The sequence below is a fragment of the Coffea arabica genome, chromosome 1e (assembly GCF_036785885.1).
Source record: "Coffea arabica cultivar ET-39 chromosome 1e, Coffea Arabica ET-39 HiFi, whole genome shotgun sequence".
Taxonomy (NCBI): Eukaryota; Viridiplantae; Streptophyta; class Magnoliopsida; order Gentianales; family Rubiaceae; genus Coffea; species Coffea arabica.
In genome coordinates this window covers 39574843-39646931 of record NC_092311.1, presented here as the reverse complement: position 1 = coordinate 39646931, position 72089 = coordinate 39574843, and the positions used below count along the sequence as shown (strand labels likewise).

Genomic DNA, 72089 nt, shown 5'->3' with positions numbered 1-72089 from the left:
AGCGTGTTATTGATTGGGGTTAGGTTTTTCCAGTCCTTTATGCAATTGAAAAATTAATTCCTACAGTCGTACCTAGAAGTATTTTCTGGTTAGGGGTAATCAATGGTCGTACCCTGGTTACCAATAAATTAAGAAAAAATTGGTCGTCAGAACTCGTCGGCGATTATAACTAACCTATTAATAAATTAAGTGAACTTACCTTGCATCAATGATCGAATGAGTGGACTGTGTCTGAGTAATTGTATCCTTGGTTAGAATTTATATATTCTATTCTTGATTTAATTCCTGTCTATATTTGTGTTAGTTAATTATTTTTTTTTAGTTGAATTGCTTAATTATTTTTAGTATCATTCCGATAAAATCCTCCTTTACCAATTGGAATCTCAAAGAGACAAATATCCCCAGTTCCTGAGGAGACGACCCTACTTGCCACTGTCAACTATTTAGAAAATGTTGTCAACTAATTAATTCTGGTATATCAGATTAAACAAACTCTTCGAAAACATGGTGAATCAAGTAACCCATTGCACACCTAGAGTCCCTGCTCCAGTACCTAGGATTAATTATTGACTGCTTTTGGTAGTTGTTAGGTTCTATTTTATTATTGCACAGGTTCGGTACTTGTCAATTTTTAGCGCTATTGCCGGGGACTGGTGTCAGTTATTTGTTTCTTTCTGAGTTCACTTTTGTTCTAATTTTCTGGTGTTTTTCAAGTGTATGCCTCGTTCTTCTCATACAAGTGAATTAATTTTCAACCTCGAGATAAAGAAGACTACGCGTAGAACAAGAAAAGAAACCAGACAACTCAAAGAAGAGCACTCAAGTGCTGCATCTCAGAGACCTGAGCCAGAAGTTGGACCAGCAGATTCGTTTGGTGACACTTCGAATGACTCGGACCAAGAGGAAGTCATTATGGCAAATGCACAGATACTAAGGGAGTTGGCTGCTCCTAATTTAAATTAGTAACCTTTATGCATTACTTTTTCAAGTTTGAATGATAACACTCCATTTGAACTAAAATCTGGTCTAATTCATCTCTTGTCATCTTTCCATGGTCTATCAGGTGAGAAGCCCTATAAGCACTTGCAAGAGTTCGACGTCATTTGCAACAGTATGAAGCCCCGGGAATCATAGAAGAGCAGATAAAAATGAGGGTCTTTCCCTTCTCTTTGAAGGACTTCGTAAAAGACTGGTTGTACTACCTAACACCTGGTAGTATCACCACGTGGGACCAGCTGAAGAAAAAATTCTTGGACAAGTACTTTCCGGCGTCTCGAGCTGCAAGCCTAAGGAAGGAGATATGCGGTATCAAACAACATCTAGGCGAGTCTCTCTATGAGTACTGGGAGAGATTTAAGAAACTATGCATCCAACACCCTCAACATCAGATAAGTGAGCAACTGCTCATCCAATATTTCTATGAGGGGTTACTCTTCAGGGACAGAAGCATAAGCGATGCTGCAAGTGGAGGGGCGTTAGTAAATAAGACTCCTCGAGAGGCATGGGAGCTAATTGAAGGAATGACTGAGAATTCACAACAGTTTGGTATAAAAGAGGATGTCCCAACGCGTAGGGTGAATGAGATAGAAACATCCTCCATCCAACAACAAATCTCTGAATTGACGTTCTTCGTGCGACAACTAGTTGTGAGAAGTGTCTCACAAGCCAAAGTATGTGGGGTATGTGTTGCCTTGGGTCATTCTACGGAGATGTGTCCGCTAGTTCAAGAAGAAAATACAGAACAAGTGAACATGACTGGCCACGCGCCCGCACCAAGAAAGCAGTACGACCCATATTCAAGTACTTACAATTCTGGTTGGAGGGATCACCTTAACTTCAGCTATGGAGGAAATAGGTAGCCCAATTTTACACCAAACAAATAGCAAGGGTATCAACAGCAGTATCAGCCTCGCACACCACCACCCCCTTGGAACTCAAGTCCGTTCTTGGAAGAGATGATGAAGCAATTGATTGTAAATCAACAGAAGACAGATTCGGATCTACAAAATATGAGAAATCAACTGGGACAGATGCAATCCATGCAAAATCAAATGAATCAAATGGCCATCACGATCAACCTTTTGGAGTCCCAAGTTCAAGAGAAGTTGTCATCTCAACCTGAGTTGAATTGGAAAAATGTTAGTACAATGACCTTGAGGAGTGGCAAAAAAATCCGAGAACGAGAACCGGTGATTCCTAAGGACAAGGACGAGGAACGAATTGAGAAAGAGTTGGAAGAGGAGGGCAGAGACAACAAAGATCAAAAGGTACTCCCGCACCCAATCACTAAAGGTAAAACTAATCCACCTTCCTTTCCTAGCAGGCTAGAGAAACCAAAGAAACAGGACAAGGAGAAAGAGATCCTGGAGATCTTCCGCAAGATGGAGATTAACATTCCCCTACTGGACGCGATTAAATAAGTGCCTAGATATGCAAAATTTTTGAGGGATTTGTGTGTCAACCGAAAACGGTTGAAAGGAGATGAACGAGTTATAGTAGGGGAGAACGTGTCAGCAATCTTACAAAGGAAGCTTCCACCGAAATGCTGGGATCCAGGTATGTTCACCATTTCCTGTAAGATAGGTAATACCTTAATTGGGAAGGCCATGTTAGACCTAGGAGTTTCGATTAATGTCATGCCCAAGTCCATATATGCTTCTTTGAACTTAGGTTCTTTGAAAGAAACGTGAATAATAATTCACTTAACTAACCGAACCAATGCATACCCTGACGGGTTTGTTGAAGATGTGTTAGTAAAAATTAATGAATTGATTTTTTTCGCCGATTTTTATGTGCTAGACATGGAGGATGAACACTCCCACGACCCATCACTTTTACTGTTAGGTAGACCATTCTTAAGCATAACTCGAACCAAAATTGATGTTAATAAGGGCACCATGTCTATGGAATTTGATGGTGAGATTGTTCATTTTAACATTTTTGAAACCATGAAATATCCTTCAGAATCACATGTTGGCTCTATTTTCTCTATAAATGTTATTGACCCTGCTGTACAAGAAGTTTTTTAAATTGAAGACAGAGATGAGTTAGAAGTCGCCTTGACCTGGCATTTCGAATCAGAGATGACCCTGGGGTAGAGTTGAGTGAAGAGTTCAAATGTGTGATTGGAGCGTTACAGATGTTGCCAACCACAAAAACAACGTATGATCTCGCATCCATTTTTACACCCGAACCTCACGAGAGGTTACTTTCATCTGTGGTGCAGGCGCCTGTCTTGGAATTGAAACCCTTGCCGAAACACCTAAAGTACGCATACTTGGGTGAAGGGGAGACACTCCCAGTGATCATCTGCGCGAGTTTATCAAAGGTTCAGGAGGACAAACTATTTTGAATTCTCAGGGAACATAAGTAGGCGATATGATGGACCATCGCCGATATCAAGGGAATTAGCCCGCCGTGTGTATGCATTGAATTCGACTCGAGGAGGGTGTTAAACCTATCCGGTAGGCTCAAAGGAGACTGAATCCCCTAATGATGGAGGTAGTGAAGAAAGAGATCCTGAAACTACTGGATGTGGGGATAATCTTTGCAATATCAGATAACCCCTGGGTGAGTTCAGTACAGGTGATCCCGAAAAAGGCAGGGGTGACGGTGGAATCAAATCAAGAGGGTGAACTCGTACCAGTTCGAAAGCCCACCGGGTGGCGGCAGTGTATAGACTATAGGAAGTTGAACACCGTCACAAAAAAGGATCATTTTTCCATTCCTTTCATTGATCAGATGGTAGATTGATTAACAGGTCGAGTTTACTATTATTTTTTGGATGGATTCTCAGGTTATTTTCAGATTGCTATCACACCCGAGAACCAGGAGAAGACGACCTTTACGTGCCCATTTGAAACTTTTGCATATCGAAGGATACCGTTTGGGTTGTGCAATGCACCTACTACCTTCCAAAGATGCATGATAAGTATTTTTTTCGAGTATGTTGAGAAGATTATCGAGATTTTCATGGATGATTTCAGTGTGTATGGTGAGAGTTTTGACAACTGTCTAGATAACCTGAAATTAATTTTGGTAAGGTGTATAGAAACTAATCTCGTGCTTAATTGGAAAAAATATCACTTTATAATCGAACACGGAATAGTTTTGGGGCATGTAGTGTCGTCTAGGGGTATTGAGGTTGATAAGGCAAAAATAGATGTTATATCTACTTTACCTTACCTTGCGAGTGTGCGGAAAGTGCGTTCTTCCTTGGGTCATGCAGGTTTCTATCGAAGGTTCATTAAAAACTTCTCGAAAATTAGAGCACTCATATTCCAACTTTTACAAAAAGAGGTGCCCTTCGATTTCGATGAAGCATGTAAGAGGGCGTTTGACAGGTTGAAAGAGCTATTGACCTCGCTACCTATTATACAACCTCCTGATTGGAACTTACCGTTCGAGATCATGTGCGATGCCGGCGATTATACCGTGGGCGTGGTGCTGGGTCAACGAGTAGCAAAAATAACTCATGCTATATACTATGCATCTCGAGTCTTAAACGGATCTCAATTAAACTATTCCACCACTGAAAAGGAGCTTTTGGCGGTAATTTTTGCTTTAGAGAAATTCAAGTATTATTTATTAGGTGCTAAAGTTATTATTTTTTCTGATCATGCAGCATTGCGGTATTTGTTGACCAAGAAAGAGGCAAAATCACGACTGATAAGGTAGATACTATTGCTACAAGAGTTTGACCTGGAGATCAGAGACAAGAAAGGGGCAAAAAATCTGGTAACAGATCACTTGAGTCGAGTACAAGTCGCCGAAGACGTCCTCTCGTTGAAAGAAACTTTTCCCGATGAGCATTTATTTTCTGTTAATTTATCCTTACCTTGGAATGCGGATATTATTAATTTTCTAATCACTGACAAGTTCCCTGCAGGATGGCCTAAGACGAAGAGGGACAAGTTGAAGAGTGATGGAAAATCCTACATTTGGGATGATCCTTACCTCTGGAAGTTGGGTGCCGACCAAGTCATCCGTAGATGTGTAAGTGAAATTGAAATCCAATTTATTTTAACTTATTGTCACTTTTTTTGCGTGTGGAGGTCACTTTGGACCAAAGAGAACGGCTCGTAAGGTGCTACAGAGTTGGTTCTATTGGCTGACCCTCTTCAAAGATGCCTACTCATTTTGTAACTTCTGTGACAAGTGTCAACGAGTAGGTAATATTTTTCGTAGGGATCAAATGACCTAAACCCCAATGATTTTTGTTGAAATTTTTGACGTTTGGGATATTGACTTTATGGGTCCTTTTCCTTCGTCTTATGGTTTTTTGTATATATTGCTTGCTGTGGATTATGTCTCAAAATAGGTGGAAGCAAAGGCCACCCGTACTAATGATTCCAAAGTGGTTGCAGAATTCATAAGGTCTAATATTTTTGTCCGCTTTGGGATACCGCGAGCGATTGTAAGTTATCGAGATAGCCATTTCTGCAACAAGACGATTGCTGCACTTTTTAGGAGGTACGACATCTTACATAAGATATCTACACCCTACCATCCTCAAACAAACGATTAGGCGGAAGCATCGAACCGAGAGATCAAGTCGATCTTAGAGAAGATGGGTCGACCCGATAGGAAGGATTGGAGTATGAGATTGGACGATGCACTATGGGCATATAGGACGGCGTACAAGACACCCATTGAAATGTCCCCTTACCGGTTGGTATTTGGGAAACCATGTCACCTCCCGGTCGAGTTCGAGCATAGAGTGTTTTGGGCGGTCAAGCAATGCAATATGAATATCAAGGAGGGCAGAATTCAAAGAAAGTTGCAATTACAAGAATTGGAGGAGATTCGAAATGAAACATACGAGAACGCGGTGATTGATAAGGAGAATAATAAGATATTTCATGACCAACAGATTTCTAGGAAGACATTTGTGTGCGGGCAAAAAGTTCTACTGTACCACTCAAAATTGAAGATATTTCGAGATAAATTACGTTCTTATTGGATTGGTCCTTTTGTTATGACTAATGTCTTTCATTATGGTGCAATAGAGATCCAGAGTATGAAAATGGAGAAGAAATTTGTAGTGAATGGCCACCGTTTCAAACCGTATCATGAAGAGTTTCCGGTTGAACGGGTGAAGATGGTGAAACTGGAAGACCGAATTCGCTTAGTTTAAACAAATCTTGGGCTATGTCTAGTAAAAACATTAAAAAATGGCGCTCTTTTGGGAGGCAACCCGAACATGGATTTTATTGGGGTAAAATACATAAAACTCCCCTATGGTTAAGGAAATTGACACGAAACCTCCTCATTGTTTAGAAACACCCACTTAACCCCCTGTGCTTTGGACTTCTTTAGATTTTACCTGCTGACCGGTTGGGAAGCTAGCGAGTGATATTGACGCGACTTAATGGTAACTTGTGGCTAGAAGAAACTCGTTTCATTCCAATTTTGCCCTCCATGTCTCTTAGAAATGAAACCCATCATAATTGTTGTTCTGCAAATGAGAAAATTCAATAGAGAGATGCAAAACGAAGACCCAAAAACGTAAAGAGCAACGCAGCTTTGGATGGGAAAAAAAGAGCTTTGGAAGGGCTAAATCAGCTATCATTTCAAGGGAGAACCAAAAAATTTCAAGCTCCCAAAATTTTGGCGGTGGATCGAGGGACCTAAGGTACCAAAACCGGCGATACTTCTGCAACAATAAAGCAAAGATTAAGGTAGTTGAATCTGAAAAATCATCAAAAGGTATATTGTATTATGTATGTGAAACTGGTGCTTTTTCATTTTGGGCATGATGCAACCCAATTAGTAGAGAGAGAGGCACGAATGAATCATCCTGCCAAAGTCCATACGTTGAAGGGGTTTCACCAATTGGACCTGCAACAGCGGAAAGATTTATCATGTCTGAGCAAGGAATGAAAAGTAATAACTATAACATCATTATGGGATTACAATCGAAGATTCACAATGTCGAAGCAACGATGGGGCTGATGAAGAAGATGATGATGCTGACTGTACTTGTGTCTCTTTTGTCACTGGTCGTTATATGTATGAGATGAAGTTTGGGCAAAATTTGTAATGTAAAAGTAGTGTAATAGAATTTGGAGTTGGGACAAATTGTAGTGCAAAAACCACATCCTGGTTTCAATCTAGAGTTGATTTTCATGATTCAATTATAAATGAGTGAATGAAGCTGCTTTTGTTAAAAACATTGAAAAAACCTACTTTTATTCAGGACATTGAAAAGACCCTGAAATACCCATTTAAATGCAATGAAGTTGTTAGATTAAGTCATCAAATGCAAAGATATAACCAGCAATTATTATTCAGGACACTTGACAGATTTAATCATTTTCAGCAAAGATATGGCCAATAATATTGCCATCCATATTACCACAACTAGATATGATAAATCATCAAAGATGTGGCTAGTAATATTGCCATCCATAACATATTATCACAATCATACCACAATGGTATCCGACCATAACATAGCCAAAAGGTTCACCAGCAGAGCAATACAATCACAAATGTCACAATTAACTAAAACATAGCCATCAAATCTGAGTACAATACCACAATGGCATCAGTCAACGAAAAGATAACCACAATCAACCAAAACATAGCCAAAAAATCTGAGACAAAAAATTCATAATGGTATCAGTACCCCAAAAGATAGGCAAAATCAACCAAACCATAGCCAAAAAATCTGAGTACAATACCCATAAGAGTATCAGTCAACAAAAAGACAGCCAAAAATCTGAGTACAATGAAAAATATTGCAACTCCATACCATAATGGTATCAGTACATTCAACCAATAAAATCGACATATTCTACTTGGCATAACCAGTACATTCAACCAATAAAATCGAAAAAATAGCAGTTCATTTTCTTGGTCTCTTAGAGCCACAATGTCGCAGCCTTGACATCCTTGCAGTTGCAGCTAGTTGCTTTCTCTTTGAGGATCTACTTTGATGGCTTTCTTGGTTGGTACCACTTATAGGTTGATTTGGCTCCTGTATGTAAGTTCTCACGGTTAGTATGTATGTAAGTATATTCCAGGACCCAAAAATAGATAATTACTTTTTAGTACCTGTGAAAGTGTAATAGCAATAGTACTTGAGACACTAGCCTGAGTTGCAGAAGCTACAGATGCTGCATTTGAAGTTGTTGGACCAACTTTAGGTGCCTATAGTTCAAATCGAAATTAATGAGTATATAAGTAGCAACAAAACACACTAAACCATAGTGACAGTAGAATGTAAAATGTTACATTACTTTGTAAAGTTTAGACTTAGGGTGAATCCCTGATTTGCAAGTTCGTATGTTATGTCCAGATTTCAAACACCTCCGACAGTAAACTGCAAGACCTTTCCTACTTGCTTTCTGTTGATTTGTGGGCTCTTCTGGGCCCTTCTTCCTCCATTTTTTTGGCCTACCAGGCTATTTTTTCACCAATGGTGGGTTCAAATATTGCATTTTGCTATCTACCCAGAACTGCTTCGAAGGAACGGGACCAATTGTGAAGTTGTAGGCCCTTAAATATGCCTCCCTATGGTAACAAGCATCAACATAGTCCTCAAATTTCAACTTTCTACTCTGAATGCAGGCAACCGCATGCACGCAAGGAATGCCACTAAACTGAAAATGACCACAGGTACATGTTTTCATCTCCAAATTGACAATATTTGTCCTTCCATAGCCATCAACTTCCAAATTCCCATTTCCTTCATAAACCGCAACACAATTTCTTGCCTTTATCTTAAACTTCTCTAACTTCTCATAAATGTTTGGACATAAAGTGCCACCATGTTTCAGCATGCCCTATCGTTTGGTTACCAACCTTTTCATTAATCTTCTCCGAATCCACTCCAGCATTGAAATTATTGGCTCCCCTCTAGCTTTTAGAATATAATTATTCCATGACTCACTCATGTTGTTAACGCAAGTGTCACTCCTACAAGCTGTACTAAAATGAGCTATGGACCATAATTTTGGAGGCAACCATTTGAACTATCCTGCAGCTGTTAGCTTGTCACTTTCCTGTGGGTCAGCCCTTACAAGATTTGCTATGGCAGTTTCATGCTCCGGCATGCTTGCTGCTGCAGCAACTTCCTAAAACATGTCTCTAAAGTCTTGATTCTTGAATCTTTGTTTGGAGTTCTCAAACATATGTTTCAAACAGAATCTGTCCTCTGATTCAGGAAACAATTCTTCAATTGCATGGATAAGACCCTTTTGCTATCCGAAATGAAAGTGTAAGCCACTCCTTTGTTTCCTCTTCCAATTTGGCTGATTAATTCCCGCAAAAACCAACTCCAACTATCGTAATTCTCTACCTCAACAACAGCAAAGGAAATAGGAAACATATTTTCATTGGCATCCCTACCCAAGGCTGTAAGCAGTTGACCTCCAAAGGGACTCTTGAGGAAGCAGCCATCTAGTCCTATGATAGGTTTACATCCTTCTAGGAAACCATTTTTCAAAGCACCTAAACCATAATATATCCTCTGAAATGTAGCTCTTTTCTCAACATTTTTCCTATCAATTTGCAATGAAATATGACTATCAGGATTGGAATTTTTAATAGTAGCTACATAATCCCAAAGTCTGTGGTATTGCTCCATGTCATTGCCCCTAAGTGCCTCTAATACTTTTTGCTTTGTTCTGGCAGCTATTTTTTGACTAATGTCTAGCATAAATAATCTTCTTGTCTCATTCATTATGCCAGGAATACTACATCCAGGATCATCCCTCACTTTAGGTTGAAATTTATTACTCAGATATGTTGAAGCGGCATATCGATTGTTGTAATCCCTGTCATAATGGTGCTCTCCTTTAAGAGTTTTGATCATAAATGTCTTTGTTTTCTGGATTCTGCTTGCATGAATTCTCCAACTGCACCCTTTTGCACATTTATCTGTGATTCGAGAGCCTTTATTTCTGATGTAGTTGTGCTCATATCCCTCTCTAATTTCCCATTCCACCAAAGCCTCTCTAAACTTATAGAAGCTAGTAAATTTATGGCCAACCTTTAGTTCAAAGTGCTCTTTCCTAAACTCTTCATCCGCATTGAAGTAACTGTAGATAGGGATGCTTTCATCATCAGATCTTATTCCTCTGTCAAACAGGTTTTCATCATCCTCTAATGCTTCATTCCAGTCCTCTTCCTGCTCATTGGCATGACATCTATCATCCCTCCCTGATTTTGGCTGACTTCTTGAATCTTCATGTTATTTTTTGAATTGGGTTTGCTGCTTATGTTGTCCCAAATTAGCTTCTGGTGTATCTTTTGGTTGCTGATTTTCTTGTTGCTGTTGATTTTCATTTAAATCAGCTTGTTTTGATGCTTTTGCTTGCTGATTTTCTTGTTGCTGCTTTGAACCAATACCAACCGAATTTGTAGATCCAACATTTATAGATGCCTGTGTTGATCCTTGACCATGTAAACCTGCAAATATGTCATCATCTTTAGGCAGGTCTACTGTTTCTCTTAGCCAGTCAGGAAGATCTGAATAATTTGGTATGACTTCATCTTCTTCTCCGCCTTCATGAACTGTTCTTTCTCCCCTACAATCAGTCTGCTCTTCTGTTGAATCTCTCTCTGCATGTGTTGTTGGTTCTCCCATATAATCAGTCTGCTCTGATGTTGGATCTCTCTCTGCTTGTGTTGTTTCTTCTGTTGACTTCCTTATAGGAGACTGCTGAGGCTCTGAGAATGTATCACCGTCTTCTTTGTCTTTAAATAACTGCCTGACTGACTTCCTTGCACTTAACTTTACTCTTTGCGACTTAGCTTTTTTATCATTTGTTGTCTTCTTTCTCTTGGACTTGTTACCAGAATCATGTATCTTCTCTCTATGTGGTCCCACAAAAGCTGGATCCGACTCCATTTGTGATGACTCTTCTTCACAGATGTCCTTTGCTCTACAGTTAATGTGTGGATTGTCATTATTGTCCTCACTCCCAATTACTAAAGGGTCAATTTCATCCCTGCCTTTAACAGCTGAGGACGAACTAATCTCAACCTGCTAGCCATCATGATATGGAAATGCAAGTACGCCATCACCAGTCACTCTCTTGTACAGTAATTTTCCTTCCGGGGACACAATTTCAATGGGATCAGGCCCCCTCTCAGCATATATGTGCATTTCTGTAAACCCCTCATAACATGTTTTCAATAATTTGATGTCAACATTATCCTTGATGGGAACCATACCAACATCAAGGTCATGAAAGGGAATGGAGTACCAGAAATTCATATTTGTTATGCCGTGGTCAATTGTTTGGTACATTTTTGGAAACTCAAATACAGATAATTCATCAGGGTCCCATCCACAAAATACCACCATAATGTTCACCAGTGTATCTAATTCTCCAGTGTATCTAATTCTCGGTTTTCATTTGAAATATCCACCATAATGCATGTGTATGTCTATGGTCTGCCACGGATTATCTCCCATTCTTATGCACTTAACCCAAAGTAACTTAGATTATTTTACTAATTTCATTTTTAGATGTGTCAAAAAACAGAGATTCATTTACTCATTTGTTTTTCAGATGTATCAATAAGGACAGGCAATATTTCATACGCTCAGTTTCAAAAAAAAAAAAATCAACATCAGCACACTTATCTAGAAGGATAAAAACATAATCAATACCAGTATGGACCACAATAGTTCTGATTACTCCAAATAGACCCATACTTTTTGTAGTATATTGTAATTTTTTTAAAAATTTCTCCCAAAGATTGTCAGAAAAGTTTCTGACTAAGCCAAACCTTGACATTTTACACATTTAGCAATTTAAACAAAAATTTTCCCACAAACATTGTTGGAAGTTTGTCGGAAAAGCTTCTGACCAAGCCAAAACTGACATTTTGGAATATTTACCAAATTTTAAAAAAAAATTCCCACAAACATTGTCGGAGAAACTTTTGACTAAGCCAAAATTGACAATGGTGGTTCCTTTACCAAGTTTAAAAATATTCCCAATTTACTACCAAAACACGTGCCATCAAACAAATCAACTCGTCTAATGCCTAAGGTTCAGATATGTATTTTACCTGGTTAATAGCTATGCTTAATGCGTTGCGACTCTCGACTGATTTGCACAGAAACGCCGACTGATGTTGTCTAATGTTGTTGACCGATCTGCAGCACACAAACACCTTCTTCTTGACTGTAGGTTTAGGGTTTCTCTCTCAAAACATGAAATGTAGCTCAAGCCCGATCGATCTTCACCATAGCTCACACCGTTCAGCAATACAGTCACCTTCTTCTTTGTTGTAGGTTTAGGGTTTCTCTCTTATTTTCAGAAGTCCGCTCTACATTGACTAATTGCATCTGTAACTTTTCACATATTATATATGAGGGTATTTTTGGTATTTCATATTATTACCGGCTTCCCAGCCGGTCAGCAGGTAAAATCCAAAGAAGTCCAAAGCACAGGGGGGTTAAGTGGGTGTTTCTAAACAATGAGGAGGTTTCATATCAATTTTCTTAACCACAGAGGGGTTTTATGTATTTTACCCATTTTATTATTTTTCGTTGTTTATTTCTTTTGTTTTATCGTTTCTTAGTCGGGTAGTAGTCGGTCTTAATATTTTCCTTCACTGTGATCAGGAAGTGCAATCTTGGCGTTCTCATGTCATGTTAATGTCTCTCGAGATCAGTGGATGCTTACCAATCTTGGCGTGCCTATGCCATGTTGGTAAAATCTCAACATTTCACGACGTTGGTAGGAAGTGTAATCTTGGCGTGCCCACGCCGTGTTAGTGCCTCCCGAGATCAGTTGACATTTTATAATCTTGGCATGCCCACGCTGTATTTGACAACTCAAAAACAAAGGAAATATTTTTAAATTAAAAAAAAAATTCTTTTATTATTTTTGAAAAATATTTTTTACAAATAAAATTATTTCAGTAATTGAATTTTTGAAATTTAAATTCTAAAAATTTTTTTTAAAAGAAATGGAAATAAAATTAATTTCCTTTTAACCCTTTAGCCTAGTTTTTCTTTTCAAAAATTCAAATTTTGGAATTTGAATTTTAAAAAAACCCAAAAACTATTTATTTTCTCTTTTCTTTTCTTTCTTTCCTTTCTTTCTTTCTTTCCTCTTCTCCCTCGCTTCCTTTTTCTCCTTTTCCTTTCTTCTTCACCCGAAATCCCTAGCGACCGCCGCTCCCCCTTGCCGCCCCTCGCTGTCCAACGCCGCGCCGCCCCCTCTCACTCACTCTTTCTCCCGTCGCTCTCGCTCGCCCACCCTAGCGGCCAAGCTGCACCTCTCGTCTCTTTCCGCCGCTACCCACCTCGCGCCGCCTTCTCTCTCTCTCCCTCTCGCTCTCCCTCGTGCGCCCTGCGACACCGCCAGCTCCCCCTCTCTCCTCCTCCTTGCGCGATAGCTGCGCGCCACTCAGCCACCCTTCGCTGCTGACCACCCCACCTCGCGTGCCCACAGTCGCCTGACTGCCATCAGCTCGCCCCCGCCTCAACGGGCACCACCAGCCGAGCGCGTTACCGGCTCCAACCGCCGTCTTGGCTTTCTCCACGAAGCGCGCCGCTTTCCCAACAACGTCGCTCCGCCATCCACAACCGCCGCCGCTGTACGCTTCCTCCCCTTTTGCTTTCTCTCTTCTCGCGCTACTCTTCCGTTCAGGTAGATGTACCCCTTGGTTGAACCCTAAATAGTTCTCTATTTCTTCTCTTTTTACTTTTTGTTGGAATTGGGTCCAATTGCTGCCTGTATTAATCTGATTAGCCGCTAGAACTGCCCTCATTTGTTAAATTCAACTAGTTGGCCGTCCTTCGCCGTGAGTTTAATTGTTGCTCTGTTTGGGAGTGTTCTGCTGCATTGGTCGAATTGTTGGGCATTGTTTGGGTTTCGTCTGATTGATACCCCTATTGCACCTTTAGTTGAGTAATTTTCTGTATTGGTTTGTTGAATTAGTATTGCCGTTGGTTGACTCTAGGTACCTTGTTTGGGGAGCATTCGGTTTTGTGATTTCAATTACTAAGCTCATTGGAGCACTTGCTGCGATTTTGGGTTGTATTTTCTGCATTTAACTAACATTTGGACCACCATTGCTTATTGTTGGTAATTGCTGCTTTGTCGAAGCTTTTGTCTAGACCTTGGGTGCCTCAAGTTTCCATTTTCTTGACTGAGGTGGGCGTCTATGTTGCTTCATTATCTGTGAGGTGCACCAGTGGTACTGGTATGCGTATTGTGCCTACATTTGTTGGTTCTATTTGGTTGGTTGCTGGTTTGAAAGCTAATTACCTTTTGATTAAGTTGTTCACCAATTTCTGAACTACTGTTGATTCTCAACATCTGATTTCTTGAGTCACTCGCTAATTTTAGTAGGTTGAGTTGTGTATTTGACAGTCCAATTGGTGACAGTTGTTGAGCTTTTGGGGTGACCAAAATTTTGTTATTCTCTGTGATTGTTGGAGGCCATCACTGTGATTTTCTTGTTGGTTCAATTTACTTGCTGTGCTGGGGTTCCTTGCATTGTTGACATTAGCTACATTTATTGGGCATTTGCTTGTTGCTTGGGGGCTGTTGTTCACTCATCTGGAGTGTTGTTTCTGCTTCTGTTGGTCGCTTTAGTTTCCTGTTGGTTGGAGTGATAACTGCCACCCATGGTGAAGCCACGATCCTCCTCTAGGTCTAGGACACCTAGAACTTCTCAGCCCCCTCCACCCCAGCACTCCATTCTTGTCTCTGACCTCTCGCACGATCCTTCCTTCTCTAGGAGGAGGGCTCGCCTTGGGAGGCAACGATGCATCCATATTTCTGACCCTGCACATTTTGGGGGTAATTTATACTTCACCAGGGCCACCGACAAGCAGCGATATGCTGCTTGTTGCAAACGGAGGATTACTCCCTGCCATTATTGGGAAGCCGCCATCTTGGGTCTTCTGAATATTCGGGTGAATTTTGATCAATTGATTGCAGTCATTGGGTGGCGTCCCTACACTTATATTATTGACCGTCCAACTTTTGTCGAGTTGTTTAGGGAGTTCTATGCCACATTCAAGTTCGATCTCCCCACGGGTTACACAGTTTTTACTCCCAATGTCATCCATTTTAGACTAATGGGTCAAGAGTTTCATTATTCCATTACTGATTTCAATCTTGCCCTTGGTTTTATTGATCAGGCCTATGTCGACTCTCGTGAGTATGCCGAGAGTGCATGTGACTACGTACAACCCTTTTTATCCCTCTATCGACATATTTGGGAGGATATGTCCGTCGACCGTGCTAATAATGACCCTCATTTGTCTAAGAGTTGTTATCTAAAGGACCCCGCGTCTCGCTATATCCACCGTTTCTTGACCTATAGTTTCTCGGGTAGGCGAGACAGCTCGGGTGTGTTGTCTAAGCCGGAATTTTTCTTTATTTGGTGCATACATAATAACATTAAAGTTAACTTGGGGTGTTGGCTCGCTTCTCAGTTCAAATCTGTTTTGCCTAAAAAGAATCGCCTCCTGATTCTTGGGTCCTATATTACTCATTTGGCTATTAATTTGCATGTGCTTGATTTCTCTAACCATGATTTGCATGTAACATGTCAAATGGAGCCCTTAGACATTCTTTGTCTAGAGAAAATAGGTTTGGTACGGGAGGGTGACGACGGGTGGGAGGGAACGCTTCGCACCCCTCCTCGGTCATCTTTTGCCCGCTCCTCCGCTGATGGCGGTGATCCCGGCCCGTCTACCTCCGATCCTTCCCCAGGGGCTGACAACTGGAATGCGCTACAAGCACAGGTTGACATTTTGGATGCAAGAGCGAAAAACATTGACGCCAATGTGGCTAACATGGCGTAGAATCTGGCGGCATTTATGCAGCCCGCCGGATTTCCTCCTCAATTTCCGCCTAACCCTCCACTGTTTTGATGACTTTAGGGGAGTTTCGTTGCCCTTCTTTTTACTTTTCCTATTTATTTGTCACATTGAGGGCAATGTGTGATTTAGGTGTGGGGAGAATCAGTTGTGATGCTAGTTTTTTCCAGTTTTTAGTTTCTAGAGGTTTTTCCTTTATGTTTAGTTGTTTTTGCCTATCTTTCATTTATTTTCTTTTCTTTTTTTTTCTAGTGATCAGTTCTTATATGAATACTAAGTTTTGATGCTGGATTGTTGTCTCTAATGCTGCTATTGCCAAGTTTTAGTAATAAAAAAGTATCAAGTTAATGTGATTGAGTTCAGGAACATCTCTTTGGTGAATATCAGTAATGGCTTGACTTTTCTAATTTTTGGTTAACTTTTCTAGATATAGGGAATGATTGTTGGCATTTTTCATGTGAATTGGTCCAGTTATTAATTTTAGTTCTCCATGTTTGAAAATTTGAGGCTGGCTGTTGTTACTTTTGTGTTGTTTTACTTATTGTGCTATATGGTTGTAAATAAGAGTTGATTGTACTCCGCAAGTTGTTATTACTGAGTAATCGAGGGTCTTCACCTAAAGTGTCAATTCTCGCGTCAAAAGGTAGTAGTTACTATGAGTGCGTGGTCGCATAACGATTGGAACTGAGTAACCGGGCTCCTCCATCTGGCAAATGTTGGAGTCCGCGTCAAAAGACTCTAATGGTTAGAGACTAAGTCTTTTGTTATTCTAAAAAAAAAGAAAGAGAAAAGTAGAAAATGTGATAAAAAAAAGTAAAGATTGTGTTAGAATGTGAAAGAGTCAGCTTGCCGATTTGTGAATTTAATGTTGAGATTTTGATTAATAGTTGAACAATTTGCTGATGAATGTTGAGCAACCATTCCTTTTTCTTATATTAGTTTGCTTTAAATTGGAGAAGCTGGTGGTTTGGAAGCTAATTGGGGTGATGTTTCTTGGATCTTGACCATTGATGCTTGATATATGTTTTTCTTGGTATCATGGCAATACGGTAGTTGGAGTAATAGCCATTGTCAAATTTTGGTGTTCAATTGCTGTTCTCATGCTTGAGGGCAAGCATGGTTCAGGTGTGGAAGGAATTGATAGGGTGTTGATTGTTAGTAATTTTGATTGTTAATTTCCCCCATTGTTCTTGCCAAATATCGTTTAATTGTTAACATATACTTATATTTGGTATTTAGACCTATCTACATGAAATGGGACTGAAAGGTGATAAAAAGGGGGGCTTTCTGAAGCAAATTACTTCACACGTGGGAGTTTTCTACAAAGCTCCATCAACGTGGCCCACAAGAGGGGACCAAAGCTGATTTCCTTTTCCTTTTGGGTTGATGAAGAGATGGCTGGTACGGGAAGTCCTACTAGCAATAGGAAACAAGAGAAAATTCGGAGGGCCCAGCTTTTGCACCTTTTTCTCCAAATTCGGCAGAACCACTAGGGGGTTAGATGTTGTTTTTAGTCGTAGGATAGCTTGGAGCAATAGTTTAGTTTTTCTTTCTTTTTCCTTGTCATGCGCACGCCTACTGTTCGACAAAATTTCCCAACGGGAGAATCATCTTTTACTTCTTGATTAATTAGTTAAAGACGGTTTGACGTTCATGAATTCAATCACTTTGCGTGGAGATTTATTTATGCGGCGTGGCTAAGATTTTCGTCTAGCCAAGGATCAACGCGACGACGCAGTCCCGAATACCTGTGAGATCAAATTAATTATCATGCGTTTCTTAATTTATTAATATTTGCACGTTGTCTGTTTGAATTTCTATGGGATTATTTAATTAATTGAATGTTAAGGGCCCGATGTTCAGTGCGATTTATTAATCTTCTACCAAATTAGTCAATTAAATCCGTAATTGTTTAAATTGATTAATACTAGTGGCAACTAGCATTTTTATACACTAGGGGAACGTGCAATCTGATTTAAATAACTTTCGTAGCGTGTTATTGATTGAGATTAGGTTTTTCTAGTCCTTTATGCAATTGGTAAATTAATTCCTACGGTCGTACCTAGGAGTATTTTCTGGTTAGGGGTAATCAATGGTCGTACCTTGGTCACCAATAAATTAAGGAAAAGTTGATCGTCAGAACTCGTCGGCGACTATAACTAACCTATTAATAAATTAAGTGAACCTACCTTGTATCAATGATCGGATGAGTGGACTGTGTCTGAGTAGTTATATCCTTAGCTAGAATTTATCTAATTTATTTCTTGATTTAATTTCTGTCTATATTTGTGCTAGTTAATTATTTATTTTTAGTTGAATTGTTTAATTATTTTTAGTTTCATTCCGATAAAATCTCCCTTTACCAATTGGAATCTCAAAGAGACAAATATCCCCAGTCCTTGAGGAGACGACCCTGCTTGCCACTGTCTACTATTTAGTAAATGTTGTCAACTAATTAATTCTGGTATATCGGATTAAGCAAACTCTTCGAGAACACGGTGAATCAAGTAACCCATTGCACACCTAGAGTCCCTGCTCCAGTACCTAGGATTAATTATTGACTATTTTTGGTGGTAGTTAGGTTCTATTTTTATTATTGCACAGGTTCGGCACCTGTCAATGCTTTTATTTATCCTTATACAAAAGAAGCATTTTCTGTTTCTCTACTAGACTGATTTTCAAGTGCAAAGCAGTGCTTCAGACCATTGTACTTTCAAGTGCATCAGTTTGCTTCTATCGGTTGTACTTCGTTCTTGGTCACTATACCAGGTGTAAGTCCAATTTTGGGTATCCATCAAGTGCCATATAAATCTGAAACAAAATTAGTGTCATGTGTAATTTACGGTTTAATCCATGTAGATGCCTTTTTGGTGGTCAAATTGGTGGTCGCACCAGGTCAGGTGGTTCTTCTAATGGCCTTTTCGATGTACAACATGTCTTTATTTTTAAGCTTTTAATTTGTGTCGAACAACCCGGTGAATCCCTTGCAGAAAATTTATAGAGGACTAGAGAGTGAACCAGACTTGCAATGCAGGATCCTAAGGTGATGTCATGTAAGAATAATCTGATTTAGAAGTTCTGCCATGTTGTGAAAATTGTGAGGATGTAATCATAAACTACTATTTGATTAGTGCTTGGAAATTGCAGAGATTATAATCTTGTTCATGATTCCTGTTTGATCATTAGGTTGAATATGGCTGCAAGGTTTTTTGCATTTACATCTATATTTGTATTCTTTCATTGTTATCTGTCAATGTCTTTTGTAGTTCTTCCATGTCTGTGAAGTATTACTAATTAGAAAGTTTGTCTCGTAGAATTTGAAGTTACGAAACGCTTCTTATCTGATGTCATTTCTCATCTTTATAATGTTGTTTGAAGACTTTTAAAAGAGATTGATATTGTAGGATTTCCACATGGATAGTTGTAAATTAATTCACATTCTTTCCGGTTCTATTATCTATGCTTATATATTATCATTGAAGTCCATTGATATAGCAATATCACACTTGTGCAGCTTCTAGATCTTCTTGTTTGAGTAATTCAATGTGACTCTCCCTAAATCAACTTCTACACATTACTGTGATCCAGAATAACTAATTGGCAGGTTTCAGAGAGAATTTTTGGCAGCCCTTGGTCCCAATCACATGCAAGGAATGGGTTTCTGCTGCTATAGCGGAAGAAGTAAAATCCTAACTCATTCTCTTTCTTCGGTCCCCAAATTTTCTTCCTCACTAAAGTTAGTTTATTTAAAAAATTCAGCTACACTTTAGCATGAGGATTGTAGTACACTTTGTTAACGAAGTTGAAAGCTTTGATCTCATTTGCTGCAGCAATCAAGTGGAGTTTTTCTATAGCTTGCTTGTACTTCTACTGTGAACTTGTGCTTTAATGGTAGTTGACAAGATAGTTTGCATACCATAATGAACCGCATTTCTGAATGTTAAATGATTGTGTAATGGAGAAAGAAAGGTAAAAATTGGAGTTGGTGTGCAAATGGGGTGGTAAAAACGATGCAAGAAGTTAAACCTTGCAGGAGACCTGCCTCTATGAGTGGCAAAATCCAAATTGCAGAAGTTTCAAAGAAGGGGTGTTCTTGGTGAGGAGGAGTTTTAGTGGAACTCATAAGATTCTGGATGAAAAGTTTGAGCAAGAGTAGGTACAAAACATTGAAGAAAGGAAAAAAAACACCGACCAAAGAGTAGCAAGAGAGCACCGAAGTATCTTGAAAAAAGGAGGAAGGTCTCAAAGTCCATTTCCGCCAAATAAGCTAATCTTGTAAAAGCTTGTCCAGAAGTACTTTTATTTGATCTTTTTTCTTATTTTGCGATTGAAAACTTTCTTTGACTTGATGATAGCAAGTCACATTTGTTTGAGGGCTATTGCATATGACATCCTTGGTTTAATCTTATTTTGCACAGTTGGTTATCTGTTCCTCACTACTGTTTATGAAGTTTTTTCTCTTAATTTATTTTGCCTAGGAATATCAGAATCTGGTATGCTCCTAGCTCTGCTGGCGAAAAAAAGGCATAAAAAGAGGCGCCTGATGGAGTTCACGCACTCGATTCCATTAGCCATACAATCTTATAATCCATATGCGCAAAAAATTTCCACCAAATATAAACTGTCAAAATTTTTTAATAAAACACCTGCCGCCTGCACATCGCGTAGGGAAACCCCCTAGTATATATATATTATGAACAAAGTCTAATTCTTTGCACTAAGATGAAAGGGGCAAAGCAGTCAAACGAATTAATGCACTATTATAAAAGAATTTGTCCATTTTTTTTTTCTAGTTAGTAGTTATCAAAATTTATTCTCTTTTACAAGGAGAAAAGGCAGAGACAAATCAAGAAAAGTATCTCGTAAATAAGTTGGCAAAAGGAAAGGGGATGGAAAGATTGAATTATTTTAATAAGCTCCAAACAATAATTTCATTATCGTTAGATTTTACAGCAAAACAGGAGATTTCTATGCATTTAGCTTCTTGATGCAAGACTTTAAATTTTCTTTTTGTATCAATCATCCACGGCATAGGAAGGCTGGGCGAATGACTAATACCTCATCCGAAAATTTGTCAAAACTTCGCCAAGGATGACTTAATTAAGTGTTTAAAACATTAAAAAAAGTTTTGTAGTGTTTTTCTTTTTGCTCCGTTTGGATTAGCTGTTTTTTGGGATGTTTTTGAAAAATTTTACTTTAACAACGTATATAAAAAAATAAAAAATTTTTACTATAAAAATTTTTTGAAATATTTGATATATTGTATGGATGAGATGTTTTTTGAGTTATTTTTAATTGTGTATTACTGTAAGATTGTATTTGAAAAACTTGTTTTTTTTTTTGTAAAAAGATTTTATTTCAATTGATATTGATATATAATTTGTGCTCGAGTGTAATTAAAAATGTTTCTACTTTGCTTTGCAGTACAATTCGTTATTCTTTTTTTTTTTCTAATTACTTTAAATTGACTTTCGTGTTGTAATATTGTTGCTAATCTGATTTTATGAAATACAACTGCCTACATGTTTAACAATTAGTGCTGCAAGTTTCGAAAGTTCACCTCTTCAAGGAAACAAGCATCCGAATCCCACAAGAAGAAGGAGAATATCTCTCGAACTGTTTCCTATTGCCGCAAGAAAAACGCTTTTGAGAAGGTTATCATCCTGGAAAGTTGATTCTGGATAGGATTAGGAGAAGCGATCTTCTCTAGGGTCTGCAACATGATATATAGAAACAACCCATAAACGTTACTTCGTGCTTCTTATTACCATTAGTCCTCCTCCTGTTTTTCCCATTCGTTTATCAGATTCCCATCCTTCCTGACTATCAATTGTTGATCCCTACCACCGTCCAGCGAATTCAAAACATGGAAAAGAAGATGAAAAAGACAATTAAGCTGTTCGGAAAGGTTATCGACGTCGTTGTTATGGTCGAGGATGGCCTGGCTGATGACGATCATCTAGTGAATCAAGAACAAGGAACAGAAACTGCTTCAAGCAGCCGTGCATCAATGCCTCCTCGACGCGAGCGAGAACTTCCTCATGGAGCACGTTGGATACTCGAGAAAAGATTGGAAGCGTCCGATGTTGCTTCAACTCAAAGCAGATTTCTCTTTCCAATTCGCGAGGAAATCATGCAAGTATTGACTGAACCAGAAGTGATGCTGCTGAATCAGAATGAGGCTCTTAAGGTCACGGTGGTGGATTGCTCACAACGCTGTTTCGACATGAATTTGAAGAGCTGGCCGAGCGTGAACAAGTTGGCTCTCAACAGCGGGTGGAATAAGCTTGTTGATGACAATCATCTTAAGAAAGGTGATGTGGTAGAATTCTGGGGCTATAGGCAAGATGGTCTCTTGCGTTTTGCTATGAACATCTGCAAGCGAAGGAACATCTCCGTTGCCCAGCGCTGATTTATCAAGAACATTAGAACACTGAATTAACTTTAAGACTGAGGGCTTTATTTTTTGCACACGCTCCAGATTTATGCTTGACTGTAACTATTTTTTTTTCTTTACTCAATATTGTTGTATAATTCGTTTATCCTCTTTTGTGTGTTAAATTGGATTTCGTGTTACAATTAAAATAGTGCTTGTTTGTAATTTTCTTTTCTCTTGCGACTAAATCTGACTATATGAAGTTATAGGAATTGGCTCGGTTTTTTTTTTTTTTTTTGGTAAATTTCATAACTATATATCTTACTCATAAATGTAATTTCACAATAAATAATAAAAAATCATATTGTACAAGATAAGGCTCGACGAATACTTGAGTTTTGGTTTTCCTATTTGTACTCGCTTAAATTCCTTATAAGTAGGAAGAACCCTACTTGAACTCAATCAACACTAAATTAAAGTCGAATCTTTGATCGAGTTACTCACGAGCTTAGTCGAGTTGTTTGATTAATATACACTCTTATGATTAGGTTTCATAAAAATTTCCCGATCACATGCCAACGAGTCTCATATTTCTTTTATTTTTTTTTATTTAAATACAATGAAAGAGAAAAGGTTGCAAAATAGGAAGAAAGTCCATCTGTTTTGTGTTCCATTATCCAAAAACGTGCAAAAATGTAAGTTCCATTATGCAAATAAATTCTATCCGCCTTGAAGATTTGTCTGCTCTGTGACAACAAGAAATTTCAAGTCATAGAATTTTTCCCCTTGAATATCCAGAAAGGCTAAACGTTCTACAGTATCATCTTCAATCAAAGTTATGTGAATGTACCCTTTGTTTGGCCCCAATGGAACATTTGACACAAAGATGGGATCACGAATTCGTGTATCAACCATAGACATCAAAACCCAATCAAAGGAAAATCTTGCCCTTCTACTTCAGATAATTTGAAAGTCACTAATCCCTCCGAATTCTATGATTAGCTAGTATCTAAATATTCTGCACTAACATCTTTAAGATGGATTCTGCAGCAATATGATAAGAAGATAGGACCTTTGAATCATCAAGTTGTTGTCCATCACACATTAGGCTCTGATCATTCACAGGGAAGCCAACGATGCTCTCCACGATTGCTTTAACATCGCGAACAGTGTACAACGACTTGACTTCCCTCTTCAACAACTCTTCATTTTACATTTTCACAGAGATTGGCAATACATCTCTTGGCCAAAGCACCATATGAAGAGTTGATTCACCCTGGATATCGAGAGAGGCTAAGGTTTCATGATCATCCTCAAGGGGCTTACCGGAATAAATTAGACTGAACTTATCATAAGGGATCCTGATAGGTGTCGAGCCTGTGCAATAATAATTTAATACTCAAGAAAAATACAAATTTTATATATAGGCGAGTATCGAATCCACAGGGACTAGGGATAATTTATTTCTTTTAGAATTCAGAGATGGGGGATTTTACAAAAATATAAAAATAACTATTAACTAAATAAAAACAACTCACAAAAATAAACAGGAATTAATCAACAATAGATACGATTCTAGACAAAGATGCAACTTTTTATATACGGTCTATTCAATTGATCATTGATGTAAAGGTAATTCAATTACTCGTTAATAGAATGGTTATAGTTGCTATACACGCGATAAACAACCAATTTTTTCTTACTTTATTGATAGGCAAGGTACAACCGTTAACTATTTGCCTAACCAAGAAATAACCCTAGGTGCGACCGTAGGATTTAATTCCTCGATTGCATTAAGAATTAGAAAAGCCCAACTTTAATCAATAAACACGCTACGGGGATTTGTTTAAATTAGATTATACGTTTTCCTAACATGGGACCAATTACGCTAGTCGCCACTAGTATTAACCAATCAAACAATTACAGATTTAATCGGTTAATTTGGCGGTAGATTATTAAGTTAATTCGAATATCGGGCCCTTGACATTCAAAGAACAAAACAATCATAAGAAGTTAAATCAGAAAACATATGAATACCAATAAATAAAATAAATAAATAAAAATAATTAGATCTCACAGATGTTTGGAACCGAGTCTTCAAGTTGACTTTGGACTAGAAAACGAGAATTTAGTTCTTCATCGTTGGGAACATGCAGCCAACCGAAACAAAGATAAAACCTAATCTAAGTGACTAGTCTGCTAATATATATAGCTGACTGACCCTTTTCCTCCCTAAGAAGTACTAATCAAACGGGACTCGGCCGACTTCCCTTATTCTTTTGCTTCCTATTTGATATCTACTACTCATAACAAAGGCCTATTGTCTAATTAGAAAAAAGGAAATAAAAACAATAATAACTCATGTTTTCTAATTCAACTCTACAACTAACAAAGATAATTAAAGTCTTTCAAATTCCACCAAAGATGTCCATATTTGACTCGAATTAGGAAATCCCATGCGTAGTAAATTCCCGAATCATCTGGACTTGACAGTAATTCTTGAAAAATCACCTCTTTTATCACTTTTTGCTCCGCCTCCCTACAATTAACACAATTAATCAAATATAGATAGAATCTATTAATTAAAATAATATTTGGTTAAAATCAAGAGAAAAATAATTATAAATTTAGCAACAAATTACATCCTATCAGATCCCGTCTTTGGCCTCAATTAAACATTTGATATTAAACATTGTGGATGGTATCAGAAGCCTCTGCATCAATCTGGAGGACTCTCTGATCAGATGCTCTCTTGATAAACAGTCTCGTTGACAGCAAATTTTGAACAAAAAAATGGAGATTAGTATTCTGCTGAATCACAACTGAGCCCAGTTATGATCATCCTCCCATGACCAGCAGAAAAGAATTCCAGAAGACATTCACATATTCTTTTCTTTTCTTTCAACATTGCTTTCACTTTTCTAACTGTATCTGATTTCTTCACTTTCAAAGCAACCGGTTTCATAACAGGCAAGCATATATTTATCTGCAAAACAATAACAACAGCCAAAAAAAGAGTACTCAGAAAATCTACTTAATTCAAATTTGAAAGTGACACCCTGGATTGCTTGCTTTGCAACTAAGAATTTTGACGCTCCAATTCTTTTAGCACTTGTATTTAATCAAAAGAAAAAAAAATCTGAAGTACATGAATTCAAGTAAAATTCAGGAGGATAAAGGGAACAATGTGTAATAATAAAAATGATGTCATCCCTCGAACCTATTTGATCATCTATTTGGTCTGTAGATCCTGTACATGACTTTCAATCTTTCCTTTTTTCTTGTCAAATTGGTGATTTTCCGATGGACTTCCCAAATATTTTTTTACAAAGACTTCATCCTTTTTATATTGCTTCTGAATAACAATAACAAAAAATTGCTCACAATTGCTTGGTCTGCTAATTTAAATATTGAGTGCAAAGTGTAGCTAAACCCAAAGGGGGAGAAAAAAATGTCCAATGTATGAAAAGAAAAGGCAAACCAATAATCTCAAAAAAAAAAAAAAAAGTTTTACACTACTACAACTTGAGCCGGTAAAGAGGTATTGTCTTAGAATTTGCACATTGAATTGAATTATGTTAGACAAAAAAGCTAAAGTAATTATTCAGCTACATTGCACTGGAGGAAAAGAAACACAACATATTACATTAGAGACATCGTCATCTGTAATTTTATTTGTTTTCTTGTCCAACAACTAGGGACTTGTTCAGTCACATAGCATGGTAATACTTCATCTGTAATTTTATTTGTTTTCTTTTGTCAGGCTTTCCCCATATGCAACAAGTTTAAAGGAGGAATAAATTTGTTTTAGCTATAAGAAGCCCATTTCCAAAACAAATACCAACAGTTTCACAAGAAAATTAGAAGAAATGAAAAGCTATGATCAACACCCCAATTTTTTTAACCACCAGCCTTTGGGCTAATGGCCACCACTAAGCCATTTAAGGCTCCTTTGCCTCCCATCAATTACCACATTAAGTGGTTTCTTAAAAAAATCCAGATGGGTGCGTAGTGCATCTGTCTAGTCCGGTGGTGGTTCAGTCCCTACCGGCCCCTCTAGACCCAGTTGGGTGACTTGTGTCTCCCTCTTAGATTAGGATAGTGTAGGATACTATAGACAAGGTGACGATTAACTAAAAACAAAACACCCCAATATTTTTCTTTACAGTTAAAAGTAATCCAAAATGCAAAAAGACTGTAAGACTGTAGAGATTAGCATCATAAGTAAAATCTTGAAAAATGACCTTTCAGTCTTGCACAAAGAAGATGTTACTTTCTTAGGTAATTCAATTAACGGGCAAGATTATACAGTTGAATTATGGACTTTCTCTGAATGTTGTAACTAGCTAAATGCTGACGACTGTTTAGAGGTATTCCTCTACATTCCAGAATCTGGGAATCAACTGGGAATCCTAGCCTATCAAAAATCTTGTTCTTCATAGCTTTGATCAAACAATCTTGATGCACGTCAAGATTAAATTGTAGTACCCGACAGATATCTGAAAAAAATTTTGCGCTAACATCAGTAAGGTTGATTCTGCTGTAATATTGTGACAGACCTTTGAATCATTAAGTTTTTTGCCATCATAAATTAGACTCAGATCATAAAGAGGGAAGCCAATGATGCTCTCTACGATTGCTTTAACATCACGAACAGTGTACAACATCTTAACTTGCCAACTTCGTCATCAAGTATCAAACTACTATGTTTCCAAAGAAGTGAGTTTGGAATTTCTTTCTCCGGACTTGAATAAAACTTCTGACTAATTATGTTTGACCTTAATTATACTTTTGGACTTAGTAATGTGAATCTTCAAATGTGTTCTCTGGAACTCTTGCAGAAATGGTCCCAAAGTAAGTGGAATATATATATTGTTGGCATGGATATGCCCAAATTCCATGGTTTTCACTTTCTTATGGAGAATAACAATGAAAAGCTTAAATGATTAAAATCACGAGTAAAAGAATTTTTTTTCCTTTTTTTAAAAATAAAACACATCATAATTTTATTAAATGACAAACTCTACGCTAATGGCAAAAATTACATTGGATAAATACGAGTTCCGACCTTGGCATATTCTTAAGAATCTTTGTACAATTCTAATTTGTCAAGCTTGACATTATTCTCAAAATTCACCATAACGAACAAAAGGTTGAAGGATCTTCTTCATGTAAGGATTGTCCCATTTCAATGACTCCCAACCAAGTAGAGATATTTGGATCACTTTAAGTGCTGGGGGTGCAGAAGGTTGTCCATTGATGGAGGGTATGAAGGGAGGTAAGCTTTCCAGATTTCGGCAGCTTATTACCTCAATTCTCTCAATAGAGTTACAAATCAGGAGCCCCTTGCAAATATTCCTTAGTTTAGGATTTCCTAGCACAACCAATTTCTTGAGATTTGGGAAGCAACTGATAGTGGTCCTTGAGCATGAATCTTTGTTGCTTGAAGTAAAACTAAAGTAGCCTTCTTCATCGTTTGATACTATCTCCTCCAATTCATTACAACACCAGACCTTAAGTACTTCGAGACTTTGCACGGATTGTAGCAGCCTTGGTGTGACCAACTTCTTGAGCTTGCCACAACGATCAATGAACAAAGATCTAAGACAGGAAAAAGTGCTAGATGGAGGAATTGCGTTCGTTATGGTGAAGTTTGATTACTTGAGTTCAACAAATGATTAGGATAAAAAATATTATAAATAACCAACCTAAAAGAGTAATTTAAATATTTATAATATATTAATTAAATATTATATCAAGTATTTCATAAAACACCACAAGTTTTTCAATGTATAATATATATACCCGAACTTGCTTCAAAAAACTCAATTGATTAGTTCAACCGCGACCTGTCAATCTCAAATGGAATAATTTATCAAGATACTCATGAGCTGGAGTCAAGCTATTCAAATAAATTGCACCCTAGGTGAGAGTGAGAATGGGGCGAGAGGGGGCACAGTCAATGTGGCTAGCGTGTGAGTGTGTGATTGTGAGAATGGGGCGGGAGGTGAGAGTGTGTGTGACTCTGACTCAGTGTGGCTAGTGTGTGAGTGTGTGTGGCGACTCGGAGTTTTACTGTACTAAGGAGCGGTAGCACTGTAATCGCATCTTGAAGTGCCAAAGTGTCGGGGGGTTGAATGTCAAACTAAACATGGTTTTGCGTACTGTTGTGATCTAGGATAGGACCATTTTGGTATAGAACATCTGTATTTCTTCTTTTGGGTTGATTACAACTTATATTAGACTGGAATTCTTTTGGTTTGTAAAATTAAAAAAAAAAAAGATAAAATACACTGAACCCCTTGTGATTTGCCTATTACCCATGAAATCTCCTCATTATTTAAAAACACCTACATAATTTTGTTGTGCTTTGGATTTCTTTGGAAAATGGATGGAAATCATCTAATTTGACAGAAAATGAATGACACAATCTTGACAATCGAGTGTGGTAGCACTGCATTGCATGACAGATAATTGGATAATTCCACATTTCATTTTTTTTTATTTTTTTCTCCCATCTTTTTTTCCTTCTTTTCTAGGAGTAGCAATTGGGGCGGGGGAGTATATGCCCGCCCCATCTTTTAATTTTTTCCATTAATTCCTTGCATCTTTTAACTTCTTGACTTGTAATTCAATTCATTTACATCACCACATAAGAGGTTGTATAAATGTCCTCCAGTACGATCGCAATCTTTTCTTTTGGGGAAACTATTAACATGCAAAATTTGAACAAGAATAAATATGGCATGAGTACCCTACAGGAGTGTAGTGTAATTGTGAAACAAATGTAATGAATGAACAGGAGGAAAGGTTGGGTTGGGCAGTAAGAGGGAGGAGGGATTATAAATTGGGAGTTCTGAATTTAAAACCTCCAATTTATAAAAGGAGATATATATATATATATCCTTTATATATTTAAGAAGCACTTTGCGCTTCTACTATTGCTGGAATTTCGAGTGCATCCGACTGCTTCAGGCTGTTGTACGTTCGAGTGCATTGATCTGGCTTCGTGCGATGTACATTGTACTTGGGAAGGTTTTGCTTGTGGTCCACTTTTCCTTTATAGGGAGGACTCCTGCTCAATTGGTTGTGGACTGTGGACTCCACTTTGATTATTTGTATAGATATAAAACTATAGACATTATGGAAGAGTAATGAATCTATTGGCTCCATTGAGTTAGCAAATTGACATATGAAATTAAATTCTCATACTGGCCTCATGAAAAATTTCCTTGGCTAGGAAATTGAAGTTTTGGAATTAACGCTTTTATTTCATAAATGATATCATTCTGCAAGTAATTGAAATTACTCAATTATGGTATATGTGCATTGCGAATTTTCTCTTTTCTAAATTTCTAAAATTTTTTTAAATTGACATATGAAATTAAATTGACAATCTTTTGGGTTTCATGTTTCGCAATTCCACGAAAAATCAAGAATTATGTTTTGGGTTTCATGTTTTGATGATTTTTACGTAACTAGACTGTGTTATGTAGACCTAAGAATCATGAAAGAATCAAGAATTGTGAAAAAAATAACAAGAAAAAACATATTTTGAAAATTCGAATTTGGGAATCATTTTGAACGCTTGATAGGATATTAATTGTTAGTAATTTTTATTGTTAATTTTCCACATTGTCCTTGCCAAATATCGTTTAATTGTTAACATATACTTATATTTGGTATTTGGACCTATCTACAGGAAATGGGACTGAAAGGTGCTAAAAAGGGGGGGCTTTCTGAAGCAAACTACTTCACACGTGGGAGTCTTCTACAAAGTTTCATCAACGTGGCCCACAAGTTGGGACCAAAGCTGATTTCCTTTTCCTTTTGGACTGTTGAAGAGATGGCTGGTACGGGAAGTCCTACTAGCAATAGGAAACAAGAGAAAATTCGGAGGGCCCCGCTTTTGCACCTTTTTCTCTAAATTCGGCAGAACCGCTAGAGGGTTAGAGGTTGTTTTGAGTCGTAGGATAGCTCGGAGCAATAGTTTAGTTTTTCTTTCTTTTTCCTTGTCATGCACACGCCTACTGTTCGACAAAATTTCCCAACGGGAGAATCATCTTTTACTTCTTGATTAATTAGTTAAAGACGGTTTGACGTTCATGAATTCAATCGCTTTGCGTGGAGATTTATTTATGCGGCGTGGCTAAGCTTTTCGTCTAGCCAAGGATCAACGTGACGACGCAGTCTTGAATACCTGTGAGATCGAATTAATTATCATGCGTTCCTTAATTTATTAATATTTGCACGTCGTCTGTTTGAATTTCTATGGGATTATTTAGTTAATTGAATGTCAAGGGCCCGATGTTCAGTGCGATTTATTAATCTCCTGCCAAATTAGTCAATTAAATCCGTAATTGTTTAAATTGATTAATACTAGTGGCAACTAGCGTTTTATACACTAGGGGAACGTGCAATCTGATTTAAATAACCCTCGTAGCGTGTTATTGATTGGGGTTAGGTTTTTCTAGTCCTTTATGCAATTGAAAAATTAATTCCTACGGTAGTACCTAGGAGTATTTTCTGGTTAGAAGTAATCAATGGTCGTACCTTGGTTACCAATAAATTAAGGAAAAATTGGTCGTCAGAGCTCGTCGGTGACTAAAACTAACCTATTAATAAATTAAGTGAACTTACCTTGCATCAATGATCGGATGAGTGGACTGTGTCTGAGTAGTTGTATCATTGACTAGAATTTATTTATTCTATTCTTGATTTAATTTTTGTCTATATTCGTGCTAGTTAATTATTTATTTTTAGTTGAATTGCTTAATTATTTTTTGTTTCATTCCGATAAAATCCCCCTTTACCAATTGGAATCTCAAAGAGACAAATATCCCTAATCCCAGAGGAGACGGCCTTGTTTGCCACTGTCTGCTATTTAGTAAATGTTGTCAACTAATTAATTCTGGTATATCGGATTAAGTAAACTCTTCGGGAACATGGTGAATCAAGTAACTCATTGCATACCTAGAGTCCCTGCTCCAATACCTAGGATTAATTATTGACTGCTTTTGGTGGTAGTTAGGTTCTATTTTTATTATTGCACAAGTTCGACACTTGTCAATTTTTGGCACCGTTACCGGGGACTGGTGTCAGTTTTTTGTTTCTTTGTTAGTTCACCTTTGTTCTAATTTTCTGATGCTTTTCGAGTGTATGCCTCGTTCTTCTCGTACAGGTGAATTAATTTTCGACCCCGAGGTAGAGAAGACTGCGCGTAGAATAAGAAAAGAGACCAGACAACTCAGAGAAGAGCACTCAAGTGCTGCATCTCTGAGACCTGAGTGATAGGTTACAATTTTATTATTTATTTCATTATTAATTTTCCCTATTACCTGACCCGATGTGGATTAATTGATAGATTCTACTCATTTTTAGTATTTTGCATTTATTTCAGGGAGTAGAACGAAAATATGGTAACAAATGTCAATTTGACAGAAAAGAAATCCAAATAATAGAGCTTATTCCAGGGGCATTTTTGGAAAAGAAACACTTATTCCCATTTTGGTAATTGCTGCAAAAGAAAAAGGACGGCTGAAGGGCTTCTTCTTCATGGTGGGAGCCGCCGCACAGAGGATGCTTAGTTAGTAATTAGATAGACTAGGAATTGAGAGCAGAGGACTAGCACTATCTTGTTTCTCTTTAGCTTTTCGTCCTTTAGCTTAGCTTCTGACTTGTCTTCCTTTATAGCTCTTATTAGTTCCTTTCCCTTTTCCGTATGTCAAGACAAGTAGGAATCAAATAGTCAATCGATCATCCTCTGTAACTTTATTTTTCTTTATTCCTTCGATCGAATTGAAGTTTCCCAAATTTCTAGACTATGGCCGCGACTGATGCTTCGATTTTGTATGAGTGTTTCGCATCAAACATGAACTAATTTCTTCACTCTAAGCAAGGAACAATGGAGGTTTTGGTTCGCCTAAAAATTGTGAGATCGATTTAATTTTATCTTTTTCTTTTATTTACTGGTATTCGCATATTCCCTGATTGCAGTACTTATGATTATTTAATTAATTGATTATCTTAGATCCGGATAATTAGTTAATTTGATAATCTATTGTCAATTAGGGCATTAAATCCGTAATTATTTAATTGCCTTGAAATAGTGACAACTGGCACGATTAGATTCGTGTCAGAGGGATACGCGTGCTAATCTGAAATAACCCTAGTAGTGCGTTATTTGGTTAGAATAGGCCTCCTCTAATACGTAAGGCAATTGAAAAATTAAATCTTACGGGCGTACCTAAAATTATTTCTCAATTAGAACAGTGATTAACAGACGTAATTTAATCACCGACACAGTAAGGAGGGGTTAACTGTCATCACTTGTTTGGCAGTTATAACCTATTTATTAATAAATAATTGAAATTGCCTTTGTTTTAATGATCAATTAGATGAACCATTACTGAAGTTATTTCTTGGCTAGATCATTAGTTATCATTTATTTGACTTTAGTAAATTGTTATTTAATTTTTAGTAGTTTCTTGAATTTTATTTGCATTTATTTGATTGTCACCTTCTACACAAAAATATCCCCTGGTTACTGTGAATTTGAAAAGAAACAGTTACACCCAATCCCTGTGGATTCGACCCTACTTACCACTATTTACAAAAATTAACTTTAGTTGAGTAGATTTTTATTATTGCACAGGCCCGACACCCTGTCAATTTTTGGTACCATTGTCGGGGACTGATGCCAGATTAATTTGTTTCTTTTTGAGTTCATCTTATTTTCATTTTTTTTATTTATTTTTCTCTTATTTTTTAATATAGTTTATGACTACTAACATTCCGTATTTTGATGATAGACTAGACTTTATTCCTGAATGGGGTTATGAGACTCGTGTGTTTCCTAATGATCAATAGGTTGTTACAAATTGTGAAATTTATTTTGCCTTAGGTTTTTCAACCGACACATGCCCCGCATTTCAAGATAATCTAAGTGTTCCAATCGATACTTTTGGAGATTTTTCACCTTGATTTCAAACGTGGTATGACCCTTACCCAAACAGGTATGATCAAGGATGGTAGGATAATTTCAATTTTACTTATGCGACTGGACCAATGGATATTCAACAGCAAGAGTCTCAACAACCATCATCCATGTCAAGTACGTCTCATGAAGAAATGATTGAATTACTAACTGCTAATACATATCGATTTCATCAGGAGACACAAACGAGTATTCGTAACATGGCAGATCAAGTGCAACTTTTGACATCCGGGATGGCAGATCAAGTGCATCTATTGACATCCAGGATAACGCAATTGGCTTCTCACATTTGTGAAGAATTGCCTTCACAGACCAACATCAACCTTGAGGAAGATGAGAGTGCAATTATCCGGCCAAATGACATGGAACTGCAAGAGTTTCAAGGAAACGAATCTAAAGATGCAGTTGAAAATGAAGTTAATGTGCAAAAAATGAGCCCCCAATATCAACTCGTCCAAGTGAATGAATCCAGTGAACAACCTCCAAATGCGGTGATATCTCCTCCATTCCTTAATCAATATTTTCCTGACTCTTATTCTTCAATTCCTGTTATTGCAATTGACTTTATTATACCCGAAAATCTTGAATTTCATGATAAGAATAAATTAAGAGTGGCGATGGAAAGATATCTTGGACCAATAAATGCATGTGTGGGAGGAGTGAATGGAGAATTCAAATTATCGTTGACTTGTTTGGCGCCATTACTAGTCCATGAAAGACGGTAGCTTGTGTGCTCAAGGATTATTCTATTTACAAGGGTTATGAAGACTATATAGAGGATGAATCATTAAAACGAGCCACAAGATTTTATCCTCCATGAACAAACATGACAATATCTAGCCAAAGACGTTAAAGAAAGGCACTCATTAGGAGGCAACCCAATTTCTTTTAGTCATTTGTTCATTTTTTTTTGTTAGTTTAAATATGTTTTCCTTGAGTTTGACTGATTTCGGGTTTCAATTTTCATTTTTGATGATTCGTAGGTGTCTCTCTGACTTGACGCGCCCGCGTCAAGTCATTTGGAGAGCTCATGGTCAGAAGGGTTCCTGCCCTCTTGACGTGCCCACGTCACATTCTCGGGAAAGCGCGCCGCCGCCTCTGCCTACTCACCACTCAGGCGCCGAAGTTCTCCCACAGCCGATGCCGCCAGCTTCTCCTCTCTCTTTTAGTACTACACTGTTTTGACGATTTTAGGGAAGTCTCGTTGCCCTTCTTCTTGCTATTGCTGTTTATTTGTCACATTGAGGGCAATGTATCATTTAAGTGTGGGGGGGATCAGTTCGAGTGCCAGTTTTCCTAGATTTTAGATATTTTTCCTTTATTTTTAGTTTGTTATTTGTTTATTTTCGTTCCGTTTCTTTCTTTCTTTCTAGTGATGAGCTCTCATATGAATGCCAAAGTTTGATATTGGATTGTTGACTCTAAATCTACTTTTGCCAAGTTTTAATAATAAAAGTGTATCGAGTTAATGTGGTTGAATCCAAAACATCTCTTTGGTGAATATCGATGACTGCTTGACTCTTTTGATTTCTTTGTTAACTTTTCTAGGCATAGAGAATGACTGTTGACATTTTAATGTGAATTGGTTCAATATTGACTTTAGTTCTCCATGTTTGAAAAAAATGAGGCTAGCTGCTTTTTCTTTGTGATATTGTGAGATATTGTGTTATCTGGCTGTGAAATAAAGTTGGTTGTACTCTACTATTTGTTATTACTGAGTAACCGGGGATCTTCACCTAAAGTGTCGATTCTCGCGTCAAAAAGTAATAATGTCTATGAGTACGTGGTCGTATAGCGATAGGAGCTGAGTAACCGGGCTCCTTCATCTGGTAAATATTGGAGTTTGCGTCAAAAGACTTCGATGGTTAGACACTAAGTCTTTTGTACTATTGAAAAAAAAAGAAAAAAAAATAAATAAATAAGGAAAAAAAAGAAGTGACAGTTGTGTTAGTGTGTGATAAAAGTCAGCTTGCCGATTTGTGGATTTATTGTTGAGATTTTGGTTAATAATTGGACCATTTGCTGATAAATATTGTGTGTCATTCCTTTTTCTTAGATTAGTTAACCTAGAATTGAAGGAGTTTGTGGTTTAGAAGCTAATGGGGGTGATGTTTCTCGGATTTTGATCACTAATGCTTGATATATGATTTTTCTTGGTATCTTGGCAATTTGGTAGATAGAACAATAGCCATTGTCAAATATTAGTATTTGTTTATTGTTCTTATGCTTGAGGACAAGCATGATTTAGGTGTGGGGGAAATTGATAGGTTACCATTTTATTATTTATTTCATTATTAATTTTCCCTATTACCTGACCCGATGTGGATTAATTGCTGGATTCTACTCATTTTTAGTATTTTGCATTTATTTCAGGGAATAGAATGAAAATATGGTAACAAATGTCAATTTGACAGAAAAGAAATCCAAATAATAGAGCTTATTCAAGGGGCATTTTTGGAAAAGAAACACTTATTCTCATTTTGGTAATTGCTGCAAAAGAAAAAGGACGGCTGAAGGGCTTCTTCTTCTTGGTGGGAGTCGCCGCACAGAGGATGCTTAGTTAGTAATTAGATAGAATAGGAATTGAGAGCAGAGGACTAGCACTATCTTGTTTCTCTTTAGCTTTTCGTCCTTTAGCTTAGCTTCTGACTTGTCTTCCTTTATAGCTCTTATTAGTTCCTTTCCCTTTTCCGTATGTCAAGACAAGTAGGAATCAAATAGTCAATCGATCATCCTCTGTAACTTTATTTTTCTTTATTCCTTCGATCGAATTGAAGTTTCCCAAATTTCTAGACTATGGCCGCGACTGATGCTTCGATTTTGTATGAGTGTTTCGCATCAAACATGAACTAATTTCTTCACTCTAAGCAAGGAACAATGGAGGTTTTGGTTCGCCTAAAAATTATGAGATCGATTTAATTTTATCTTTTTCTTTTATTTACTGGTATTCGCATATTCCCTGATTGCAGTACTTATGATTATTTAATTAATTGATTATCTTAGATCCGGATAATTAGTTAATTTGATAATCTATTGTCAATTAGGGCATTAAATCCGTAATTATTTAATTGCCTTGAAATAGTGACAACTGGCACGATTAGATTCGTGTCAGAGGGATACGCGGGCTAATCTGAAATAACCCTAGTAGTGCGTTATTTGGTTAGAATAGGCCTCCTCTAATACGTAAGGCAATTGAAAAATTAAATCTTACGGGCGTACCTAAAATTATTTCTCAATTAGAACAGTGATTAACAGACGTAATTTAATCACCGACACAGTAAGGAGGGGTTAACTGTCATCACTTGTTTGGCAGTTATAACCTATTTATTAATAAATAATTGAAATTGCCTTTGTTTTAATGATCAATTAGATGAACCATTGTTGAAGTTATTTCTTGGTTAGATCATTAGTTATCATTTATTTGACTTTAGTAAATTGTTATTTAATTTTTAGTAGTTTCTTGAATTTTATTTGCATTTATTTGATTGTCATCTTCTACACAAAAATACCCCCTGGTTACTGTGAATTGGAAAAGAAACAGTTACACCCAATCCTTGTGGATTCGATCCTGCTTACCACTATTTACAAAAACTAACTTTAGTTGAGCAGATTTTTATTATTGCATAGGCCCGACACCCTGTCACTGAGTTAGAAGTTGGACCAGCTGATTCATTTGGTGACACTTCGAGTGACTCGGATCAAGAAAAAGGGCAAAAAATCTGGTAGCAGATCACTTGAGTCAAGTACAAGTCGCCGAAGACGACCTCCCGTTGAGAGAAACTTTCTCCGATGAGCATTTATTTTCTGTTAATTTATCTTATCTTGATATGCGGATATTGTTAATTTTCTAGTCACCGACAAGTTCCCAGCAGGATGGCCTAAGGCGAAGAGGGACAAGTTGAAGAGTGATGCAAAATCTACATTTAGGGTGATCCTTACCTCTGGAAGTAGGATGTCGACCAAGTCATCTGTAGATGTGTAAGTGAAATTGAATTTCAATCTATTTTAACTTATTGTCACTCTTTTGCGTGTGGAGGTCACTTTGGACCAAAGAGAACGGCTTGTAAGATGCTAGAGAGCGGGTTCTATTGGCCGATCCTCTTTAAAGATGCCTACTCATTTTGTAAGTCCTGTGACAAGTGTCAACAAGTAGGTAATATTTCTCATAGGGATCAAATGATCTAAACTCCAATGATTTTTGTTGAAATTTTTGACGTTTGGAGTATTGACTTTATGGGTCCTTTTCCTTCGTCTTATAGTTTTTTGTATATATTGCTTGCTGTGGATTATGTCTCAAAATAGGTAGAAGTAAAGACCACCCGTACTAATGATTCCAAAGTGGTTGCAGAATTCGTAAGGTCTAATATTTTTGTCCGCTTTGAGATGTCGCGAGCGATTGTAAGTGATCGAGGTAGCCATTTCTGCAACAAGACGATTGCTACACTTTTTAGGAGGTACGGCGTCTTACATAAGGTATCCACATCCTACCATCCTCAAACAAACGGTCAGGCAGAAATGTCGAACCGAGAGATCAAGTCGATCTTAGAGAAGATGGTTCGACCCGATAGGAAGGATTGGAGTATGAGACTGGAGGATGCACTATGGGCATATAGGACGGCGTACAAGACATCCATTGAAATGTCCCCTTACCGGTTGGTATTTGAAAATTTATGTCACCTCCCGGTCGAGTTCGAGCATAGAGCGTTTTGGGCGGTCAAACAATGTAATATGGATATCGAGGAGGGCGGAATTCAAAGAAAATTATAATTACAAGAATTGGAGGAGATTCGAAATGAAGCAAACGAGAACACGGTGATTTATAAGGAGAAGAATAAAATATTTCATAACCAATAGATCTCTAGGAAGACATTTGTTTGTTGACAAAAAGTTCTACTGTACCACTCGAAATTGAAACTATTTCCAGATAAATTACGTTCTTGTTGGATTGGTCCTTTTGTTGTGACTAATGTCTTTTATTATGGTGCAGTAGAGATCCAGAGTTTGAAAACGGAGAAGAAATTTGTAGTGAATGGTCACCGTCTCAAACCGTATCATGAAGGGTTCCGGTTGAACGGGTGGAGATGGTGCACCTGGAAGACCCGATTCGCTTAGTTTAAACAAATCTTGGGCTGTGTCTAGCCTAAGACATTAAAGAAAGGTGCTCTTTTTGGGAGATAATCCGAGCATGGATTTTATTGTTTTTCGTTGTTTATTTCTTTCGTTTTATCGTTTCTTAGTCGGGTAGTAGTCGGTTTTAATATTTTCTTTCACTGTGATCAGAAAGTGCAATCTTGGCGTTCTTATGCCGTGTTAGTGTCTCTCGAGGTCAGTGGACGTTTTATAATCTTGGCGTACCCACGTTGTATTTAACAACCCAAAAACAAAGGAAATATTTTTAAATTAAAAAAAATTTCTTTTTTTTTATTTTATTATTTTAAAATTTGTTTTTACAAATAAAATTATGTCAGCAATTGAATTTTTGAAATTTAAATTCGACAAAAAAAATATTTTAAAAGAAATGAAAATAAAATTAATTTCCTTTTAAACCTTTAGCCTTGTTTTTCTTTTCAAAAATTCAAATTTTGAAATTTCAATTTCAAAAAAAAAATCCAAAAACTATTTTTTTTCTCTTTTCTTTTCTTTCTTTCTTTTTCTTTTCTTTCTTTCCATTCTTTCCTCTTCCCCACCCGGCTTCCCTTTTCTCCTTTTCCTTACTTCTTCGTTCAAAATCTGACAGGTGTCGAGCCTGTACAATAAAAAATACATACTCGAGAAAAATGTAAATTTTATGTATAGCGGTGAGTAGGGTCGAATCCACAGAGACTGGAGATAATTCGTTTCCTTTCGAGTCAAGACAAGTGGGGGGTTTTCAATGGGAGGCAAATAAAAATGAAATAAAACAAACAAAATTCAAAACTAACTCCCAAAGCACAATTTACTAAAAATAGCAATTAATAAAAGTTCTACCCAAAAGATCAACTGCTCAGGCACGGTCCAATTAAATGCTCATCGATGCAAGGATATTTCATCCATTTATCACTAGGTTGGTTATAACTATCAACAAGCTCTGACAGCCAGTTTTTCCTTACCTTTTCGATAGCTAAAGTACGACCGTTGACTGCTTCTCTAACCAGAAAATAACCCTAGGTACGATCGTAGGAATTTAATTATCCAATTGCATTAAAGCTGAAAAAATTCAACCCTAATCAATAAACACGCTAAGAGGGTTTATTTAAATTAGATCTTGCGTTTTTCCAACATAAAGCCAATTATGGTGGTTGTCACTAGTTGTCAACTAAACGAACAATTACGGATTCAATTTAATTAACATGACGGTAGGCTATTAAATTAAATTAAATACCCAGCCGTTGATATTCAATTAATGAAATACCCATGAACAATTAATTCAGGAAACGCACGAATAGCAATAAATTGGAAGAAATAATAAAAATTCGATTAGATCTCACAGATGTTATGGACCGCGCCCTTGCATCAACCTTTGGGCAGAGGGAAAGTCTAGCAGCATCTCATCGTATCAATCACGTGTGGGTTGATTGATTTCATCCACGCAATTGCCAAAGAATTAATTGCTAAGGAATTGGGAAAGATGAATTAATAAAGGAACGAAAGAGAAAATCCCCGAATTTCTTTTCTTGTTCTTGCGTCTGTCCTGGAGCAAAGTCCAGAAAAAGGAATAAAAGCTAATGGAATAATTGTACAGAGTGGAAGCCGCAAGTCAAAAATGGCTACAGGGAAGAATCAAAAGATCCTCTCCTAAGCCCACGTGATTCTGGCTCTTCCTATTTGCTACTGAAGAGCAAAAGGAAAAGCGTCTGACGGATTTTTAAAGAGAAATTAAAGCTAATGTCTTCCTTGCACGTGAATCTGGCCCTTCTTATATCTTCAGTAGCCGCCGCCAGGAGAAATCCACAAAAGGTCAAGGCTTTATCTCAGGGGTCTGATCCCATGCGGCTGGTCCACGTAGACCTAGTTCCCTAGTTGGCTCTGATGCTACCAAGCCCGCGGGTCCGGCTTTTAGGTGAGTCTCCTCAGTTTCTGGCGTGGGCACGTCCTAAAATAAAGAGTATTTTGGAAATTTGCCTCAAAAGATTATTTTTAGCGCCAACCATCTACAATTTGCACAAATATCAAATATGAGCAAAATTTCAATTCCTAGCACCATGAGTAGCCATAATTAGGACAAAATAATGGTGCAAAGTGTGCAAAATAATTGCTCTATCAAAATCCCGAGCGACCGCCGCTCCCCCTTGCCGCCCCTCGCCGTCCGACGCCACGCCGCCCCCTCTCACTCTCTATTTCTCCCGTCGCTCTAGCTTGCCCACCCTCGCGGCCAGGCCGTGCTGTTCGTCTCTCTCTGCCGCTACCCACCTCGCGCCACATTTTCTCTCTCTCCCCCTCGCTCTCCCTCGCGCACCCCGCGACACCGCCAGCTCCCCCTCTCTCCTCCTCCTTGCGCGACAGCGCACGCCGCTCCGCCACCCTTCGCTGCTGACCGCCGCACCTCCGTGCCCACAGCCGCGCGACTGTCATCAGCTCGCCCTCGCCTCAACGCGCACCACTAGCCACGCGAGTCACCGGCTCATCCAAGCGCCGCCCGCCGCACTGCCTTGACTTTCTCCACGAAGCGTGCAGCTCTCCCAACAACGCCGCTCCGCCATCCACAACCGCCGCCACTATACGCTTCCTCCCCTTATGCTTTCTCTCTTCTCGCTCTACTCTTTCGTTCATGTGGAGATACCTCTTGGTTGAACCCTAAATAGTTCCCTATTTCTTCTCTTTTTACTTTTTGTTGGAATTGGGTCCAATTGCTGCATGTATTAATCTGATTAGCCTCTAGAACTGCCCTCGTTTGTTAAATTCAACTAGTTGGCCGTCCTTCACCGTGAGTTTAATTATTGCTCTGTTTGGGAGTGTTCTGTTGGCATTGGTCGAATTGTTGGGCATTGTTTGGGTTTCATCTGCTTGATACCCCTATTGCACCTTTAGTTGAGTAATTTCCTGGGTTGGTTTGTTGAATTAGTATTGCCGTTGGTTGACTCTAGGTACCTTGTTTGGGGAGCATTCGGTTTTGTGATTTCTATTACTAACCTCATTGGAGCACTTGCTGCGATTTTGGGTTTTATTTTCTGCATTTATCTAACATTTGGACCACCATTGCTTATTATTTGTAATTGCTGCTTTGTTGAGGCTTTCATCTAGACCTTGGGTGCCTCAAGTTTCCATTTTCTTGACTGAGGTGGGCATCTATGTTGCTTCATTATCTGTGAGGTGCACCAGTGGTACTGGTGTGCATATTATGCCTACATTTGTTGGTTCTATTTGGTTGGCTGCTGGTTTGAAAGCTAATTACCTTTTGATTAAGTTGTTCACCAATTTCTGAACTACTGTTGATTCTCAACATCTAATTTCTTGAGTCACTTGCTAATTTTAGTAGGTTGAGTTGTGTATTTGACTGTCCAATTGGTGACAGTTGTTGAGCTTTTGGGGCGAGCAAAATTTTGTTATTCTCTGTGATTGTTGGAGGCCATCGCTATGATTTTCTTGTTGGTTCAATTTACTTGCTGTGCCGGGGTTCCTTGCATTGTTGACATTAGCTACATTTATTGGGCATTTGCTTGTTGCTTGGGGGCTGTTGTTCACTCATATGGAGTGCTGTTTTTGCTTCTGTTGGTCACTTTAGTTTCCTGTAGGTTGGAGTGATAACTGCCACCCATGGTGAGGCCACGATCCTCCTCTAGGTCTAGGACACCTAGAACTTCTCAGCCCCCTCCACCACAGCACTCCATTCCCGCTCTGACCCCTTACACGATCCTTCCTCATATGGGAGGAGGGCTCGCCTTGGGAGGCAACGAAGTATCCATATTTCTGACTCTGCACATTTTGGGGGTAATTTAAACTTCACCAGGGCCGCCGACAAGCAGCGATATGCTACTTGTTGCGAACGGAGGATTACTCCCTGCCGTTATCGGTACGCCGCCACCCTGGGTCTTCCAAATATCCAGGTGGATTTTGATCGATTGATTGCAGCCATTGGGTGGCGTCCCTACACTTATATTGTTGACCGTCCAGCTTTTGTCGAGTTGGTTAGGGAGTTCTATGCCACATTCGAGTTCGACCTCCCCACAGGTTACACAGTTTCTACTCCCAATGTCATCCGTTTTAGAACTAATGGGTCAAGATTTTCATCATTCCATTACTGATTTCAATCTTGCCCTTGGTTTTATTAATCAGGCCTATGCCGACTCTCGTGAGTATGCCGAGAGTGCATGTGACTACGTACAACCCTTTTTCTCCCGCTATCGACATATTTAGGAGGATATGTCCGTCGACCGTGCTAATTATGACCATCGTTTGTCTAAGAGTTATTATCTAAAGGATCTCGCGTTTCGCTATATCCACCGTTTCTTGGCCTATAATTTCTCGGGTAGGCGAGATAGCTCGGGTGTGTTGTCTAAGCCGAAATTTTTCTTTATTTTGTGCATGTATAATAACATTAAAGTTAACTTGGAGTGTTGGCTCGCTTCTCAGTTCAAATCTGTTTTGCCTAAAAAGAAGCGTCCCCTGATTCTTGGGTCTTATATTACTCATTTGGCTGTTAATTTGCATGTGTTTGATCTTTCTAATCATGATTTGCATGTAGCATATCAAATGGAACCCTTAGACATTCCTTGTCTAGAGAAAATGAGTTTGGTATGGGAGGGTGACGACGAGTGGGAGGTTGTTCCCCCGGGACCGCTTCGCGCTCCCCCTTGGTTATCTTTTGCCCAATCCTCTGTTGATGGTGGTGATCCCGGCCTGTCCACCTCCGATCCTTTCCCAGGGGCTGACAACTGGAATGCGCTATGAGCACAGGTTGACTTTTTGGATGCTAGAGCAAAAAACATTGATGCCAATGTGACTAACATGGCGCAGAATCTGGCGGCATTTATGTAGCACGCCGGATTTCCTCCTCAATTTCTGCCTAACCCTCCACTGTTTTGACGACTTCAGGGGAGTTTCGTTGCCCTTCTTCTTACTTTTCCTGTTTATTTGTCACATTGAGGGCAATGTGTAATTTATGTGTGGGAGGGATCAGTTGTGGTGCTAGTTATTTCCAGTTTTTAGTTTCTAGAGGTTTTTCCTTTATGTTTAGTTTGTTTTTGTCTATCTTTCATTTATTTTCTTTTTTTTCTAGTGATCAGTTCTTATATGAATACCAAGTTTTGATACTGGATTGTTGTCTCTAATGCTGCTATTGCCAAATTTTAGTAATAAAAGGGTATCAAATTAATGTGGTTGAGTTCAGAAACATCTCTTTAGTGAATATCAGTAATGACTTGACTTTTCTAATTTTTGGTTAACTTTTCTAGGCATAGGGAATGATTGTTGGCATTTTTCATGTGAATTGGTCAAGTTATTAATTTTAGTTCTCCATGTTTGGAAATTTGAGGTTGGCTGCTGTTACTTTTGTGTTGTTTTAGTTATTGTGCTGTATGGTTGTAAATAAGAGTTGACTGTACTCCACTAGTTGTTACTACTGAGTAACCGGGAATTTTCACATAAAATGTCGATTCTCGCGTCAAAAGGTAGTAGTTACTATGAGTGCGTGGTCGCGTAGCGATTGGAGCTCAGTAACCAGGGTCCTCCATCTGGCAAATGTTGGAGTTCACGTCAAAAGGCTTTAATGGTTAGAGACTAAGTCTTTTGTTATTCTAAAAAAAAAAAGAAAGAGAAAAATAGAAAATGTGATAAAAATAAGTAAAGATTGTGTTAGAATGTGAAAGAGTCAGCTTGCCAATTTGTGAATTTAATGTTGAGATTTTGGTTAATAGTTGGACCATTTGCTGATGAATGTTGAGCAACCATTCCTTTTTCTTAGATTAGTTTGCTTTAAATTAGAGGAGTTGGTGGTTTGAAAGCTAACTGGGGTGATGTTTCTTGGATCTTGACCATTGATACTTGATATATGTTTTTCTTGGTATCTTGACAATACGGTAGTTGGAGCAATAGCCATTGTCAAATTTTGGTGTTCAATTGCTGTTCTCATGTTTGAGGGCAAGCATGGTTTAGGTATGGGGGGAAATTGATAGGGTGTTAATTGTTAGTAATTTTTATTGTTAATTTTCCCCATTGCCAAATATCATTTAATTGTTAACATATACTTATATTTGGTATTTGGACCTATCTACATGAAATGGGACTGAAAGGTGCTAAAAAGGGGGGGCTTTCTGAAGCAAATTACTTCACACGTGGGAGTCTTCTACAAAGCTCCATCAGCGTGGCCCACAAGAGGGGACCAAAGCTGATTTCTTTTTCCTTTTGGGCTGATGAAGAGATGGCTGGTACGGGAAGTCCTACTAGCAATAGGAACAAGAGAAAATTCGGAGGGCCCCGCTTTTGCACATTTTTCTCTAAATTCGGCAGAACCACTAGGGGGTTAGAGGTTGTTTTAGTTGTAGGATAGCTTGGAGCAATAGTTTAGTTTTTCTTTCTTTTTCCTTGTAATGCGCACGCCTACTGTTCGACAAAATTTTCCAACAGGAGAATCATCTTTTACTTCTTGATTAAATAGTTAAAGACGGTTTGAAGTTCATGAATTCAATCACTTTGCGTGGAGATTTATTTATGCGGCGTGGCTAAGCTTTTCGTCTAGTCAAGGATCAACGCGACGACGCAGTCCCGAATACCTGTGAAATCGAATTAATTATTATGCGTTTCTTAATTTATTAATATTTACACGTTGTCTGTTTGAATTTCTATGGGATTATTTAGTTAATTGAATGTCAAGGGTCCGATGTTCAGTGCGATTTATTAATCTCCTACCAAATTAGTCAATTAAATCCATAATTGTTTAAATTGATTAATACTAGTGGCAACTAGCGTTTTTATACAAAAGGAGAACGTGCAATCTGATTTAAATAACCCTCGTAGCGTATTATTGATTGGGGTTAGGTTTTTCTAGTCCTTTATGCGATTGGAAAATTAATTCCTACGGTTGTGCCTAGGAGTATTTTCTGGTTAGGGGTAATCAATGGTCGTACCTTGGTTATCAATAAATTAAGAAAAAATTGGTCATCTGAGCTCGTCGGCGACTATAACAAACCTACTAATAAATTAAGTGAACGTACCTTGCATCAATGATCGGATGAGTGGACTGAGTCTGAGTTGTTGTATCCTTGACTAGAATTTATCTATTCTATTCTTGATTTAATTCCTGTTTATATTCGTGCTAGTTAATTATTTATTTTTAGTTAAATTGTTTAATTGTTTTTAGTTTCATTCCGATAAAATCCCCCTTTATCAATTGGAATCTCAAAGAGACAAATATCCCCAGTCCCTGAGGAGACGACCCTGCTTGCCACTGTTTACTATTTAGTAAATGTTGTCAACTAATTAATTCTGGTATATCGGATTAAGCAAACTCTTTGGGAACATGGTGAATCAAGTAACCCATTGCATACCTAGAGTCCCTGCTCCAGTACTTAGGATTAATTATTGATTGCTTTTGGTGGTGGTTAGGTTCTATGTTTATTATTGCACAGGTTCGGCACCTGTCAACGCTTTTATTTATCCTTATACAAAAGAAGCATTTTCCATTTCTCTACTAGATCGATTTTCAAGTGCAAAGCAGTGCTTCAGACCATTGTACTTTCAAGTGCATCAGTCTGCTTATATGTGTTGTACTTCGTTCTTGGTCACTATATCAGGTGTAAGTCCAATTTTGGGTATCCATCAAGTGCCATATAAATATGAAACAAAATTAGTGTCATGTGTAATTTACGGTTTAATCCATGTAGATGCCTTTTTGGTGGTCAAATTGGTGGTCGCACCAATTTAGGTGGTTCTTCTACTGGCCTTTTCGATGTACAACATGTCTTTATTTTTAAGCTATTAATTTGTGTCGAACAACTCGGTGAATCCCATGCAGAAAATTTATAGAGGACTAGAGACTGAACCAGACTTGCAATGCAGGATCCTAAGGTGATGCCATGTAAGAATAATCTGATCTAGAAGTTCTGCCATGTTGTGAAAATTGTGAGGATGTAATCATAAACTACTATTTGATTAGAGCTTGGAAATTGCAGAGATTATAATCTTGTTCATGATTCTTGTTTGATCATTAGGTTGAATATGGTCTACAAGGTTTTTTGCATTTACATCTATATTTGTATTCTTTCATTGTTATCTGTCAATGTCTTTTGTAGTTCTTCCATGTCTGTGAAGTATTACTAATTAGAAAGTTTGTCATCGTAGAATTTAAAGTTACGAAACGCTTCTTATTTGATGTCATTTCTCATCTTTATAACGTTGTTTGAAGACTTTTAAAAGAGATTGACATTGTAGGATTTCCACATGGATAGTTGTAAATTAATTCACATTCTTTTTGGTTCTATTATCTATGCTTATACATTATCATTGAAGTCCATTGATATAGCAATATCACACTTGTGCAGCTTCTAGATCTTCTTGTTTGAGTGATTCAATGTGACTTTCCCTAAATCAACTTCTACACATTACTGTGATCCATAATAACTAATTGGCTGGTTTCATAGAGAATTTTTGGCAGCCCTTGATCCCAATCACATGCAAGGAATGGGTTTCTGCTGCTATAGCGGAAGAAGTAAAATCCTAACTCATTCTCTTTCTTCGGTCCCCAAATTTTCTTCCTCACTAAAGTTAGTTTATTTAAAAAATTCAGCTACACTTTAGCATGAGGATTGTAGTACACTTTGTTAACAAAGTTGAAAGCTTTGATCTTATTTGCTGCAACAATCAAGTGGAGTTTTTCTATAGCTTGCTTGTACTTCTACTGTGAACTTGTGCTTTAATGGTAGTTGACAAGATAGTTTGCATACCATAATGAACCGCATTTCTGAATGTTAAATGATTGTGTAATGAAGAAAGAAAGGTAAAAATTGGAGTTGGTGTGCAAATGGGGTGGGAAAAACGATGCAAGAAGTTAAACGTTGCAGGAGACTTGCCTCTATGAGTGGCAAAATCCAAATTGCAGAAGCTTCAAAGAAGGGGTGCTCTTGGTGAGGAGGGGTTTCAGTGGAACTCATAAGATTCTGGATGAAAAGCTTGAGCAAGAGTAGGTACAATACATTGAAGAAAGGAAAAAAAACACCGACCAAAGAGTAGCAAGAGAGCACCGAAGTATCTTGAAAAAAGGAGGAAGGTCTCAGAGTCCATTTCCGCCAAATAAGCTGATCTTGTAAAAGCTTGTCCAGAAGAACTTTTATTTGATCTTTTTTCTTATTTTGCGATTGAAAACTTTCTTTGACTTAATGATAGTAAATCACATTTGTTTGAGGGCTATTGCATGTGACATCCTTGGTTTAATCTTATTTTGCACAGTTGGTTATCTGTTCCTCACTACTGTTTATGAAGTTTTTTCTCTTAATTTATTTTGTCTAGGAATATCAGAATCTGGTTTGCCCCTAGCTCTGCTGGTGAAAAAAAGGCAAAGAGGCGCCTGATGGAGTTCACGCACTCAATTCCATTAGCCATACAATCTTATAATCCATATGCGCAAAAATTGTCCACCAAATATAAACAGTCAAAATTTTTTAATAAAACACCTGCCGCCTGCGCATCGTGCAGGGAAACCCCCTAGTGTATATATATTATGAACAAAGTCTAATTCTTTGCACTAAGATGAAAGGGGCAAAGCAGTCACACAAATTAATGCACTATTATAAAACAATTTGTCCACTTTTTTTTTTCTCTAGTTATTAGTTATCAAAATTTATTCTCTTTTACAAGGAGAAAAGGCAAAGACAAATCAAGAAAAGTATCTCGTAAATAAGTTGGCAAAAGGAAAGGGGAGGGAAAGATTGAATTATTTTAATAAGCTCCAAACAATAATTTCATTATCGTTAGATTTTACAGCAAAACAGGAGATTTCTATGCATTTAGCTTCTTGATGCAAGACTTTAAATTTTCTTTTTGTATCAATCATCCACGGCATAGGAAGGCTGGGCGAATGACTAATACCTCATCCGAAAATTTGTCAATACTTCGCCAAGGATGACTTAATTTAGTGTTTAAAAAATTAAAAAAAGTTTTGTAGTGTTTTTCTTTTTGCTCCGTTTGGATTAGCTGTTTCTTGGGATGTTTTTGAAAAATTTTACTTTAACAACGTATATAAAAAAAATAAAAAATTTTTACAATAAAATTTTTTTTGAAATATTTGATATATTGTATGGATGAGATGCTTTTTGAGTTATTTTTAATTGTGTATTACTGTAAGATTGTATTTGAAAAACTTGTTTTTTTTTTTGTAAAAAGATTTTATTTCAATTGATATTGATATATAATTTGTGCTCGAGTGTAATTAAAAATGTTTCTACTTTGCTTTGCAGTACAATTCGTTATTCTTTTTTTTTTTTTCTAATTACTTTAAATTGACTTTCGTGTTGTAATATTGTTGCTAATCTGATTTTATGAAATACAACTGCCTACATGTTTAACAATTAGTGCTGCAAGTTTCGAAAGTTCACCTCTTCAAGGAAACAAGCATCCGAATCCCACAAGAAGAAGGAGAATATCTCTCGAACTGTTTCCTATTGCCGCAAGAAAAACGCTTTTGAGAAGGTTATCATCCTGGAAAGTTGATTCTGTATAGGATTAGGAGAAGCGATCTTCTCTAGGGTCTGCAACATGATATATAGAAACAGCCCATAAACGTTACTTCGTGCTTCTTATTACCATTAGTCCTCCTCCTGTTTTTCCAATTCGTTTATCAGATTCCCATCCTTCCTGACTATCAATTGTTGATCCCTACCACCGTCCAGCGAATTCAAAACATGGAAAAGAAGATGAAAAAGACAATTAAGCTGTTCGGAAAGGTTATCGACGTCGTTGTTATGGTCGAGGATGGCCTGGCTGATGACGATCATCTAGTGAATCAAGAACAAGGAACAGAAACTGCTTCAAGCAGCCGTGCATCAATGCCTCCTCGACACGAGCGAGAACTTCCTCATGGAGCACGTTGGATACTCGAGAAAAGATTGGAAGCGTCCGATGTTGCTTCAACTCAAAGCAGATTTCTCATTCCAATTCGCGAGGAAATCATGCAAGTATTGACTGAACCAGAAGTGATGCTGCTGAATCAGAAAGAGGCTCTTAAGGTCACGGTGGTGGATTGCTCACAACGCTGTTTCGACATGAATTTGAAGAGCTGGCCGAGCGCGAACAAGTACGCTCTCAACAGCGGGTGGAATAAGCTTGTTGATGACAATCATCTAAAGAAAGGTGATGTGGTAGAATTCTGGGGCTATAGGCAAGATGGTCTCTTGCGTTTTGCTATGAACATCTGCAAGCGAAGGAACATCTCCGTTGCCCAGCGCTGATTTATCAAGAACATTAGAACACTGAATTAACTTTAAGACTGAGGGCTTTATTTTTTGCACACGCTCCAGATTTATGCTTGACTGTAACTATTTTTTTTTCTTTACTCATTATTGTTGTATAATTCGTTTATCCTCTTTTGTGTGTTAAATTGGATTTCGTGTTACAGTTAAAATAGTGCTTGTTTGTAATTTTCTCTTCTCTTGCGACTAAATCTGACTATATGAAGATATAGGAATTGGATAGAATCAAAATATATAACAGAAGGTTCTCAAGCTTGGTTTTTTTATTGGGGTAAATTTCATAACTATATATCTTACTCATAAATGTAATTTCACAATAAATAATAAAAAATCATATTGTACAAGATACTTGAGTTTTGGTTTTCCTATTTGTACTCACTTAAATTTCTTATCAAGTAGGCAGAACCCTACTTGAATTCAATCAACACCAAATTAAAGTCGAATCTTTGACCGAGTTACTCACGAGTTGAGTCGAATTGTTTGGTTATTATACACCCTTATGATTAGGTTTCATAAAAATTTCCCAATCACGTCAATGAGTCTCATATATCTTTTATTTTTTTGATTCAAATACAATTAAAAAGAAAAAGTTGCAAAATAGGAAGAAAGTCCATCTTTTTTGTGTTCCATTATCCAAAAATGTGCAAAAAATGTAAGTTCCATTATGCAAACAAATTCTATCTGCCTTGAAGATTTTGTCTGTTCTGTGACAACAAGAAACTTCAAGTCATAGAAAATTTCCCCTTGAATATCCAGAAAGGCTAAACGTTCTACAATATCATCTTCAATCAAAGTTATGTGAATGTACCCTTTGTTTGGCCCCAATCGAACATTTGATACAAAGATGGGATCACAAATTCATGTATCAACCATAATATATCCTTCCATGACCAATTATCATCTTCTACTTCAGATAATTTGAAAGTCACTAATCCCTCCGAATTCTATGATTAGCTAGTGTCATACTTAGTAGTCTAATTGAATCCTATGACCAGCTCTAGGCAAAAGCTCCTGAAACAAAGCATTACTCTCCCCTCCTGACTCAAACATTGCTTTCACATTTTTTGACAAAATTGGATATTTTAGCTTTGAATTATTCACAGCAAAACTGATTTGATAACCTTTAAATGAGTCCATCACGAAGACAAGACAGTAGTGAAAGCAACAAACTCCACTTTGACAAATCACCAAGATTATATCCATTAGCATCAGAAAGCAAAATCTTGACAAAGGATGTCTCAATCTTTCTTGCACAACATCATATTCTTTTCTGGTTAATACAATTAAAAACATCCCAAACCTCCTTAGATGAAGTGTGGACACTCTCTAAATGTTATATCTAGGCAAACTCTGAAAATTATCTAGAGGTTTTCCCCCATATTCCAAAAACAGGGATTCCAAAAACAGGGGATTAGCTCGCAATCCTGTTATGTGAAAAATCTTGTCCTTCACAATTCTGATCATAACATCTTGACACACATCAAGAGTAATTGTTTTGAAACCATCCTTAACAAGTATCTAAATATTCTGCACTAACATCTTTAAGATGGATTCTGCAGCAATATGATAAGAAGATAGGACCTTTGAATCATCAAGTTGTTGTCCATCACACATTAGGCTGTGTTCATTCACAGGGAAGCCAACGATGCTCTCCACGATTGCTTTAACATCGCGAACAGTGTACAACGACTTGACTTCCCTCTTCAACAACTCTTCATTTTACATTTTCACAGAGATTGGCAATACATCTCTTGGCCAAAGCACCATATGAAGAGTTGATTCACCCTGGATATCGAGAGAGGCTAAGGTTTCATGATCATCCTCAAGGGGCTTACTGGAATAAATTAGACTGAACTTATCACAAGGGATCCTGACAGGTGTCGAGCCTGTGCAAAAATAATTACCTACTTAAGAAAAATACAAATTTTATATATAGGCGAGTATCAAATCCACAGGGATTAGGGATAATTTATTTCTTTTAGAATTCAGAGATGGGGGTTTTTACAAAAATATAAAAATAACTAATTAACTAAATAAAAGCAACTCACAAAAATAAACAGGAATTAATCAACAATAGATACGATTCTAGGCAAAGGTGCAACTTTTTATATACGGTCCATTCAATTGATCATCGATGTAAAGATAATTCAATTACTAGTTAATAGATTGGTTATAGTTGCTATACAAACGATAAACAACCAACTTTTTCTTACTTTATTGATAGTCAAGGTACAATCGTTAACTATTTGCCTAACCAAGAAATAACCCTAAGTGCGACCGTAGAATTTAATTCCTCGATTGTATTAAGAATTAGAAAAGCCCAACTTTAATCAATAAATACGCTACGGGGATTTGTTTAAATTAGATTATACGTTTTCCTAACATGGGACCAATCACGCTAGTCGTCACTAGTATTAACCAATCAAACAATTATAGATTTAATTGGTTAATTTGGCGGTAGATTATTAAATTAATTCGAATATCGGGCCCTTGACATTCAAATAACAAAACAATCCTAAGAAGTTAAACCAGAAAACATACGAATACCAATGAATAAAATAAATAAATAAAAATAATTCGATCTCACATATGTTTGGAACCGAATCTTCAAGTTGACTTTCGACTAGAAAACGAGAATTTAGTTCTTCGTTGTTGGGAAAATTCCCAACGTGAAGACATGCGGCCAACCGAAACAAAGATAAAACCTAATCTAAGTGGCTAGTCTGCTAATATATATAGCTGACTGACCCTTTTCCTCCCTAAGAAGTACTAATCAAACGGGACTCGGCGGACTTCCCTTGTTCTTTTGCTTCCTATTTGATATCTAATACTCATAACAAAGGCCTATTGTCTAATTAGAAAAAAGGAAATAAAAACAATAATAACTCATGTTTTCTAATTCAACTCTACAACTAACAAAGATAATTAAAGTCTTTCAAATTCCACCAAAGATGTCCATATTTGACTCGAATTAGGAAATCCCATGCGTAGTAAATTCCCGAATCATAAGGACTTGACAGTAATTCTTGAAAAATCACCTCTTTTATCACTTTTTACTCCACCTCCCTACAATTAACACAATTAATCAAATATAGGTAGAATCTATTAATTAAAATAATATTTGGTTAAAATCAAGGGAAAAATAATTGTAAATTTAGCAACAAATTACATCCTATCAGATCCCGTCTTTGGCCTCAATTAAACATTTGATATTAAACATTGTGGATGGTATCAGAAGCCTCTGCATCAATCTGGAGGACTCTCTGATCAGATGCTCTCTTGATAAACAGTCTCGTTGACAGCAAATTTTGAACAAAAACATGGAGATTAGTATTCTGCTGAATCCCAACTGAGCCCAGATTTTGATCATCCTCCCATGACCAGCAGAAAAGAATTCCAGAAGACATTCACATATTCTTTTCTTTTCTTTCAACATTGCTTTCACTTTTCTAACTGTATCTGATTTCTTCACTTTCAAAGCAACCGGTTTCATAACAGGCAAGCATATATTTATCTGCAAAACAGTAACAACAGCCAAAAAAAGAGTACTCAGAAAATCTACTTAATTCAAATTTGAAAGTGACACCCTGGATTGCTTGCTTTGCAACTAAGAATTTTGACGCTCCAATTCTTTTAGCACTTGTATTTAATCAAAAGAAAAAAAAAATCTGAAGTACATGAATTCAAGTAAAATTCAGGAGGATAAAGGGAACAATGTGTAATAATAAAAATGATGTCACCCCTCGAACCTATTTGATCATCTATTTGGTCTGTAGATCCTGTACATGACTTTCAATCTTCCCTTTTTTCTTGTCAAATTGGTGATTTTCCGATGGACTTCCCAAATATTTTTTTACAAAGACTTCATCCTTTTTATATTGCTTCTGAATAACAATAACAAAAAATTGCTCACAATCCTCAATTGCTTGGGCTGCTAATTTAAATATTGAGTGCAAAGTGTAGCCAAACCCAAACGGGGAAAAATGTCCAATGTATGAAAAGAAAAGGCAAACCAATAATCTCAAAAAAAAAAAAAAAGGGTTTTACACTACTACAACTTCAGCAGGTATAGAGGTATTGTCTTAGAATTTGCACATTGAATTGAATTATGTTAGACAAAAAAGCTAAAGTAATTATTCAGCTACATTGCACTGGAGGAAAAGAAACACAACATATTACATTAGACACCGTCATCTGTAATTTTATCTGTTTTCTTGTCCAACAACTAGGGAACTTGTTCAGTCACATAGCATGGTAATACTACTCGAATGAGCAAAAGTTAGCATCAACTGTTGCACTGATTAAATCAGAAATCCTCTCTGAGTTTAATACAGTTAGCATCTTTTGTTAGGCTTTCCTCATATGCAACTAGTTTAAAGGAGGAATCAATTTGTTTTAGCTATAAGAAGCCCATTTCCAAAACAAATACCAACAGTTTCACAAGAAAATTAGAAGAAATGAAAAGCTATGATCAACACTCCAATATTTTTCTTTACAGTTAAAAGTAATCTGAAATGCAAAAAGACTGTAAGTCTTGAAAAATGTCCTTTCAGCCTTGCACAAGAAGATGTTGCTTTCTTGGGTAATTCAATTAACTGGCAAGATTTTACAGTTGAATTATGGACTTTCTCTGAATGTTGTAACTAGCTAAATGCTGACGACTGCTTAGAGGTATTCCTCTACATTCCAGAATCTGGGAATCAACTGGGAATCCTAGCCTATCAAAAATCTTGTTCTTCACAGCTTTGATCAAACAATCTTGATGCACGTCAAGATTAAATTGTAATACCCGACAGATATCTGAAAAATTTTTTGCGCTAGCATCAGTAAGGTTGATTCTGCTGTAATATTGTGACAAGATTGGACCTTTGAATCATTAAGCTTTTTGCCATCATAAATTAGGCTCAGATCATAAAGAGGGAAGCCAATGATGCTCTCCACGATTGCTTTAACATCACGAACAGTGTACAACATCTTAACTTGCCAACTTCATCCTCAAGTATCAAACTACCATGTTTCCAAAGAAGTGAGTTTGGAATTTCTTTCTCCGGACTTGAATAAAACTTCTGACTAATTATGTTTGACCTTAATTATACTTTTGGACTTAGTAATGTGAATCTTCAAATGTGTTCTCTGGAACTCTTGCAGAAATGGTCCCAAAGTAAGTGGAATATATATATTGTTGGCATGGATATGCCCAAATTTCATGGTTTTCACTTTCTTATGGAGAATAACAATGAAAAGCTTAAATGATTAAAATCACGAGTAAAAGAATTTTTTTTCCTTTTTTTTTAAATAAAACACATCATAATTTTATTAAATGACAAACTCTAAGCTAATGGCAAAAATTACATTGGATAAATACGAGTTCCGACCTTGGCATATTCTTAAGAATCTTTGTACAATTCTAATTTGTCAAGCTTGACATTATTCTCAAAATTCACCATAACGAACAAAAGGTTGAAGGATCTTCTTCATGTAAGGATTGTCCCATTTCAATGACTCCCAACCAAGTAGAGATATTTGGATCACTTTAAGTGCTGGGGGTGCAGAAGGTTGCCCATTGATGGAGGGTAGGAAGGGAGGTAAGCTTCCCAGATTTCGGCAGCTTATTACCTCAATTCTCTCAATAGAGTTACAAATCAGGAGCCCCTTGCAAATATTCCTTAGTTTAGGATTTCCTAGCACAGCCAATTTCTTGAGATTTGGGAGGCAACTGATAGTGGCCCTTGAGCATGAATCTTTGTTGCTTGAAGTAAAACTAAAGTAGCCTTCTTCATCGTTTGATACTATCTCCTCCAGTTCGTTACAACCCCAGACCTTAAGTACTTCAAGACTTTGCACGGATTGTAGCAGCCTTGGTGTGAACAACTTCTTGAGCTTGCCACAACGATCAATGAACAAAGATCTAAGGCAAGAAAAAGTGCTAGGTGGAGGAATTGCGTTAGCTACTGAGTCCCACTCAAAGAGTCCATTGAAGTTTGACAAACAAATGAGTCGTAGATGCTTGAGGTTTTGCAATGGAGCGCAAGCAGAATTTTGTCCCTTTATGACAAATTGGTCTTCTGAAGAGGACAACTTCAAGAGGGATCTTATCTCGCTACTCCCTTCAATCAAGCAATGTGTCAAGCCTCTTGTTTGAGTATTGAACTCAGCAAAAGTATCATTCAAGCAGCTGCCTAATCCTTGACAAGCACAGATTTCTAGTTCTTGAATGTCATCTGGAAGTATATTTGCTCTTTTTTCGCCTCCAGGGTTAACATTTGTAAAACTGAAAACTACCCTTTTGCTGGCCATTTGTTGAAAATGTCCACTCAATCCTTTTAGTAGCCCTGAACCTACTTGGATAACATAAAAACTAGGCCTGTTGAAGCGCTGGCGAGATCTGACGAATCGGCTGAATGAATTAGCCTCAGGGAACCCACCGATAAATTCTTCCAACTGCTTCAGTGATTCTAATTCTTCTACTTGTACTGATACTTGTCTTGGAATTCCGAGGCTCTGAAGACAGGAGAGTTTGGATATAATCCCTTCTGATATCATCTCCAAATTTGTCTGAACCATATTTAGGCACTTGAGATTGACCAATCCTTCGAGGCCTTCAGGTACATCACTTATTTTAGTATCAGACAAATCCAACTCTCTTAATGCTTTGAGCTTTTCCAAGGATGGCACAAATCTGAGGTCCCGACATGAAAATAACAATAGTGCTGTAAGTCTCTCCAATTCTGATATGCAATTAGGTAGCTCTTCAAGGCTACGGTTACAACTTAAATCCAAAACTTGGAGGGCACCAAAATGAGCAAAGAATGAACATGGCATTGACGTCAACTCATTGCCCCATAATGATAAGGTGGAAAGTTTAGGACAATTGGGCGATATGCCTAAAGGGATTGATGATACAACGTTAAATCTCAATGATACCTTGTCTAAATCCTCTTTCCACTCACTCTTGTCAGGTATATCTCTCAGCCAAATTCCAGCTTTCACCAGGTACTTGGGTTTAGTCTTTGTTATCTTTAGGGCCATGTCTCTCATCAAATCATGCATCTTTACATATTTTGCTTCTGTATCATCTTCTTTGATCTTTACAACACCTTCCAACAAACATGCATTCTCAAGTTTATTCAGTAATGCATGACCCTGGTCAAACTCTGCTTGTCTGGTTCTTCTTTTGTCTACGAGTCTTTCTCTGATATAGCTTGCTATCAATTCATCTCTTGGAATTTCACAATCTTCAGGGTACAATGAACAATACAAGAAGCAATCTTTCAATCTTTGATCGCGCAAACGACTATAGCTGTAATGCAAGATTTTGAATACCTCACAATCTTGTCTAGCGACAGGGTCCTCCAATTCTTCCAATGCATCCCTCCACTCATGAATGTCATCTGTCCCTTTCATGCTTCCAGCCACTGTTATGATCCCTAGCGGTAAGCCTGCACAATTTTTCACCATAGACTTGGCTATCTCTTCTATATCTGGAGGTTGTGGTCTGCAACAACCAAGTTTCTCTAGAAAAAGCGTCCAAGCTTCCTGATAACAAAGCGGTTTCACTTTAACTTCCTTTTGGCAACCCATGGCACAACACACATCTAATGATCTACTAGTTATAATCAATTTGCTCCCATCTACTCGGAGAGGAATTCCCACATTCTCTAAATCAAAATGTGTCCAGACATCATCCAATATGAGCACAAAATTTCTCCTCCTCTTCAATGCCTGGAATAGTTGAGCTGCTCTCTTCCTGTCGTTATCCTCACATGAAAGATCTACAGGTAAGAACTTCGCAATGTCCTTCTGCAATTTGTGAATGTTGGCCTCCTGTGATACAGTTATCCAACAAACATGTCCTGAAAATTTTGCTTCTTTTAGAAGATTGTTGTGGACATGCGTGGCTAGTGTTGTTTTGCCTACACCCCCCATACCATAGATGCCAATGCTGAATATCTCATCATCCATTACACATTCCCAGATTTCTCTCAGATTTTGTTCAAATGCTTGACCTTTCCATGTTGTTGCCAGTAGTGGCACTCCTTTTGTGTCATATACATCTAGAAAAAGGCCTCCAGAAAATGCTCCCTGCTGAACGAGATCCTCTACTTCCCCCATCATCGTTTCAACACGTCGTACGAGTTGTATACGAGAGTAAAATCTAGCTTGCTGGACTTGTGCTCTCAAATCCCTGAATTCTATTTTCTTTCTTTCAACCTTTTTAAGCCATTCTTCAACCTCCTTCTTCCTTTTCTTCCCTGATTGCAATTTGGTCAATGTCACCATATCAATCGCTCGATATTTCACTAGATTAATTCTTGTTTCAAGATTTTCCAGCTTTTCCTCAAGGCCAAGGTAGTCTTGTAGCCATTTCACTCCAAGGTCTGTAGCTAGGTCTTTAAGTTTATCAATCATTATACCTAGACAAATTCCTAAAGGAAATCACATCAGAAACTTGAAGATTGATATGGCAACTGGATCGATAAGCAAAAATCTACTATAGATTTAAATTTGTGGATCCGAGACTTGTACCGTCACAAACGTCTGTGAGTTTTAAACTTACAAACACTATGTCTACCCAGATGTCTAGCTTAAATTTTGTTTGTGTTTGGCACTAAATTTCCTTAGCTTTTCCTAGCTTAAACAAGAACAACACGATGCCATGCCTGCGAGTGGTTATGGTCATGTGCCATTCATTGAAAATAATCACAAACTGGTGGGCTACAATGAATCTTGAAAAATTGACAACCCAATTGGCAATCTGTTCAAACCATTAAATATGGTACCACAATAAGACTTACAAAAGCTTCAACACAAACCACAAACCACCAGGAAACCAGCTCTACCTCATATTCGATTCCTTCTAATTGGAATTGGTATAGAAGAGAGTAATTCAGTATGAAGTCTCAATTCCTTCTAATTGGTCATCAGTTACAAAACAGAGTAATTTAGTTTGAAGTTGAATACAAAGATTAAATCGAAACTATCAATTCAGGGGTCGAAGGAAATTGAGGCAGATGTATTTTGGTAAAAGGGTAGGAATCGTCTAATTGGAGCGCCATTTGTGAAGAAGTTATACAGGAATTGAGAACTCTGAAAATGGTAGGGAGTAGAGGAGAGGAAAGGGAAGTGCAAGGACAGATGGGGGCAATTGGGAGTCGCATTTCAATTTTTTCCTAGAATCACATTCCTTAAAAAATCTCAGGAAAGCTCTTCCCAACCTTATCCTTATAAATCTTTTTACTCCGTTACAATGTCTTAAAATATTTGTGAGCTCAATTAATAGTTAAGTGTAATTTTTCTTAATAAACAATTTTTATTGTGCTTAAAATAATTTTTTTTCTTTTTTAGTAGCAAACAAATATTTTAAGGTAATCTATTCTTTAACTTTTGAATAATGGTGTGAAATTATTTTGTATTTTATATAAAAATTAAAACATAATAAAATTTAAAAAATGTATTATATTTGTTTGGATTCATGTAATTTATATTTTACATTGCTAGTTAATTAATTATATTGCTAGTGGAAGTAAAATTTTAACCTAAAAATCTATATGCTAGAATGAATTAAATGTTTCAATTGAAAAATTTTAATATCAATAATCAATTATTACGAAAGCAAAAAAAATGTCAAATTTCACATAAACAAATGAATAACGTTGTATAACAAATAAACATGTTATGTCCTATAAACTAATCCAGGACAATTAAGTTAAATTTGAATTAATTGTATTCCATTCTGACATCTAAACATGGATTATACCAAATACCGGAAAATAAATAAATATTTCGTTTTGATTTGTGTATTAGACATTAGAATGATAAATTCTTCTCCCTGCCATTCTGTGTGGAATTGTGGAAAGACCTTCCATTCTAGCCATTTATGCATACCAGACAAGGAGTTATAACTAAGAATAAAAGTGAAAAATGTGAAATATAAAAAGGCCTTTAAGCACTGTTTTGGAGTTGCAGTGCTTTTGGTAAAAAGCACTTTTAATGTATTTGGTGAACACCACTCTTTGAATTTAGAATTAGAACTTTTGGATATTAAGGCACCATTTGGATTGAGGGAATTGGAGGGGAAGGAAATGAGAAGAATTCAAGTTTGGTTTTTGTCATTTGGATTGACTTTTGAGGAGGGAAAAGATAGGATAGAGAGGGAAAGGGAGGGGAAGGATCTACTTATTTTGTTGAATTATTCTTTTGGGCTAAAGTGGAGGAAAATGAAACTAAATTAATTGAAATAATTTAATTTTTTTTAAAGATCATTTTTCTCTATCTTTTCCACTAAATTAACACCTAATCTTTTCCATTACTTTCTTTCATTCTTCAATCCAAACAAAAATTTAGTATTTCCTTTCTTTTCCTTTCATACTTAATCCAAAAAAGATGGATGGCGACCACTTTTCTCTACTTTCCTTTCCTTTATTTTTTATTGGTATCCTCTCCTTTCCTTTCCCTTCCTTTCCTTCAATCCAAACAGAGCCTAAAGCACTTTTTGAACAACCTCAAAATTGGTGTATTTAGACTAGCTTTTGTTTTTCAAAAAAATAAAAAAATTAACTCTAACAATTTTGTTATAAGTTTTAAACTAAATGAAGAGATAAATATGCTTTAGAAATTCAAAATTACACATTATCAAATAGAAAAAGTACTTGCTCAAGTATGCACCCAAGCAAGCAATATGTTTAAGTAATTAAATAAGTACACCGACCAAAAAATGCTACTAATTGAAGTGATTTTTTTTTTCTTGGCTGCTTCTTTATCAGGGATTATCTGAGTTTTAATAAGTCACATGAAGAACTCAACAAATGTTTCTTGGCAAAAAAGAGGACAAAGAAAAAGAAAAAGCAGCTTGATAAACGACTGACGTGCCAAGCAGAAATTGGAAAAAATGTCAAGGCTGCAAAAGTGCAATCAATCCAAAACATGATTGCAAAACGCGATAGAAATGCTACATCTGCATGTACCCTTTTACAGTGAAGGTTCAAAAGGGAACTTTAAGAAGTAACCTTTGTACCTGGACGGCTTGCACAGCTGAACAAGTGCTGAAGTTTCCAAAACTTGATGAAGAATTCGGTTTTGTTCTGGAGGACTACTCAAATTCAACAAAAAGCAAATTTCTCCTGCAATATTCTCCAAGAAATAGAGGCAAACGGGATTCGATTCAGAGCCGTGGCAAGAATTCAAACAATTAAACGAGACAAGGATCAAGTATAAAGAGCATGAGTTCAACAGGAAGTTTTCTCCTTTAGATCTGAAGTTAACAGAAGGAAGGACTGCTCTTGAGATGCCGGTTGATGTTTGAAGAATTGACGAGGCTTTCCAAGGGGTTCATTTTCTACGCTTCATAGGGGGGTCAATGACAAATATTTTAACAAATTCTTCCATGTGATGATGTGCGAGGAAAAGCGACTCCAAGAGATAATAGGATACATCCTTGGTTAATTTAGTTTATTGTTACTTATACTTATTGATCATGGGGTATATTCACGATAGATGTTGTCTTAGTAAAATATGTTGATAAAGAAAAGTTGTGGCAGCTAATATATAATTCAGTATATACTATATAGTATTTGCTGGTTTAACTTTTGAATAATTGCGTATATAGTATAAAAGAACTTTTGAATATAGTGATAAGTTGTAATTTTATCATTTATTTTATTATTAATTTCTCATATTACCTAATCTGTTATGGATTAATTGTTAGATTCTACTCACTTTTAGTAATTTGCATTTATTTTAGGGAGTAGAACGAAAATACCATAACAAGTATCAATTTGACAATCATCAGGAAAGAGTTCAAGTAGCAGGGGCATTTTTGAAACGTCAAGACGCGATCCCTTTTTGGTAATTTGGCGAAAGACAGCATGGAAAAAAGGACGAAAAGGCTGAAGTCTTCTATTCCGTTAGGGGGGGACGCTCTCTCTTTTCTTCCTCTGTAGGGGATCCGCACAGGAGGCATTAGATAGAAATTAGAAATAGGAGACAACTAGCAGTAGTTTAGCTTTTGACTTTTCCGTTTCGTCTTCTTGTGGTTCCATTATTCGTATGTCAAAACCAAATGAAGACATTGAATTACTTCCTGTAGCTTGCCTTTTTTCTTGATTTCTCCGAGTTGAATTTAGCCAATCACGGAGACAATGGCCGCAACTATTGCTGCAATTTTGTGTGGGTCCTTCTTGTCAGGAATGAACTAAATCCCCTTTTCTAGTCAAGAAATAATTGAGACTTTGGTTCGCCTAAAAATTATGAGATCGATTTAATTTTATCTTTTTCTTTTATTTATTAGTATTCGCATATTCTCTGATTACAGTGCTTATGATTGTTCAATTAATTGATTGTTTTGGATCCGGATAATTAGTTAATTTAGTAACCTATTGTCAATTAGGGCATTAAATCCGTAATTGTTTAATTACTCTGAAATAGTGACAACTGGCATGATTGGATTTGTGTCAGGGGAATATGCGGGCTAATCTAAAATAAACCTGGTAGTGCGTTATTTGGTTAAAATAGGGCTCTTCTAATACGTAAGGCAAATGGGGAATTAAATCTTACGGGCGTACCTAGGATTATTTCTCAATTAGAGCAGTGATTAACAGGCGTACCTTAATCATCGATACAGTAAAAAGGAGTTGATTGTCATCGCTTGTTTGGCAGTTATAACCTATTTATTAGTAAATAATTGGAATTGCCTTTGCATCGATGATCAATTAGGTGAATCATTGCTGAAGTTATTTCTTGGCTAGACCTTTAATTATTATTATCCTGATTTTAGTGAATTGTCATTTAATTTTTAGTTGGCTCTTTTATTCTTAGTTGAATTGTTTTAATTGCCACCTTTTATAAAAACACCCCCTGTGTTACTTTGAATTTCTAAAGAGACAAATATCCCCAATCCTTGAGGATACGACCCTACTTGCCTTGTCTACATATTCATAATTATTTGTGAAAAAAGCCATCCCATTCGGGTATATCGGATCAAGCAAACTCTTAAGGAACAGAGTGAATCAAATAACCTATTGCACACCTAGAATCCCTGCTCCAATACTTCGAATCGGGTTTTGGTTACCTTAACTGGCAATTAGGTTTATTTTATTATTGTACAGATTTCGACAACCTGTCAATTTTTGGCGCCGTTGTCGGGGACTGGTGCCAGATTAATTTGTTTCTTTTTGAATTCATCTTGTTTTCATTTTTTTATTTATTTTTCTCTTATTTTTTATATAGTTTATGGCTGCTAATATTCCGTATTTTGATGATAGACTGGACTTTATTCCTAAATGGGGTTATGAGACTCGTGTTTTTCCTAATGATCAATGGCCTGTTGCAAATTATGGAACTTATTTTACCTCAGGTTATTCAACCGACACATGCCCCGCATTTCAAGATAATCTAAGTGCTCCAATTGATACTTTTGGAGATTTTTCACCTCGATTTCAAACGTGGTATGACCCTTACCCAAACAGGTATGATCAAGAATGGTAGGATAATTCCAATTTTAATTATGCGACCGAGCCAATGAATTTTCAACAGCAAGAGTCTCAACAACCATCATCCATGTCAGGTATGTCTTTTGAAGAAATGATTGAATTACTAGCTGCTAATACATATCGATTTCATCAGGAGACACAAATGAGTATTCGTAACATGGCGGATCAAGTGCAACTATTGACATCCGGGATGGCGAATCAAGTGCATCTATTGACATCCAGGATAACGCAATTGGCTTCTCACATTTGTGAAGAATTGCCCTCACAGACCAACATCAACCTTGAGGAAGATGAGAGTGCAATTATTCGGCCAAATGACATGAAACTGCAAGAGTTTCAAGGAAATGAATCTAAAAATGCAATTGAAAAGGAAGTTAATGTGCAAAAAATGAGCCCCCAATATCAACTCGTCCGAGTGAATGAATCCAATGAACAACCTCCAAATGCGGTGACATCTCTTCCATTCCATAATCAATATTCTCCTGACTCTTATTCTTCAATTCCTGTTAATGAAATTGACTTTATTATACCAGAAAATCTTGAATTTCATGACAGGAATAAATTAAGAGTGGAGATGACAAGATATCTTGGACCAATAAATGCATGTGAGGGAGGAGTGAATGGAGAATTCAAATTATCGTTGACTTGTTTGACGCCATTTACTAGTCCATGGAAGATCGTAGCTCGTGTGCTCAAGGATTAGTCTATTTACGAGGGTTATCAGGACTATATAGAGGATGAATCATTAAAATGAGCCACAACATTTTATCCTCCATGAACAAACATGATAATGTCTAGCCAAAAATGTTAAAGAAAGGCACTCATTGGGAGGCAACCCAATTTCTTTTAGTCATTTGTTCGTTTTTGTTAGTTAATTTAAATATGTTTTCCTTGAGTTTGACTGATTTCTGGTTTCAATTTTCGTTTTTGATGATTCGTAGGTATCCATCTGATATGACGCGCCCGCGTCAACTGGGCGCGTGGCACATTGCGACTTCCTGGTGCTTAGTAAAAAGGGTTTCGATCCCCTTGACATGCCCGCTTCAAGTCATCTGGAGAGCTTATCGTCAGAAGGGTTCTGACCCTCATGATGCGCCCGCGTCAAGTCACCTAGGAAGCTCTTCACTTCGTGCCTTCATGATATGCCCGCATCATGTTCGCGGGAAAGGTAAGTATTCAAATCTCGAGAAAAATTTCAATTTCCTTTTAATCTCTAATTTTGAATTACGAAAATAAATTTTGTTAATGATAATACAAAATAAATAAATAAATAATTTTTAAAAAAAATTAAAAAAATTATTAAAAAAAAAGGAAAATTTTTCCGTTTAACCGTAGCTTCTGATTTTCAAATTACAACTTTTTAACTTTACAAAAAAAAACCAAAAACTATTTCTTTCTTTTTCTTCATTTTCTTTCTTTTTCTTTTCTTTCCTTCTTCTCCGATGTTTCTCCTCTCCTCTTTCGACCGAAGCTTTCGCCGCCTCCCTCTCCCTCTCTATCCCTCGTGCACCGTGCCACCATTTCGCTCTCCCTCTCTCTCCTTGTCGCAACCATCCACAGCCCGCCGCCAGCCTCCCCAATCATGCGCGTCTCGTCCCCCTCGCATCCCCCTCTTTCACACAACGGTGGAGGTATTGACTCTTCTTAACTCCCACTTGATTAATTGGAGCACAAGTTGCTGGGTTTGATTGTTGGATTCACTCTTCTCTTCGCCTCTCTCTCCACTCGATTTCCATTGCTAATTTCATTGGCGCAATTGTTGAGATTTTGGACTGCATAGATTCTATTTTTGCTTAATAAATTGGGAGACATTGGTGGCCATTGCTTTGCTATTGCTCTGCTCTGCGAGTTGCTCTGTTTGTTGGAAATTCTATTCCTTAGTTCACCACGTGGATGAGAGAGTGACGAACATCGCCAATCAGGTGGCTCAAATGTCTCAGGATCTGGCCGCGTACTTCCACCACATCGTCTTCACTCCACCGTTCCCTCCTATCCCTTAGCCACTCGACAGGGAAGTTCCGTTGTCCTCTTTGCTCTATTTGCTTTATGATCTCCATTGAAGACAATGTCGGATTTAGGTGTGGGGGAGAGCTGTGGTACAACTAGTGTTTCTAGTTTTTAGTTTTTAGATTTTTTTTCTCTTTATTTTTCTATTTTTTGTTTATTTTCTTTTTACTTTTATTCGTGATCAGGTCTCCTATGACTGTCAAGATTTGATGATGATTGTTGACTCTATTTCTACTATTGTCAAGTTTTAATAATAAAAGTGTATCTAATTAATGTGGTTGAACCCATGAACATCTCTTTGGTGAATATCGGTGATTATTTGACTCTTCTAATTTTTGGTTAACTTTTCTAGGTACTGGGAATGATTGTTGGCATTTTCATGTGAATTGGTCCAGTGATTAACTTTAGTTCTCCATGTTTGGAAAAAATGAGGCTAGCTGATTTTTCTTTGTGATATTGTGAGATATTGTGTTATCTGGCTATGAAATAAAGTTGACTGTACTCTGCTATTTGGTACTACTGAGTAACCGGGGATCTTCACCTAAAGTGTCGATTCTCGTGTCAAAAAGTAGTAATTTCTATGAGTACGTGGTCGTATAGCGATAGGAGCTGAGTAATCGGGCTCCTTCATCTAGTAAATGTTGGAGTTCGCATCAAAAGGCTCCGATGGCTAGAGACTAAGTCTTTTGTGCTATTGAAAAAAAAAAGAAAAAAATAATAAATAAATAAATAACAAAAAAAAGAAGTGAAAGTTGTGTTAGTGTGTGATAAAAGTCAGCTTGCTGATTTGTGGATTTAATGTTGAGATTTTGGTTAATAATTGGATCATTTGCTGATAAATGTTGTATGCCATTCCTTTTTCTTAGATTAGTTAACCTAGAATTGAAGGAGTTTGTGGTTTAGAAGCTAACCGGGGTGATGTTTCTTGGGTATTGATCACTGATGCTTGATATATGTTTTTCTTGGTATCTTGGCAATATGGTAGATGGAGCAATGACCATTGTCAAATATTGGTACTTGTTTGCTGTTCTCATGCTTGAGGGCAAGCATGGTTTAGGTGTGGGGGAAATTGATAGGTTGCAATTTTATCATTTATTTTATTATTAATTTCCCCTATTACCTGATTTGATGTGGATTAATTGTTAGATTCTACTCACTTTTGGCAATTTGCATTTATTTCAGGGAGTAGAATGAAAATACCATAACAAGTACCAATTTGGCAATCATCAGGAAAGAGTTCAAGTAGCAAGGGCATTTTTGGAACGTCAAGACGCGACTCCTTTTTGGTAATTTGGCGGAAGACAGCATGGAAAAAAGGACGAAAAGGCTGAAGTCTTCTATTCCGCTAGGGGGGGGGGACGCTCTCTCTTTTCTTCCTCTGTAGGGGACGCCGCACATGAGGCATTAGATAGAAATTAGAAATATGACACAACTAGCAGATGACTTGGTAGTTTAGCTTTTGACTTTTCCGTTTCGTCTTCTTGTGGTTCCATTATTCGTATGTCAAAACCAAGTGAAGGCATTGAATTACTTCCTGTAGCTTGCCTTTTTTCTTGATTTCTCCGAATTGAATTTTGCCAATCACGGAGACAATGGCCGCAACTATTGCTGCAATTTTGTGTGGGTCTTTCTTGCCAGGGATGAACTGAATCCCCTTTTCTAGTCAAGAAACAATGGAGGCTTTGGTTCGCCTAAAAATTGTGAGATCGATTTAATTTTATCTTTTCCTTTTATTTATTAGTATTCACATATTCTCTGATTACAGTGTTTATGATTGTTTAATTAATTGATTGTCTTGAATCTGGATAATTAGTTAATTTAGTAACCTATTGTCAATTAGGGCATTAAATCCGTAATTATTTAATTACTCTGAAATAGTGACAACTGGCATGATTGGATTTGTATCAGGGGAATATGCGGGCTAATCTAAAATAACCTGGTAGTGCGTTATTTAATTAGAATAGGGCTCCTCTAATACATAAGACAATTGGGGAATTAAATCTTACAGGCGTACCTAGGATTATTTCTCAATTAGAGCAGTGATTAACGGGCGTACCTTAATAATCGACACAGTAAGGAGGGGTTGACTGTCATCGCTTGTTTGGCAGTTATAACCTATTTATTACTAAATAATTGGAATTGCCTTTGCATCGATGATCAATTAGGTGAACCATTGCTGAAGTTATTTCTTGGCTAGACCTTTAATTATTATTACCTTGATTTTAGTGAATTGTCATTTAATTTTTAGTTGGCTCTTTTATTCTTAGTTGAATTGTTTTAATTGCCACCTTTTATAAAAACACCCCCTGTGTTACTTTGGATTTCTAAAGAGACAAATATCCCCAGTCCCTGAGGATACGATCCTACTTGCCCTGTCTACATATTCATAATTATTTGTGAAAAAGGCCATCCCATTCGGGTATATCGGATCAAACAAACTCTTCGGGAACATGGTGAATCAAGTAACCCATTGCACACCTAGAGTCCCTACTCCAGTACTTCGAATCGGGTTTTGGTTACCTTAATTGGCAATTAGGTTTATTTTATTATTGTACAGGTTTCGACAACCTGTCATATAGTATTTGCCATATATATATATATATATCAATTAAAAGGTCAAATACTCAAAGTTTGACATGGCTTCCCTCTTGAGAATTCTCTCTACATTTTCTGCAATGCACATTTAAATGCATGACATGTTTTTATTTATTAACAAGGGTTAGGATTAGTCAAATTTAAAATGATCACGTCCCTTCCTAATAAATGAAAATACATATTATGTATCCAGATGTGTATTGTGAAAAATGAAGAGAGAATCCATTATTGAAGATGGGCCAAATCCCTGAAAATTAACCCGCTTAATAATGTGCAATTGTTTTGCTTTAGTGTTCTTCTTATTTATGTCAAAAGAATTGCTATCCACGTGGTCCCTTTGTATGACTATAGTGTTTACACTAATTTGGTACATTTCAAATTACATGCTAAGTACCTTTATTAAACAGTACTTACCAATATGATCAATCATTTTCATTTCTTAACCACCTCCACCTCCTCCTCCTTTTTTTTTGGTCGTTACTTCACCTTCTTCATCCATGATAAGGTAATTTCTCTTATTTTTGGTAGATGAGCACTATTATACCATCCAGGTACCCAATTAAAAGAAGTTTCAAGTGTTATTTTTTGGAAAAAAAAAATGTAATTATTGTAAGAAAGTATTTAAATGCAGGGGATGCATTAAGTGTGACGGTATGTATTAACATAGTTAGGTATGTTAACAAATGCTCATTGGACACCCCTAAGAAAAATCCTATACAATATTTCACTATGGAATTTTGCTAAACGTTGTCGAAAGGCAAATAAAGTCTTAGGTAGTGTTCACTTATTAGGCATACTTATTCTCTTAAGAAATCATTAAAGTTTTTCTAGGCTTATAATTAGGTTCAATCATTAATGGGGAGACAATTAAGTTCATGAAAATTGGAGGATGAGTGTAAAAGCAATTAAAGGGAAAAGAAAACCGAAACTCTATAGTGGACACATGCTGAACAAATGTCAAGAGACTTGAAAGCGCAAGACAAAAGTCATACTATTGATGCAACATTAATTGATTAATAAACGTTCGTTTAACTATTTTTTTTCGGATAAGCTATCAGTTATATAACCTTTTTTTTTTGTTGTAGGTGAGATTTGAACCCCCATCTACAGTCCAAGGAGAGACTTAAGATCCTCCTCTCCTTGGTGACCACTGAGTCAAGTTTAGTGGTAGGTAAATAAACGTTCCTTTCACACTCATCCTTGAAAGCAAAAGACTTGAAAAAGTCATACTATTGATGCGACACCAATTGGTTGGACCAATGTTAGTGGTTATTGTCCAAATAATCTTTGGGCGGTAGGAATTGTCCTGCAATTGTAGTTGCTGGTGTAGTTTGATGGACAATTTTTATATGAATTCAAAAATATGCTGGTGTATATTTCAATAATGGGAGTGTGCATGACTTTTTCAAAAAAAAAAAAAAAATCAGGATGACTAGTTCAGACCAAATCGTGGGCCACAAACAAAATTTTTACAAATTATTTAACTGAATCGGATATTGAAAAAAAATTACAAAATCAACTCAAACCAAATATTTACTCACAATGTTTACAATAATATATTATTGTGGTAAGACATGACCTATCAATTCGTCACTCAATTATCCTTAAGTTTTGGTAATTTTTCTATGGAGTATATTTGAATGGGAGAAATTGCACTATGTCCTAAACTGGCTTCGAATCCTCTGTCCCATATTTGTACAGCTACCACGTGTCTCTAGCCTTTTGTTAACCCAAATTCAAATAAATCGATAATAATCGATTTACAAGTTTACTCAAAATCAATTAAAACAGATAACTCAGAACTTTTTTTTTATTTTCTTTTTAACAAAAAAGAGTCTTGTTGATCATACATGATCTATTGATTTGTTTTACCTGGATAAAGATGAAATTGAATCTTGCTACTTGATCCTTTGAGCGTTTTTGCTGCAAGATTAAAGATATAATGAGTGAATCAAAGTACTTGTTAGGGTTTAAGAAAAAGATGATTTGGGGTAAAAAAATAGAGAGTTTTAGTTGATTTCTATGTTTATGATCAACAAGACTCTTTTTTGTTAAAAAGAAAATAAAAAAAGTTTTGAGTTATCTGTTTTAATTGATTTTGAGTAAATTTGTAAACCGATTATTCTCGGTTTATTTGAATTTGGATTAACAAAAGGTTAGAAACATGTGGCAACTGTACAAATATAGGACAGCGGGGACAAAGACTACTTTGGGAACAGAGGATTCGAAGCTGTTCTAAACCACCATCACTGAACCAGTACATTTTCCTCCTGCAGTTTTGGAAAGCCACGTTCAAGCGTCAAGACATACGGTTAACGAAGAATATTAGTAGATGCTACATACTCCCAATCCAACCTAGAATTATTATTATTATTTTCTGCATAAGTTTCTTCATTGTTTTTCCTTTTAATCTTTAAGCAAATTACCAGGTAACCATTGAACTTTTTGAACAATGAAGATTTGGTTATACAATTATTAATAGTATGTTTTTATCCATTGCATTATCAAAATTATAAATTTTAGGTCATTCCGTTTAATTTCATCATTAACTCTGTTAGATTTAAGAGTCTGCATGATTCACGAAACATACTATTAATAGTTAGATATAGCAGAATTACTGGTGAAATTAGATGAAACGGTCTAAAATTTACACGTTTGATAGTTTAGTGAGTACAAATATACTATTAATAGTTGAGTGGCTAAAACTTGATTATTCAAAAAATTTAGTGACTATAGGAATAATTTGCCTTATTCTTTTGCTTTTGGACGCAATGATTGGAAATCTAAAGCTCAGTGTGGTAGTACTATTGCAAAATTTCATGGGTTTCAGTATCGTTTGATATAGATAACTAGTTTGAAAGCCAAGTGTACATTGTTGATATCTTCTTTTATGATTTTACCATTGATTAGGTGATTCTTTAGGCATTTTTTTTTTAAATTTTTTTTTCAGTAAAGAAGGGGTGATACATAAGAAGTGGGGAGAGGCAGAGAATGTAAACATATACATAATGTTACTTCATTTTCACCCTTATAAATCACTCTATGCACAATTTTCGGTATCTATCTCTCTATAAATCGCACCCTTTCTCTACTAGAGTTATTAAGCACAGATCCATAAACAGGGACGAAATCAGAAAAGTTAACTTGGAGGTACGAGATACATATACATATAAACTTTGGAGTTTATATGAAAGTTTGGATTAACGTTTTATATACTGACAATATAGTGATTTTTTTTTATAATAACAGTTTTGAATCTATGTCACATGTGCATGATTTGAATTTAAAATTTGAATTCATATTACGTAGTATGATTTAAACCTGCTAGTATAAAACAATTATATGTTGGTAGTGCATAAAAAAATTATCTTAAAAGTTTATGAAAATTTTTGAGGGAACAAATAGTTAAACATACAAAGAAATTTTTAAAAACCTTCAAAATTTTAGAGGAAGAAAAGATGAATTTTTAAAACTTTTGGTGGGGGTGGGGTTGCTCGAGTTCCGTCCTCGTCCACAAAGGCACAAACAGACACCAAATGGCTCGGGAGAAGGCTACGGAATTCAAATCCTTCCAAGAACTGTGCTTTGATTTGGCTTCACAGCCCACATATTAAACAAGGAGAAGAAGGAAAATGAAAAGATAAACCATTTTTTTTTGCAAATGCTTAATTTACAGTGCTGTTTGGTTAAATGATAAAAGTTAGGGCAAGTTATACTTTACCCCTTATGGTATAACTAATTTTCATATAACCCTCTTATAATTTTAAAAGCTATATTTAATCCCCTTATACTTTGGACTAAAGTGTCAAAGTGACGGAAATGATTATCCGTAACGGAACTTATAAAAATATCGAAATTACCCTTATTTAAAAATAAAAATGACTGAAGTGACCAAAATATATAAATATAATATACATGACACTCTAATCCCGTATAATTTTATATTTTATTATATAATCTCCTTATGATTTGGCGCTTTACCATATAACTCTGTTATGGTTTTTAATATATATATATATATATATATATATATAACTTCCCTGTGGTTAATAAAAAATTTTCAACTTTACATAGGGGTATTTTAGATATTTTAGTTGACCTTGTTATGGATTGCAAATTCCATTATTTTGACACTTTAATCCAAACCACATGGGAATAAAGTGTAATTTGCCCTAAAAGTTATGATGGAAGGGAAAAATATTGTCAATATTTGATTATCGAAGAAAATGTGGGAAGAACCGTTCAAGAATAACTAAACATATGAGAGAATTACTTTTTACAATTAACCAAATAATGTGTTCAAATCTCCTGCATCTTTCAAAATCAAATCGGATAAAATACTCGGAAGACATGTACAATCAAAAAACTTTATATGTTACCATAATTTACCCATAATATTGATTGGCCTGATAAATATTGGAACAACATCATAAACTAGAGACAG

The 72089-nt window shown here is 36.8% G+C and overlaps 4 protein-coding genes across 4 annotated transcripts; 1 reads left to right on the top strand and 3 right to left on the bottom strand.

Moving 5' to 3' along the window:
* The first annotated feature begins 3495 nt into the window (after positions 1-3495).
* LOC113694248 (uncharacterized) lies at positions 3496-6136 on the top strand. The gene is made up of 5 exons (XM_072071239.1): positions 3496-3673; positions 4229-4551; positions 4879-4995; positions 5321-5416; positions 5528-6136. The coding sequence occupies exons 1-5, from the start codon at positions 3496-3498 to the stop codon at positions 6134-6136; spliced, it is 1323 nt and encodes a 440-aa protein (XP_071927340.1).
* A 17057-nt stretch (positions 6137-23193) lies between these two features.
* Positions 23194-26851, bottom strand: LOC140016942 (polyubiquitin 9-like). Its single transcript, XM_072071231.1, has 5 exons — positions 26744-26851; positions 25111-25170; positions 24696-24723; positions 23511-23561; positions 23194-23387 (listed from the first exon to the last, which is right to left on the bottom strand). Exons 1-5 carry the CDS (start codon positions 26849-26851, stop codon positions 23194-23196), a joined length of 441 nt encoding a protein of 146 aa, XP_071927332.1.
* Positions 26852-51074: 24223 nt separating this feature from the next.
* LOC140016941 (uncharacterized) lies at positions 51075-54530 on the bottom strand. The gene is made up of 5 exons (XM_072071225.1): positions 54423-54530; positions 53011-53070; positions 52775-52927; positions 52595-52622; positions 51075-51268 (listed from the first exon to the last, which is right to left on the bottom strand). Exons 1-5 carry the CDS (start codon positions 54528-54530, stop codon positions 51075-51077), a joined length of 543 nt encoding a protein of 180 aa, XP_071927326.1.
* A 379-nt stretch (positions 54531-54909) lies between these two features.
* Positions 54910-59012, bottom strand: LOC140009694 (putative disease resistance protein At4g10780). The gene has a single exon (XM_072055899.1). It carries the CDS (start codon positions 57963-57965, stop codon positions 54990-54992), a length of 2976 nt encoding a protein of 991 aa, XP_071912000.1. The 5' UTR covers positions 57966-59012; the 3' UTR covers positions 54910-54989.
* Positions 59013-72089: the final 13077 nt, after the last annotated feature.

Excerpts from the sequence above, each read along its gene's own strand:
- LOC140009694 (XM_072055899.1), bottom strand. The coding sequence starts at position 57,965 with ATGATTGATAAACTTAAAGACCTAGCTACAGACCTTGGAGTGAAATGG.
- LOC140016941 (XM_072071225.1), bottom strand. The coding sequence starts at position 54,530 with ATGTTGTACACTGTTCGTGATGTTAAAGCAATCGTGGAGAGCATCATT. Across the intron at positions 53,071-54,422 it reads AAAAGCTTAATGATTCAAAG|ATAAATATATGCTTGCCTGT; the intron begins GTCCAATCTTGT and ends ACTGTTTTGCAG. Across the intron at positions 52,623-52,774 it reads CTTCTGATACCATCCACAAT|GGAGGTGGAGTAAAAAGTGA; the intron begins GTTTAATATCAA and ends TGTTAATTGTAG.
- LOC140016942 (XM_072071231.1), bottom strand. The coding sequence starts at position 26,851 with ATGTTGTACACTGTTCGTGATGTTAAAGCAATCGTAGAGAGCATCATT. Across the intron at positions 23,562-24,695 it reads AGCAAAAAGTGATAAAAGAG|GCTCGACACCTATCAGGATC; the intron begins GTGATTTTTCAA and ends ATTATTGCACAG. Across the intron at positions 23,388-23,510 it reads GTTCAGTCTAATTTATTCCG|AGTTGTTGAAGAGGGAAGTC; the intron begins GTAAGCCCCTTG and ends TGTAAAATGAAG.
- LOC113694248 (XM_072071239.1), top strand. The coding sequence starts at position 3,496 with ATGGAGGTAGTGAAGAAAGAGATCCTGAAACTACTGGATGTGGGGATA. Across the intron at positions 3,674-4,228 it reads GCCCACCGGGTGGCGGCAGT|GTTTCTATCGAAGGTTCATT; the intron begins GTATAGACTATA and ends TGGGTCATGCAG. Across the intron at positions 4,552-4,878 it reads CTGAAAAGGAGCTTTTGGCG|TTCCCTGCAGGATGGCCTAA; the intron begins GTAATTTTTGCT and ends ATCACTGACAAG.